Source organism: Salvelinus fontinalis, chromosome 3 (assembly GCF_029448725.1).
Source record: "Salvelinus fontinalis isolate EN_2023a chromosome 3, ASM2944872v1, whole genome shotgun sequence".
In the NCBI taxonomy this organism is placed as follows: Eukaryota; Metazoa; Chordata; class Actinopteri; order Salmoniformes; family Salmonidae; genus Salvelinus; species Salvelinus fontinalis.
Window position 1 is genome coordinate 64,768,764 of NC_074667.1, and position 72,089 is coordinate 64,840,852.

Sequence of the window (72,089 nt, forward strand, 5' to 3'; positions counted from 1 at the left end):
CCGATGACGTATTTCTGCGCAAGCGCTTAGCTAGCAACGCCACCATGACGTCAGGGATTTCTATTGGAGAAGTAGTTTTTGCATATCATCATACTTTACTGTCTTTGTATGGACCATCGATTCAAACGAGCATAGGTCAGGAAAAATAGAAGACGTTTTAAAGACAACACGTCCCTCTAGTGCAGCGTAGGAGACATTACACAATCTAATTTTCCAACCAGCAAGTGTCGCTTAAATAAAGGGGATTTTCTACAGCCACGAATATAAACCAGAAAAGTACGGATAGGTCTGTGAGAGGAGCACGTTGTGAATTATTTAATTATCGTTATCTGCCAGACCTGACCTCAGAACATGAAGGGTTTTCCTATTTAATCTTTGTAAAACACATTAAACAGGGTAGCTAATATATTTCTGCATTGCTAACTAGCTAGACTGGCATCTCAGGTTGCTAACTATTGACCTCAAGATGTGACATGCAGGGTTTTCCAATATACTGATGGTGAAGGACAGGTGTGCAGACAGACACAGACAGGTAGCCTAGAGGCTTTAGAGCGTTGAGCCAGTAACTAAATGGTTGCTGGTTGGAATCCCTGAGCTGACATCTGTTGATGTGCCCTTGAGCAAGGTATTTAACTGTAATTGCTCCTGTAAATCACTCCGGATAAGAGCATCTGCTAAATGACTAACATATAAATGTAGTCAGTGGTGTGTGTTAAAATAAATGTGTTCATAATTTAATTTCAATTCGCGAGAGACTGATTGTATCTTACAGAAGAAAGCATCCGAGTGAGCGAAACAGCGCCCCTCTGTCTCTCTACCTGTAGGCCATCTATATCAAATCAAATGTATTTATATAGCCCTTCTTACATCAGCTGATATCTCAAAGGGCTGTACAGACACCCAGCCTAAAACCCCAAACAGCAAGCAATGCAGGTGTAGAAGCACGGTGGCTAGGAAAAACTCCCTAGAAAGGCCAAAACCTAGGAAGAAACCTAGAGAGGAACCAGGCTATGAGGGGTGGCCAGTCCTCTTCTGGCTGTGCCAGGTGGAGATTATAACAGAACATGGCCAAGATGTTCAAATGTTCATAAATGACCAGCATGGTCAAATAATAATAATCACAGTAGTTGTCGAGGGTGCAGCAAGTCAGCACCTCAGGAGTAAATGTCAGTTGAACGATCCCAGAGAGGTTAACCTCTTATGGCTGAGATCGGCTAAGATCCCATTAACTGGATCGATATGACAATGACAGCCAGTGAAATTGCAGGGTGCCAAATTCAAAACAACAGAAATCTCATAATTAAAATTCCTCAAACATACAAGTATTTTATACCATTTTAAAGGTAATCTTGTTGTTAATTCCACCAAAGTGTCCGATTTCAAAAAAGCTTTACAGCGAAAGCACCACAAACGATTATGTTAGGTCACCGCCAAATCACAGAAAAACACAGCCATTTTTCCAGCCAAAGTGGAGTCACAAAAAGCAGAAATATAGATAAAATTAATCACTAACCTTTGATGATCTTCATCAGATGACACTCACAGGACTTCATGTTAATTAAGTTACTTCATGTTCATAAACTTTGAGGAAAGATACATGTTTTATATAGAATTAAAGATACACTTGTTCTTAATGCAACCGCTGTGTCAGATTTCAAAAAAGCTTTACGGCAAATTACAATATTCAATCATCTGAGAACAGCGTTCAGCCACAAAAGGAAGCCATACAGTTACCCGCCAAATTGTGGAGTCAACAAAAGTCAAAAATAGCATTATAAATCTTCACTTAAGTTTTAAGGTATCTTAACTTTTACTCAAGTATGACAGTTGGGTAGTTCTTCTACCACTGCTCACTGGCCCTACACACTCTGATACTCCAACAAACACTCACTGCATAATTTGCTCACATACATTTATATTGACTCTACATACAATCATCACATACGCTGCTTCTCTGTTCATCAAATATCCTGATGCCTAGTCCCCTTCCCCCTATACATATCTACCTCCATCACTCCAGTATCCCTGTCTCCTTCCCCCTATACATATCTACCTCCATCACTCCAGTATCCCCTTCCCCCTATACATATCTAACTCCATCACTCCAGTATCCCTGTCTCCTTACCCCTATACATATCTACCTCCATCACTCCAGTATCCCTGTCCCCTTCCCCCTATACATATCTACCTCCATCACTCCAGTATCCCTGTCTCCTTCCCCCTATACATATCTACCTCCATCACTCCAGTATCCCTGTCCCCTTCCCCCTATACATATCTACCTCCATCACTCCAGTATCCCTGTCTCCTTCTCCCTATACATATCTACCTCCATCACTCCAGTATCCCTGTCCCCTTCCCCCTATACATATCTACCTCCATCACTCCAGTATCCCTGTCCCCTTCCCCCTATACATATCTACCTCCATCACTCCAGTATCCCTGTCACCTTCCCCCTATACATATCTACCTCCATCACTCCAGTATCCCTGTCACCTTCCCCCTATACATATCTACCACCATCACTCCAGTATCCCTGTCACCTTCCCCCTATACATATCTACCACCATCACTCCAGTATCCCTGTCCCCTTCCCCCTATACATATCTACCTCCATCACTCCAGTATCCCCTTCCCCCTATACATATCTAACTCCATCACTCCAGTATCCCTGTCTCCTTCCCCCTATACATATCTAACTCCATCACTCCAGTATCCCTGTCTCCTTACCCCTATACATATCTACCTCCATCACTCCAGTATCCCTGTCCCCTTCCCCCTATACATATCTACCTCCATCACTCCAGTATCCCTGTCTCCTTCCCCCTATACATATCTACCTCTTTCACTCCAGTATCCCTGTCCCCTTCCCCCTATACATATCTAGCTCCATCACTCCAGTATCCCTGTCCCCTTCCCCCTATACATATCTACCTCCATCACTCCAGTATCCCTGTCACCTTCCCCCTATACATATCTACCACCATCACTCCAGTATCCCTGTCACCTTCCCCCTATACATATCTACCTCCATCACTCCAGTATCCCTGTCTCCTTCCCCCTATACATATCTACCTCCATCACTCCAGTATCCCTGTCTCCTTCCCCCTATACATATCTAACTCCATCACTCCAGTATCCCTGTCTCCTTACCCCTATACATATCTACCTCCATCACTCCAGTATCCCTGTCCCCTTCCCCCTATACATATCTACCTCCATCACTCCAGTATCCCTGTCCCCCTATACATATCTACCTCCATCACTCCAGTATCCCTGTCCCCCTATACATATCTACCTCCATCACTCCAGTATCCCTGTCCCCCTATACATATCTACCTCCATCACTACAGTATCCCTGTCCCCCTATACATATCTACCTCCATCACTCCAGTATCCCCTTCCCCCTATACATATCTACCTCTATCACTCCAGTATCCCTGTCTCCCTATACATATCTACCTCCATCACTACAGTATCCCTGTCCCCCTATACATATCTACCTCCATCACTCCAGTATCCCCTTCCCCCTATACATATCTACCTCTATCACTCCAGTATCCCCTTCCCCCTATACATATCTACCTCCATCACTCCAGTATCCCTGTCCCCTTCCCCCTATACATATCTACCTCCATCACTCCAGTATCCCTGTCCCCTTCCCCCTATACATATCTACCTCCATCACTACAGTAACCCTGTCCCCTTCCCCCTATACATATCTACCTCCATCACTCCAGTATCCCTGTCTCCTTCCCCCATACATATCTACCTCCATCACTCCAGTATCCCCTTCCCCCTATACATATCTACCTCCATCACTCCAGTATCCCTGTCTCCTTCCCCCTATACATATCTACCACCATCACTCCAGTATCCCTGTCCCCTTCCCCCTATACATATCTAGCTCCATCACTCCAGTATCCCCTTCCCCCTATACATATCTACCTCCATCACTCCAGTATCCCTGTCACCTCCCCCCTATACATATCTACCTCCATCACTCCAGTATCCCTGTCACCTATACATATCTACCTCCATCACTCCAGTATCCCTGTCTCCTTCCCCCTATACATATCTAACTCCATCACTCCAGTATCCCTGTCTCCTTCCCCCTATACATATCTACCTCCATAACTCCAGTATCCCTGTCTCCTTCCCCCTATACATATCTACCTCCATCACTCCAGTATCCCTGTCCCCTTCCCCCTATACATATCTACCTCCATCACTCCAGTATCCCTGTCTCCTTCCCCCTATACATATCTACCTCCATCACTCCAGTATCCCCTTCCCCCTATACATATCTACCTCCATCACTCCAGTATCCCCTTCCCCCTATACATATATACCTCCATCACTCCAGTATCCCTGTCACCTATACATATCTACCTCCATCACTCCAGTATCCCTGTCTCCTTCCCCCTATACATATCTACCTCCATCACTCCAGTATCCCTGTCTCCTTACCCCTATACATATCTACCTCCATCACTCCAGTATCCCTGTCCCCTTCCCCCTATACATATCTACCTCCATCACTCCAGTATCCCTGTCTCCTTCCCCCTATACATATCTACCTCCATCACTCCAGTATCCCTGTCCCCTTCCCCCTATACATATCTACCTCCATCACTCCAGTATCCCTGTCCCCTTCCCCCTATACATATCTACCACCATCACTCCAGTATCCCTGTCACCTATACATATCTACCTCCATCACTCCAGTATCCCTGTCCCCTTCCCCCTATACATATCTACCTCCATCACTCCAGTATCCCTGTCTCCTTCCCCATATACATATCTACCTCCATCACTCCAGTATCCCTGTCACCTTCCCCCTATACATATCTACCACCATCACACCAGTATCCCTGTACATTGTTAATATGGTACTGACCCTGTATATATTCACCTTCCCCCTATACATATCTACCTCCATCACTCCAGTATCCCTGTCTCCTTCCCCCTATACACATCTACCTCCATCACTCCAGTATCCCTGTCACCTTCCCCCTATACATATCTACCTCCATCACTCCAGTATCCCTGTCCCCTTCCCCCTATACATATCTACCTCCATCACTACAGTAACCCCTTCCCCGTATACATATCTACCTCCATCACTCCAGTATCCCTGTCCCCTTCCCCCTATACATATCTAGCTCCATCACTCCAGTATCCCTGTCCCCTTCCCCCTATACATATCTACCTCCATCACTCCAGTATCCCTGTAATATGGTACTGACCCTGTATATATAAAACCTGAGACAAATCCAACCAGGAAGTGGGAAATCTGAGGTTTGTAGTTTCATTTAAGTGATTGCCTATCCAATATGCTGTGTCTATGGGGCCAGATTGCACTTCCCAGGGCTTCCAGCAGATGTCAACAGTCTTTAGAAAGTTGTTTGAGGCTTCTATTGTGGAAGGGGTTCGAATAAGAGCTGTTTCAACAAGTGGACTAAGCTGTGGCCAATGAGTTGTCCTGCTGTATCTGTATCCTGCTGTGTCTGTATCCTGCTGTATATGTATCTGTATCCTGCTGTATCTGTATCCTGCTGTATCTGTATCTGTATCCTGCTGTATCTGTATCCTGTTGTATCGGTATCCTGTTGTATCTGTATCCTGCTGTATTCTGCTGTATCCTGCTGTATCTGTATCCTGCTGTATCCTGCTGTATCTGTATCTGTATATGTATCCTGCTGTATCTGTATCCTGCTGTATCTGTATCCTGCTGCATCTCTATCAGTATCCTGCTGTATCTGTATCCTGCTGTATCTGTATCCTGCTGTATCTGTATCTGTATATGTATCCTGCTGTATCTGTATCTGTATCTGTATCCTGCTGTATCTGTATCTTTATATGTATCCTGCTGTATCTGTATCTGTATATGTATCCTGCTGTATCTGTATCCTGCTGCATCTCTATCAGTATCCTGCTGTATCTGTATCCTGCTGTATCTGTATCCTGCTGTATCTGTATCCTGCCATATCTGTATCCTGCTGTATCTGTATCCTGCTGTATTCTGCTGTATCCTGCTGTATCTGTATCTGTATATGTATCCTGCTGTATCTGTATCCTGCTGTATCTGTATCTGTATCCTGCTGTATCTCTATCAGTATCCTGCTGTATCTGTATCCTGCTGTATCTGTATCCTGCTGTATCTGTATCCTGCTGTATCTGTATCTGTATCCTGTTTTATCTGTATCTATAGCAACAGTAATCACAGCTTGTTTGGTCCTGGTGTATCTGTAGCAACAGTAATCACAGCTTGTTTGGTCCTGTTGTATCTGTATCTGTAGCAGCAGTAATTGTCATGCCCTGATCTATTTCACCTGTCCTTGTGATTGTCTCCACCCCCCTCCAGGTGTCGCCCGTCTTCCCCATTATTCTCTGTGTATTTACACCTGTGTTCTCTGTTTGTCTGTTGCCAGTTCGTCTTGTTTGTCGTTTCAACCAGCGTTTTTTTTTCAGCTCCTGCTTTTTCCAGGCTCTCCTTTTTGTCGCCCTTTTGGTTTTGACTCATGCCTGTCCTGACTGAGCCCGCCTGCCTGCCCACTTTTTCTGCCCCTGACCCTGACTGCCTTGACCTGTCATTTGCCTGCCCCTGTTGCAGTAATAAACATTGTTACTTCATCACAGTCTGCACTTGGGTCTTACCTGAAACGTAATAGTACGAACTGGCCATGACTGACCCAGCAGACTTGGACCAGCTCCGCAACACCATCTCCTCCCAAGGAGCCATCATTGGTAGGCACACGGAGTTGCTTCGCGGTCTGATGAAAGGGTTCCAGGCCTTGGCCGAACATCACGACCTAGCTTTGGACGCATTGCGGTAGCAAATCTGTGGTTTGCATACTAGGCAGCCTACCACGACGGTAACCTCCCAGCCTCTCAGTAACCTGGCTGGTAGCAGCGCCGTCATCCCAGTTTCCCAAGAACCCCGCTTACTTCCCCGGAGAGCTACGATGGAGATTCCAGAACCTGCCGGGCTTTTCTCTACCAGTGCTCCCTCGTTTTCGAGCTGCAGCCTCCTTCGTTCCCCTCGGAACACTCGAGGATAGTGTACATCATTACACTGATGTCCGGTTAGGGCACTCGCCTGGGCCACGGCGGTGGTTGAGCAACAGTTCGCCGTCTGCCTCAATCTGGAGGTATTCATGGCAGAGGTGAGAAAAGTTTTTGAGGCTCCAGTGTCCGGGAAAGAGGCTGCCCGGAGGTTACTCCAGCTTCGGCAGGACTCCCTCAATGTGGCAGACTATGCGGTGGAATTCCGCACGCTAACAGTGGACGCACGCTAACAGGCTGAACCCAGAAGCGATGTTTGAAACGTTCTTGCATGGAGTATCGGGGGAAGTAAAGGATGAGCTTGCAGCCCGGGAACTACCGACGGCTCTCGACTCACTCATCGCTTTGACCATCTTGATCGATGGACGGCTACGAGGGAGGAGGGAGAAGAAGGGAGAAGAGTTCTGATTGCGGTCCCAATCGCTCACTCAAGGATCCCACCTTGCATCTGATGGACTCCGGAAGTCCCCGGCATCTACATCCCAGAGAGGATCCGAGCTTACCCGAGTTCCTCCTGGAGCTTCCGAAGATGGACGATTGACCTTTTCTCGAGCCGATGCAGCTCAGCAGGACTAGGCCGTCTCCAGCAGAATGCGTAGGCAGACTTAACACTCAGAGTTGTCTGTATTGCGGTACTGCCAGTCATTATGTGTCTTCCTGTCCCTTCAAGAGACCTAACTAATTGGTAGGAATGAGTATTCTGGTGGGTCCTAAGGACAATTTAGCTTCTCCCCCTACTCACCCCCCTCTCCATGCCATCCTGCTGTGGTGGCGACCAGTCCAAGTCTCTCCAGATACTCATCGACTCGGGGGCCGATATGAGTCTGATGGACGTTACCCTGGCGTCCGAGCAGGGCATCCCCACTCAACACCTTTCCATTCCCATGAATGTTAGAGCGCTGGACGGGCGTTCTAAAGGCCGGGTCACCCACCATACCATCCCCATCAACCTACGAGTGTCAGTGAACCACAGAGAGACTATCCAATTCCTACTAATTGAGTCTCCTCAGGTACCTGTAGTATTGTGATTTTCTTACCTCCAGCGACACAAACTTTGATTGACTGGTTTACTGGTGCCATTGTGGGCTGGAGCCTGTTCTGCCACACTCATAGCCCCGTGGCTACAACCCCGGAAGCCGAGACCTTTCCACCCTGCAACAAGATCATTATCCCCTCTGCTCCTCGTCCTCTGTTGCCCCGTACCCTCCGTATACTTCCTACTTTTCATGTGTCGAGATGTAAACCCAGTAGACAGGAAGGGGATATAGAGGAGAGGAAGAGAATGTCTCACAGCCCCTTGTCTCCTGTTTCCAGGCCCTCCGGCATACAGGGTGAGATGTCTCCTGTTTCTCCTCTCTCCTTGATTACCGAACGCTGTCAGACCTGACCCTGAGCCTTCCTGCCATCTTGTACCTTTGCCCCACCAGTCTGGATTATTGAGCCTGTGTCATCTTGTACCTTTGCCCCACCAGTCTGGATTATTGAGCCTGTGTCATCTTGTACCTTTGCCCCACCAGTCTGGATTATTGAGCCTGTGTCATCTTGTACCTTTGCCCCACCAGTCTGGATTATTGAGCCCTGCCTGCCTTGACCTGTCGTTTGCCTGCCCCTGTTGCTTTAATAAACATTGTTACTTCAACATTGTTCATTCAACACAGTCTGCACCTGGGTCTTACCTGAAACACGATAGTAATCACAGCTTGTTGAGTCCTGGTGTATCTGTAGCAACAGTAATCACAGCTTGTTGAGTCCTGTTGTATCTGTAGCAACAATAATCACAGCTTGTTGAGTCCTGTTGTATCTGTAGCAACAATAATCACAGCTTGTTGAGTCCTGTTGTATCTGTAGCAACAGTAATCACAGCTTGTTGAGTCCTGTTGTATCTGTATCTGTAGCAACAGTAATCACAGCTTGTTGAGTCCTGTTGTATCTGTAGCAACAGTAATCACAGTGTGTTGTGTCCTGCTGTATCTGTAGCAACAGTAATCACAGTGTGTTGTGTCCTGCTGTATCTGTAGCAACAGTAATCACAGTGTGTTGTGTCCTGCTGTATCTGTAGCAACAGTAATCACAGTGTGTTGTGTCCTGCTGTATCTGTATCTGTAGCAACAGTAATCACAGTTTGTTGTGTCCTGCTGTATCTGTAGCAACAGTAATCACAGTTTGTTGTGTCCTGCTGTATCTGTATCTGTAGCAACAGTAATCACAGTGTGTTGTGTCCTGCTGTATCTGTATCTGTAGCAACAGTAATCACAGTTTGTTGTGTCCTGCTGTATCTGTAGCAACAGTAATCACAGTTTGTTGTGTCCTGCTGTATCTGTAGCAACAGTAATCACAGCTTGTTGAGTCCTGCTGTATCTGTATCTGTAGCAACAGTAATCACAGTGTGTTGTGTCCTGCTGTATCTGTAGCAACAGTAATCACAGTGTGTTGTGTCCTGCTGTATCTGTAGCAACAGTAATCACAGTGTGTTGTGTCCTGCTGTATCTGTATCTGTAGCAACAGTAATCACAGTTTGTTGTGTCCTGTTGTATCTGTAGCAACAGTAATCACAGCTTGTTGAGTCCTGCTGTATCTGTAGCAACAGTAATCACAGTTTGTTGTGTCCTGTTGTATCTGTATCTGTAGCAACAGTACTCACAGCTTGTTGAGTCCTGCTGTATCTGTATCTGTAGCAACAGTAATCACAGCTTGTTGAGTCCTGTTGTATCTGTAGCAACAGTAATCACAGTGTGTTGTGTCCTGCTGTATCTGTAGCAACAGTAATCACAGCTTGTTGAGTCCTGCTGTATCTGTATCTGTAGCAACAGTAATCACAGTGTGTTGTGTCCTGCTGTATCTGTAGCAACAGTAATCACAGCTTGTTGAGTCCTGCTGTATCTGTATCTGTATCAACAGTAATCACAGCTTGTTGAGTCCTGCTGTATATGTAGCAACAGTAATCACAGTGTGTTGTGTCCTGCTGTATCTGTATCTGTAGCAACAGTAATCACAGTGTGTTGTGTCCTGCTGTATCTGTATCTGTAGCAACAGTAATCACAGTTTGTTGTGTCCTGCTGTATCTGTATCTGTAGCAACAGTAATCACAGTTTGTTGTGTCCTGCTGTATCTGTATCTGTAGCAACAGTAATCACAGCTTGTTGTGTCCTGTTGTATCTGTATCTGTAGCAACAGTAATCACAGCTTGTTGAGTCCTGCTGTATCTGTATCTGTAGCAACAGTAATCACAGTGTGTTGTGTCCTGCTGTATCTGTAGCAACAGTAATCACAGTGTGTTGTGTCCTGCTGTATCTGTATCTGTAGCAACAGTAATCACAGCTTGTTGTGTCCTGTTGTATCTGTAGCAACAGTAATCACAGCTTGTTGAGTCCTGCTGTATCTGTATCTGTAGCAACAGTAATCACAGTGTGTTGTGTCCTGCTGTATCTGTATCTGTAGCAACAGTAATCACAGCTTGTTGTGTCCTGCTGTATCTGTAGCAACAGTAATCACAGCTTGTTGAGTCCTGCTGTATCTGTATCTATAGCAACAGTAATCACAGTGTGTTGTGTCCTGCTGTATCTGTAGCAACAGTAATCACAGCTTGTTGAGTCCTGCTGTATCTGTAGCAACAGTAATCACAGTGTGTTGTGTCCTGCTGTATCTGTAGCAACAGTAATCACAGTGTGTTGTGTCCTGCTGTATCTGTAGCAACAGTAATCACAGCTTGTTGAGTCCTGCTGTATCTGTATCTGTATCTGTAGCAACAATAATCACAGCTTGTTGAGTCCTGTTGTATCTGTAGCAACAGTAATCACAGTGTGTTGAGTCCTGCTGTATCTGTAGCAACAGTAATCACAGCTTGTTGTGTCCTGCTGTATCTGTATCTGTAGCAACAATAATCACAGCTTGTTGAGTCCTGTTGTATCTGTAGCAACAGTAATCACAGTGTGTTGTGTCCTGCTGTATCTGTAGCAACAGTAATCACAGCTTGTTGTGTCCTGTTGTATCTGTAGCAACAGTAATCACAGCTTGTTGAGTCCTGCTGTATCTGTATCTGTAGCAACAGTAATCACAGTGTGTTGTGTTCTGCTGTATCTGTATCTGTAGCAACAGTAATCACAGTGTGTTGTGTCCTGCTGTATCTGTAGCAACAGTTATCACAGTGTGTTGTGTCCTGCTGTATCTGTAGCAACAGTAATCACAGTGTGTTGTGTCCTGCTGTATCTGTAGCAACAGTAATCACAGTGTGTTGTGTCCTGCTGTATCTGTAGCAACAGTAATCACAGTGTGTTGTGTCCTGCTGTATCTGTAGCAACAGTAATCACAGCTTGTTGAGTCCTGCTGTATCTGTATCTATAGCAACAGTAATCACAGTGTGTTGTGTCCTGCTGTATCTGTAGCAACAGTAATCACAGCTTGTTGAGTCCTGCTGTATCTGTATCTGTATCAACAGTAATCACAGCTTGTTGAGTCCTGCTGTATCTGTATCTGTAGCAACAATAATCACAGCTTGTTGAGTCCTGTTGTATCTGTAGCAACAGTAATCACAGTGTGTTGTGTCCTGCTGTATCTGTAGCAACAGTAATCACAGCTTGTTGTGTCCTGTTGTATCTGTAGCAACAGTAATCACAGCTTGTTGAGTCCTGCTGTATCTGTATCTGTAGCAACAGTAATCACAGTGTGTTGTGTCCTGCTGTATCTGTATCTGTAGCAACAGTAATCACAGTGTGTTGTGTCCTGCTGTATCTGTAGCAACAGTTATCACAGTGTGTTGTGTCCTGCTGTATCTGTATCTGTAGCAACAGTAATCACAGTGTGTTGTGTCCTGCTGTATCTGTAGCAACAGTAATCACAGCTTGTTGAGTCCTGCTGTATCTGTATCTGTAGCAACAGTAATCACAGTGTGTTGAGTCCTGCTGTATCTGTATCTGTAGCAACAGTAATCACAGTGTGTTGTGTCCTGCTGTATCTGTATCTGTAGCAACAGTAATCACAGTGTGTTGTGTCCTGCTGTATCTGTAGCAACAGTAATCACAGTGTGTTGTGTCCTGCTGTATCTGTAGCAACAGTAATCACAGTGTGTTGTGTCCTGCTGTATCTGTAGCAACAGTAATCACAGTGTGTTGTGTCCTGCTGTATCTGTAGCAACAGTAATCACAGCTTGTTGAGTCCTGCTGTATCTGTATCTATAGCAACAGTAATCACAGTGTGTTGTGTCCTGCTGTATCTGTAGCAACAGTAATCACAGCTTGTTGAGTCCTGCTGTATCTGTATCTGTATCAACAGTAATCACAGCTTGTTGAGTCCTGCTGTATCTGTAGCAACAGTAATCACAGTGTGTTGTGTCCTGCTGTATCTGTATCTGTAGCAACAGTAATCACAGCTTGTTGTGTCCTGCTGTATCTGTAGCAACAGTAATCACAGCTTGTTGAGTCCTGCTGTATCTGTATCTATAGCAACAGTAATCACAGTGTGTTGTGTCCTGCTGTATCTGTAGCAACAGTAATCACAGTGTGTTGTGTCCTGCTGTATCTGTATCTGTAGCAACAGTAATCACAGCTTGTTGAGTCCTGCTGTATCTGTAGCAACAGTAATCACAGTGTGTTGTGTCCTGTTGTATCTGTAGCAACAGTAATCACAGTGTGTTGAGTCCTGCTGTATCTGTATCTGTAGCAACAGTAATCACAGTGTGTTGAGTCCTGCTGTATCTGTATCTGTAGCAACAGTAATCACAGTGTGTTGTGTCCTGCTGTATCTGTATCTGTAGCAACAGTAATCACAGTTTGTTGTGTCCTGCTGTATCTGTATCTGTAGCAACAGTAATCACAGTTTGTTGTGTTCTGCTGTATCTGTATCTGTAGCAACAGTAATCACAGCTTGTTGTGTCCTGTTGTATCTGTATCTGTAGCAACAGTAATCACAGCTTGTTGAGTCCTGCTGTATCTGTATCTGTAGCAACAGTAATCACAGTGTGTTGTGTCCTGCTGTATCTGTAGCAACAGTAATCACAGCTTGTTGAGTCCTGCTGTATCTGTAGCAACAGTAATCACAGTGTGTTGTGTCCTGCTGTATCTGTAGCAACAGTAATCACAGCTTGTTGAGTCCTGCTGTATCTGTATCTGTATCAACAGTAATCACAGCTTGTTGTGTCCTGTTGTATCTGTATATGTAGCAACAGTAATCACAGTGTGTTGTGTCCTGCTGTATCTGTATCTGTAGCAACAATAATCACAGCTTGTTGTGTCCTGCTGTATCTGTAGCAACAGTAATCACAGTGTGTTGAGTCCTGCTGTATCTGTATCTGTAGCAACAGTAATCACAGTGTGTTGAGTCCTGCTGTATCTGTATCTGTAGCAACAGTAATCACAGTTTGTTGTGTCCTGCTGTATCTGTAGCAACAGTAATCACAGTGTGTTGTGTCCTGCTGTATCTGTAGCAACAGTAATCACAGTGTGTTGAGTCCTGCTGTATCTGTATCTGTAGCAACAGTAATCACAGTGTGTTGTGTCCTGCTGTATCTGTATCTGTAGCAACAGTAATCACAGTGTGTTGAGTCCTGCTGTATCTGTATCTGTAGCAACAGTAATCACAGTGTGTTGTGTCCTGCTGTATCTGTATCTGTAGCAACAGTAATCACAGTGTGTTGAGTCCTGCTGTATCTGTATCTGTAGCAACAGTAATCACACTGCTTCCTATATATAGATCTCTCCTGCATGCCTAGTCTCCCTGTTCACACGCTCTGGCTCACTGCTCACAGCTAGGCAGACCTGTCACACACACACACACACACACCACACACACACACACACACACACACACACATACACACGCACACACACGCACGCACACGCACGCACACGTGCACACACGCGCACACACACGCACACACACACACACACACACACACATACATACACACACATACACACACACACACACACATACATACACACACACACACACACATACACACACGCACACACACATACCAACATACACACATACACACATACACACATACACACATACACACATACACACATACACACACACACACACACACACACAGGCCAAACATACTGTACATAGAGCTACTATTAGACTATGGTGTTCCCTTGTTTAACAGTTAACCTCTTCCTTTGAGAAATATATTTAAATATACTGTAGAGGTTTGTTTTGGGATAATGAGTTGCAATTACATTGTGATGTACAGGTAAGGAAATGTCAATACTGTTATCGCTCGGTGATAATTAATTGCAGAGGGAAAGATGCAAAGTTGATGTATTGCTTGGTGATACCTATGCCAACCATGACCACGAGACATCATAATATCATCAGCCCTACCCATTGGAAACAGCTGGCCACCAGACAAATAAGCTATTATTACGGTGTCCAATGAAGTGCCAGATGTATACAGAATGCTGTCGTCTGCGTAGAGGTGGATCAGAAAAACCAGCAGCGAGAGCGACATCGTTGATATATACAGAGAAAAGAGTCGACCTGAGAAATGAACCCTGTGGCAGCCCCCATAGAGACTGCCAGAGGTCCGGACGACTGTCCCTCCGATTGACAAGCTGAATCTATCTGAGAAGGCTTGATCTTTCCCCATGCAGCCACCCACTTGGTGAAGCATTACAAATACAATCCTCTATTCCCTCTATGTAACAACAGGCTGAGAGACTACAACATAACAGCAGGCTGAGAGACTACAACATAACAACAGGCTGAGAGACTACAACATAACAACAGGCTGAGAGACTACAACATAACAACAGGCTGAGAGACTACAACATAACAACAAGCTGAGAGACTACAACATAACAACAGGCTGAGAGACTACAACATAACAACAGGCTGAGAGACTACAACATAACAACAGGCTGAGAGACTACAACATAACAACAGGCTGAGAGACTACAACATAACAACAGGCTGAGAGACTACAACATAACAACAGGCTGAGAGACTACAACATAACAACAGGCTGAGAGACTACAACATAACAACAGGCTGAGAGACTACAACATAACAACAGGCTGAGAGACTACAACATAACAACAGGCTGAGAGATGACAACATAACAACAGGCTGAGAGACTACAACATAACAACAGGCTGAGAGACTACAACATAACAACAGGCTGAGAGATGACAACATAACAACAGGCTGAGAGACTACAACATAACAACAAGCTGAGAGACTACAACATAACAACAGGCTGAGAGACTACAACATAACAACAGGCTGAGATATTACAACATAACAACAGGCTGAGAGACTACAACATAACAACAGGCTGAGAGACTACAACATAACAACAGGCTGAGAGACTACAACATAACAACAAGCTGAGAGACTACAACATAACAACAGGCTGAGAGACTACAACATAACAACAAGCTGAGAGACTACAACATAACAACAGGCTGAGAGACTACAACATAACAACAGGCTGAGAGACTACAACATAACAACAGGCTGAGAGACTACAACATAACAACAGGCTGAGAGACTACAACATAAAAACAGGCTGAGAGACTACAACATAACAACAGGCTGAGAGACTACAACATAACAACAGGCTGAGAGATGACAACATAACAACAGGCTGAGAGACTACAACATAACAACAAGCTGAGAGACTACAACATAACAACAGGCTGAGAGATGACAACATAACAACAAGCTGAGAGACTACAACATAACAACAGGCTGAGAGACTACAACATAACAACAGGCTGAGAGACTACAACATAACAACAGGCTGAGATACTACAACATAACAACAGGCTGAGAGACTACAACATAACAACAGGCTGAGAGACTACAACATAACAACAGGCTGAGAGACTACAACATAACAACAGGCTGAGAGATGACAACATAACAACAGGCTGAGAGATTACAACATAACAACAGGCTGAGATACTACAACATAACAACAGGCTGAGAGACTACAACATAACAACAGGCTGAGAGACTACAACATAACAACAGGCTGAGAGACTACAACATAACAACAGGCTGAGAGACTACAACATAACAACAGGCTGAGAGATGACAACATAACAACAGGCTGAGAGACTACAACATAACAACAGGCTGAGAGACTACAACATAACAACAAGCTGAGAGACTACAACATAACAACAGGCTGAGAGACTACAACATAACAACAGGCTGAGATATTACAACATAACAATAGGCTGAGAGACTACAACATAACAACAGGCTGAGAGACTACAACATAACAACAGGCTGAGAGACTACAACATAACAACAAGCTGAGAGACTACAACATAACAACAGGCTGAGAGACTACAACATAACAACAGGCTGAGAGACTACAACATAACAACAGGCTGAGAGACTACAACATAACAACAGGCTGAGAGACTACAACATAACAACAGGCTGAGAGACTACAACATAACAACAGGCTGAGAGACTACAACATAACAACAAGCTGAGAGACTACAACATAACAACAGGCTGAGAGACTACAACATAACAACAGGCTGAGAGACTACAACATAACAACAGGCTGAGAGACTACAACATAACAACAGGCTGAGAGACTACAACATAACAACAGGCTGAGAGACTACAACATAACAACAGGCTGAGAGATGACAACATAACAACAGGCTGAGAGACTACAACATAACAACAGGCTGAGAGACTACAACATAACAACAGGCTGAGAGACTACAACATAACAACAGGCTGAGAGATTACAACATAACAACAGGCTGAGAGACTACAACATAACAACAGGCTGAGAGACTACAACATAACAACAGGCTGAGAGACTACAACATAACAACAGGCTGAGATACTACAACATAACAACAGGCTGAGAGACTACAACATAACAACAGGCTGAGAGACTACAACATAACAACAGGCTGAGAGACTACAACATAACAACAGGCTGAGAGACTACAACATAACAACACCTCATCACTGTCATAACAACCCTTCATCACTGTCAAACGCTCCCTAAAACAATTCAGCGAGCAGGCCTTTCTAATCGACCTGGCCCAGGTATCCTGGAATGACATCATCCCGTCAGTAGAGGATGCCTGTTGTCGTCTCTCAGCACTTTATAAGTGCTTTCCTCACCATCTTAAATAAGCATGCCCCATTCAAAAAAATGTAGAACCAGGAACAGATATAGCCCTTGGTTCACTCCAGACCTGACTGCCCTTGACCAGCACAAAAACATCCTGTGGCGTACTGCATTAGCATGGAATAGCCCCCACGATATGCAACTTTTCAGGGAGGTCAGGAACCAATATACACAGTCAGTTACGAAATCTAAGGCTAGCTTTTTCAAACATAAATTTGCATCCTGTAGCACTAATTCCAAAAAGGTTTGGGACACTGTAAAATCCATGGAGAATAAGAGCACCTCCTCCCCACGATAAATCTACGATAATCGAGAATTTCAATAAGCATTTTTCCACCTGGCTACCGCTACCCCGGCCAACAGCTCTGCACCCCCCACAGCAACATGCCCCCCCCCCCCGCTTCTCCTTCACCCAAATCCAGATAGCAGATGTTCTGAAAGAGCTGCAAAATATGGCTCCCTACAAATTATCCGGGCTATACAATCTGGACCCTCTTTCTAAAAGTATCAACCCGAAATTGTTGCAACCCCCTATTACCAGCCTGTTCAACCTCTCTTTCGTATCGTCTGAGATCCCCTAAGATTGGAAAGCTGCCGCAGTCATCCCCCTTTTCAAAGGGGGAGACACTCTAGATCCAAACTGTTGTAGACCTATATCCATCCTGCCCTGCCTTTCTAAAGTCTTCGAAAGCCAAGTTAACAAACAGATCACTGACCTTTTCGAATCCCACCGTACCTTTTCCACTATGCAATCTGGTTTCCGAGCTGGTCATGGGTGCACCTCAGCCACGCTCAAGGGCTTAAACGATATCATAACCGCCATAGATAAAAGACAATACTGTGCAGTCGTATTCATTGACATGGCCAAGGCTTTCGACTCTGTCAATCAACGCATTCTTAACGGCAGACTCAATAACCTTGGTTTCTCAAATGACTTCCTCGCCTGGTTCACCAACTACTTCTCAGATAAAGTTCAGTGTGTCAAGTCGTTGGACCTGTTGTCCGGACCTCTGGCAGTCTCTATCTCTATCATCTATAAGTCTTTGCTAGGTAAAGCCCCGCCTTATATCAGCTCACTGGTCACCATAGCAGCACCCACCCGTAGCACACACTCCAGCTGGTACATTTCACCGGTCAACCCCAAAGCCAACATTTCCTTTGGCCGCCTTTCCTTCCAGTTCTCTGCTGCCAATGACTGGAACGAATTGCAAAAATCACTGAAGCTGGAAACTCATATCTCCCTCACTAACTTTAAGCATCAGCTGTCAGAGCAGTTTACCGATCACTGCATCTGTACACAGCTCATCTGTACTGTAGTGGCCAAAAGTTTTGAGAATGACACAAATATTAATTTTCACAAAGTCTGCTGTCTCAGTTTGTATGATGGCAATTTGCATATACTCCAGAATGTTATGAAAAGTGATCAGATGAATTGCAATTAATTGCAAAGTCCCTCTTTGCCATGCAAATGAACTGAATCCCCAAAAAACATTTCCACTGCATTTCAGCCCTGCCACAAAAGGACCAGCTGACATCATTTCAGTGATTCTCTCATTAACACAGGTGTGAGTGTTGACGAGGACAAGGCTGGAGATCACTCTGTCATGCTGATTGAGTTCGAATAACAGACTGGAAGCTTCAAAAGGAAGGTGGTGCTTGGAATCATTGTTCTTCCTCTGTCAACCATGGTTACCTGCAAGGAAACATGTATCGTCATCATTGCTTTGCACAAAAAGGGCTTCACAGGCAAGGATATTGCTGCCAGTAAGATTGCACCTAAATTAACCATTTATCTGATCATCAAGAACTTCAAATAGAGCGGTTCAATTGTTGTGAAGAAGGCTTCAGGGCGCCCAGGAAAGTCCAGCAAGCGCTAGGACCGTCTCCTAAAGTTGATTTAGCTGCGGGATCGGGGCACTGCCAGTACAGAGCTTGCTCAGGAATGGCAGCAGGCAGGTGTGAGTGCATCTGCACGCACAGTGGGGCGAAGACTTTTGGAGGATGGCCTTGAGTCCAGAAGGGCAGCCACTTCTCTCCAGGAAAAATATCAGGGACAGACTGATATTATGCAAAAGGTACAGGGATTGGACTGCTGAGGACTGGGGTAAAATCATTTTCTCTGATGAATCCCCTTTCAGATTATTTGGGGCATCTGGAAAAAAGCTTTACCAGAGAAGACAAGGTGAGCGCTACCATCAGTACTGTGTCATGCCAACAGTAAAGCATCCTGAGTCCATTCATGTGTGGGGTTGCTTCTCAGCCAAGGGAGTGGGCTCACTCACAATTTTGCCTAAGAACATGATCTTCCATGATCTCGCCATCACGGTTGACAACTCCATTGTGTCCTCCTCCCAGAGCGCTAAGAACCTTGGCGTGATCCTGGACAACTCCCTGTCGTTCTCAACTAACATCAAGGCGGTGGCCCGTTCCTGTAGGTTCATGCTCTACAACATCCGCAGAGTACGACCCTGCCTCACACAGGAAGCGGCGCAGGTCCTAATCCAGGCACTTGTCATCTCCCGTCTGGATTACTGCAACTCGCTGTTGGCTGGGCTCCCTGCCTGTGCCATTAAACCCCTACAACTCATCCAGAACGCCGCAGCCCGTCTGGTGTTCAACCTTCCCAAGTTCTCTCACGTCACCCCGCTCCTCCGCTCTCTCCACTGGCTTCCAGTTGAAGCTCGCATCCGCTACAAGACCATGGTGCTTGCCTACGGAGCTGTGAGGGGAACGGCACCTCAGTACCTTCAGGCTCTGATCAGGCCCTACACCCAAACAAGGGCACTGCGTTCATCCACCTCTGGCCTGCTCGCCTCCCTACCACTGAGGAAGTACAGTTCCCGCTCAGCCCAGTCAAAACTGTTCGCTGCTCTGGCACCCCAATGGTGGAACAAACTCCCTCACGACGCCAGGACAGCGGAGTCAATCACCACCTTCCGGAGACACCTAAAACCCCACCTCTTTAAGGAATACCTAGGATAGGATAAAGTAATCCTTCTGCCCCCCCCCCCCCCCTTAAAAGATTTAGATGCACTGTTGTAAAGTGGCTGTTCCACTGGATATCATAAGGTGAATGCACCAATTTGTAAGTCGCTCTGGATAAGAGCGTCTGCTAAATGACTTAAATGTAAATGTAAATGTAAACACAGCCACGAATAAAGAATGGTACCAACACATTCTCCGAGAGCAACTTCTCCCAACCATCCAGGAACAGTTTGGTGACGAACAATGCCTGATACCACTATATCCTGATGTTTCATTGGCCTGATACCACTATATCCTGATGTTTCATTGGTCTGATACTACTATATCCTGATGTTTCATTGGTCTGACACTGCTATATCCTGATGTTTCATTGGTCTGATACTACTATATCCTGATGTTTCATTGGTCTGATACTACTATATCCTGATGTTTCATTGGTCTGACACTGCTATATCCTGATGCTTCATTGGTCTGATACTACTATATCCTGAAGTTTCATTGGTCTGATACCACTATATCCTGATGTTTCATTGGTCTGATACCACTATATCCTGATGTTTCATTGGTCTGATATATAATGATGGGAGAGGAGAGGAGAGGGATGGGGAGGAGAGGGATGGGATGGGAAAGGAATGAGGAGAGGAAAAGAGGAAAGGGAGAGGGAGAAGAGAAGAGAGAGAGATGGGAGAGGAGTGGGATGGGGAGGAGATGAGAGAGGAGAGGAGAGGACAGGAGAGTGATGGGAGAGGAGAGGACAGGAGAGTGATGGGAGAGGAGAGTGATAGGAGAGGAGAGAAAGATGAGTGAGGGAGGAGATGAGAGAGGAGAGGAGAGGACAGGACAGGAGAGTGATGGGAGAGGAGAGGGGAGGAGAGAAAGATGAGTGAGGGAGGAGATGAGAGAGGAGAGGAGAGGACAGGACAGGAGAGTGATGGGAGAGGAGAGGAGAGAAAGATGATTGAGGGAGGAGATGAGAGAGGAGAGGAGAGGAGAGGACAGGAGAGTGATGGGAGAGGAGAGGACAGGAGAGTGACGGGAGAGGAGAAGGATGGGAGAGGAGAGGAGAGAAAGATGAGTGAGGGAGGAGATGAGAGACGAGAGGACAGGACAGGAGATTGATGGGAGAGGAGAGGAGAGAAAGATGAGTGAGGGAGGAGATGAGAGAGGAGAGGACAGGACAGAACAGGAGAGTGATGGGAGAGGAGAGGAGAGAAAGATGAGTGAGGGAGGAGATGGGTGGATGAGTAGGTGAGTAGGTCCTGTGTGGTCTGGTCTTGACGTGGTGCGAGCACTCTAAAAACAGAATGTCGGACTCCCAAATGGCACCCTATTCCCTTTATAGTGCATTAGCGCCCATGAGGGTCTGGTCAAAAGTAGTGCACAATGTAGGGAATATAGTGTCATTTGGGACATAGGCTTCTATTGATTCCAGGGTGCACTTTAGGAGCCTTAATATAACCCTCAAATACCCTGAACATTCCCTATGATGTCATCCTAATACTGTCCGGGATCCTGGAGTAGCTGAAGCTACACTGATTTAGCATTATCCCATTATGGTAGTGTGTGTGTGTGTGTGTGTGTGTGTGTGTGTGTGTGTGTGTGTGTGTGTGTGTGTGTGTGTGTGTGTGTGTGTGTGTGTGTGTGTGTGTGTGTGTGTGTGTGTGTGTGTGTGTGTGTGTGTGTGTGTGTGTGTGTGTGTGTGTGTGTGTGTGTGTGTGTGTGTGTGTGTGATTTAGCTGCCGTTATGATTGGCTTTGTTACACACTGGGGCTGTTTTAATGTCACCTCATTTCTGCTTTAGCTCTTAGAGTTCAGAGAGGAGAGGCCTGATCGATACTGGGTGTGCATGTGTGTTTGTGTGTGTGTATGTGTGACAAAGATCAGAGAGGAGCAGGCTGATCGGTTTCCTGACTGGGTGAAATCCTTGTTTGGAAACCTGTATTTCAGTATCGTGATGCCTGGCGCTCCGACATACGGTAACTGTTGGTAATCAGAGAACCCTTTCATTGATGCCCTCTGGAGTTACACACACTAAGTGTTATAATACCCATTACACTAAGAACCATGTTTTACTAGCCTGAGTTATAATACTCTAACACTATGAACCATGTTTTACTAGCTACTAGCCTGAGTTATAATACTCTAACACCGAGACACATGTTTTACTAGCCTGAGTTATAATACTCTAAACCACCATTCATTTTTCACATCGTGAATTTGACAAAAATTCTAACAAATTGTGTGATTGGTGTAGGCTTACCTTGGCCTAACGTTTTTGATAACCGTGTGGTTCTCTCTCAGACAAGTTTAGGGTTCCCTGTCAAGAGGAGAGACACAGAGGCCCTGCTGGCTTTTGCCTAGCTAGCCTGGAGTATCACATGGTAAACGCTAACAAACCTTTTCAATGCTGCTGGAGCTGTGTCTATTTTGCTTTTAGTTTGCTACTCTTAGCAAACAAGTAGCGAACCTACACTAGCTACTGGGGAACCCCCCCCCCCCCCAGAAGCTGGACGCCGTCCTGAACTGCTCTCCACAGCCGACTGGCCGGTATTCTGCAATGATCCCTTCCTGAAGGGAACCTTGTGATATCCTGGAACACGAGAACAGGACATTACAAGGCCGCTATCGTAGTCCATGTGGGGTCAAACGATATCAGGAGCGCTAGCTCTGAACTTTTGGAAATTGATTTTTAAGAACTGATTCTAGCACTGAAAAGATTCCAAAAAGCGGCCAATTATTTCTGGTCCGGTACCATCGTTTGGCCGTGGGTGTGAAAGATCCTGCAGGCTATTGGTATTACACACCTGGCTAAAATATTTTGATATCTCTGTTGGAATCATTTTTATAGATAACTTTGATACCTTCTGGAAACAGAAGATACTCTACAGGAATGAGTCCATCCAAATCATCTTGGACTCTGGACTCTGGACTCTGGACTCCTGGACTCCTGGACTCTGTCCCTGCAGGATCAAGGCTGTGTTGCGACAATGATTTATCAATGACACAAGACCAGCTCAGTTAGTCCCTCCCATTGTCGCGCTGAGTTGTCACAACGCTGCAGTAAATGTAAATTATCCCAGGGTGCATTGCAAAATGTAAGTCACTTAATGTATGTCCCTCTTACAGCCCTGAATACTTCTGTTGATCCTACAGCTATTGGATGCAGTAATCATGTGCCTATGAACCAGAGTTACACTGTTAGCACTGAGGCGGTGTGCCCTAGGAGGAAGACCACTTTATGCAGCTCACCCTGCACTATCAGCTCCAATATAAATAACACGAGCATGTCTACTTCTGCCCAGTAAAGCAATAAAAACTATCAAGCATCCCAACAAAAAGTGTTAAATAGTAGCGCACATTAGAATATGTAATATGTAATATATCTAAGAAACAAAGTGTATTAAATCCATAACTTGCTAGTAACAGATGACATTTATATTCTGAAACTCACTTAGATAATACCTTTGATGATACAGTGGTAGCAATACATGGTTATAACATCTACAGAAAAGACAGAAATGCCAACGGAGGCGGTGTTGCGGTCTATATTCAGAACCCCATTCCTGTAAAGCTTAGAGACAATCTCATGTTCAATACTGTTGAAGTAATATGGCTACAGGTTCATCTGCCTCACCTAAAGCCCATTCTGGTGGGAAGCTGCTATAGACCACCAAGTGCTAACCCTCAGGATAATATGTGTGAAACGCTTGATAATGTTTGTGATATCAACAGACGTATATTTTCTGGGTGATTTCAATATTGACTGGCTTTCGGCTCACTCAAGAAATAGCTTCAAACTGTAACCACCTGGTTCAGGTTATCAGTCAATCTACTAGGGTAGTTACAAACAGAACAGGAATTAAATGATCAAAAAGGGCATCCAGTGAAGAACAAACACCATTGTAAATACAACCCAAATTTATGTTTATTTATTTTCCCTTTTGTACTTTAACTACTTGCTCATATGACATTTTAAATGTCTTTGTTCTTTTGGAACTGTGTAATGTATACTGTTCATTTTTTTAATTGTTTATTTCACTTTTGTTTATTATCTATTTCACTTGTTTTGGCAATGTACACATGTTTCCCAAGCCAATAAAGCCCTTAAATTAAATTGAGAGAGAGAGTCAGAGAGAAAGAGTGAGAGATAGAGAGAGACAATTTGTAAGTCGCTCTGGATAAGAGCGTCTGCTAAATGACTTAAATGTAAATGTAAAGATAGATAGACAGAGAGTTAGAAAGTTAGAGACGAAAAAGAAAGAGAGATCGAGATCTGTCTGTCTGTCTGTCTGTCTGTCTGTCTGTCTGTATTTCATAAAGGCTGACTGAAATGTTGACAATGTCAGTAATGTCAGGCAGCAACGTTTTAAACGTTTAAAGGCAGCAAGGTACCAACTCTAGCAAATGGACTCCATACTTTGTTACAGTTACCAGAGGTCATATTTTGTCTCACTTCCAACGTGCTGACCCTACCACGCCAGCCCGGTCATAGACACCAACATGCTGACCCTACCACCCCAGCCCAGTCATAGACACCAACATACTGACCCTACCACCCCAGCCCAGTCAGCAGACCCCAACATGCTGACCCTACCACCCCAGCCAGTTCAGCAGACCCCAACATGCTGACCCTACCACCCCAGCCCAGTCAGCAGACCCCAACGTGCTGACCCTACCACCCCAGCCCAGTCATAGACACCAACGTGCTGACCCTACCACCCCAGCCCAGTCAGCAGACACCAACATGCTGACCCTACCACCCCAGCCCAGTCAGCAGACACCAACGTGCTGACCCTACCACCCCAGCCCGATGAGCAGACCCCAACGTGCTGACCCTACCACCCCAGCCCAGTCATAGACACCAACGTGCTGACCCTACCACCCCAGCCCAGTCAGCAGACACCAACGTACTGACCCTACCACCCCAGCCCAGTCAGCAGACCCCAACATGCTGACCCTACCACCCCAGCCCAGTCAGCAGACACCAACATGCTGACCCTACCACCCCAGCCCAGTCAGCAGACCCCAACGTGTTGACCCTACCACCCCAGCCAGTCAGCAGACACCAACATACTGACCCTACCACCCCAGCCCAGTCATAGACCCCAACATGCTGACCCTACCACCCCAGCCCAGTCAGCAGACCCCAACATGCTGACCCTACCACCCCAGCCCAGTCAGCAGACCCCAACGTGTTGACCCTACCACCCCAGCCCAGTCAGGAGACACCAACGTCCTGACCCTACCACCCCAGCCCAGTCAGGAGACACCAACGTCCTGACCCTACCACCCCAGCCCAGTCATAGACACCAACATGTTGTCTATGGTGATACACTTCCCTGTCAGCAGCATCTTTTTAATGTCTTTATAGTTTAGTGTCTTTATAGTGTCTTTATAGTGTCTTTATAGTGTCTTTATAGTGTCTTTATAGTGTCTTTATAGTGTCTTTATAGTATAGTGTCTTTATAGTGTCTTTATAGTGTCTTTATAGTGTCTTTATAGTATAGTGTCTTTATAGTACAGTGTCTTTATAGTGTAGTGTCTTTATAGTGTCTTTATAGTATAGTGTCTTTATAGTATAGTGTCTTTATAGTGTCTTTATAGTGTCTTTATAGTGTCTTTATAGTATAGTGTCTTTATAGTGTTTTTATAGTGTCTTTATAGTATAGTGTCTTTATAGTGTCTTTATAGTATAGTGTCTTTATAGTGTCTTTATAGTGTCTTTATAGTGTCTTTATAGTATAGTGTCTTTATAGTGTCGTTATAGTGTCTTTATAGTGTCTTTATAGTGTCTTTATAGTGTCTTTATAGTGTCTTTATAGTGTCTTTATAGTATAGTGTCTTTATAGTATAGTGTCTTTATAGTGTCTTTATAGTATAGTGTCTTTATAGTGTCTTTATAGTATAGTGTCTTTATAGTGTCTTTATAGTGTAGTGTCTTTATAGTGTCTTTATAGTATAGTGTCTTTATAGTATAGTGTCTTTATAGTGTCTTTATAGTGTCTTTATAGTGTCTTTATAGTATAGTGTCTTTATAGTGTTTTTATAGTGTCTTTATAGTATAGTGTCTTTATAGTGTCTTTATAGTATAGTGTCTTTATAGTGTCTTTATAGTGTCTTTATAGTGTCTTTATAGTATAGTGTCTTTATAGTGTCGTTATAGTGTCTTTATAGTGTCTTTATAGTGTCTTTATAGTGTCTTTATAGTGTCTTTATAGTGTCTTTATAGTATAGTGTCTTTATAGTATAGTGTCTTTATAGTGTCTTTATAGTATAGTGTCTTTATAGTGTCTTTATAGTATAGTGTCTTTATAGTGTCTTTATAGTGTAGTGTCTTTATAGTGTCTTTATAGTATAGTGTCTTTATAGTATAGTGTCTTTATAGTGTCTTTATAGTGTCTTTATAGTGTCTTTATAGTATAGTGTCTTTATAGTGTCTATATAGTGTCTTTATAGTGTAGTGTCTTTATAGTATAGTGTCTTTATAGTGTCTTTATAGTATAGTGTCTTTATAGTGTCTTTATAGTGTCTTTATAGTGTCTTTATAGTGTCTTTATAGTGTCTTTATAGTGTCTTTATAGTGTAGTGTCTTTGTAGTGTCTTTATATTGTCTTTGTAGTGTCTTTATAGTGTCTTTGTAGTGTCTTTATAGTGTCTTTATAGTGTAGTGTCTTTATAGTGTCTTTGTAGTGTCTTTATGGTGTCTTTATAGTGTCTTTATAGTGTAGTGTCTTTGTAGTGTCTTTATAGTGTCTTTGTAGTGTCTTTATAGTGTCTTTGTAGTGTCTTTATAGTGTCTTTATAGTGTAGTGTCTTTATAGTGTCTTTGTAGTGTCTTTATAGTGTCTTTATAGTGTCTTTATAGTGTAGTGTCTTTGTAGTGTCTTTATAGTGTCTTTATAGTGTCTTTATAGTATAGTGTCTTTATAGTGTAGTGTCTTTATAGTGTCTTTATAGTGTAGTGTCTTTATAGTATAGTGTCTTTATAGTGTAGTGTCTTTATAGTATAGTGTCTTTATAGTATAGTGTCTTTATGGTATAGTGTCTTTATAGTGTCTTTATAGTGTAGTGTCTTTATAGTATAGTGTCTTTATAGTATAGTGTCTTTATAGTGTAGTGTCTTTATAGTGTCTTTAGAGTGTCTTTATAGTGTCTTTGTAGTGTCTTTATAGTGTCTTTGTAGTGTCTTTATAGTGTCTTTATAGTGTCTTTATAGTATAGTGTCTTTATAGTGTCTTTATAGTGTAGTGTCTTTATAGTATAGTGTCTTTATAGTGTCTTTATGGTGTCTTTATAGTGTCTTTGTAGTGTCTTTGTAGTGTAGTGTCTTTATAGTGTCTTTATAGTGTAGTGTCTTTATAGTGTCTTTATAGTGTAGTGTCTTTATAGTGTCTTTATGGTGTCTTTATGGTGTCTTTATAGTGTCTTTATAGTGTCTTTGTAGTGTCTTTATAGTGTCTTTATAGTGTCTTTATAGTGTCTTTATAGTGTCTTTATAGTGTCTTTATAGTGTAGTGTCTTTATAGTGTCTTTATAGTGTAGTGTCTTTATAGTGTCTTTATAGTGTCTTTATAGTGTCTTTATGGTGTCTTTATAGTGTCTTTATAGTGTCTTTGTAGTGTAGTGTCTTTATAGTGTCTTTATAGTATAGTGTCTTTATAGTGTCTTTATAGTGTCTTTATAGTGTCTTTATGGTGTCTTTATAGTGTCTTTATAGTGTCTTTATAGTGTAGTGTCTTTATAGTGTCTTTGTAGTGTCTTTATAGTGTCTTTATAGTGTCTTTGTAGTGTCTTTGTAGTGTCTTTATAGTGTCTTTATAGTATAGTGTCTTTATAGTGTCTTTGTAGTGTCTTTATAGTATAGTGTCTTTATAGTGTCTTTATAGTATAGTGTCTTTATAGTGTCTTTATAGTATAGTGTCTTTATAGTGTCTTTATAGTGTCTTTATAGTGTCTTTATAGTATAGCGTCTTTATAGTGTCTTTATAGTATAGTGTCTTTATAGTGTCTTTATAGTATAGTGTCTTTGTAGTGTCTTTATAGTGTCTTTGTAGTGTCTTTATAGTGTCTTTGTAGTGTCTTTATAGTGTCTTTATAGTGTCTTTGTAGTGTCTTTATAGTGTAGTGTCTTTGTAGTGTCTTTGTAGTGTCTTTATAGTGTCTTTATAGTGTCTTTATAGTGTAGTGTCTTTATAGTGTCTTTATAGTGTAGTGTCTTTGTAGTGTCTTTATAGTGTCTTTGTAGTGTCTTTATAGTATAGTGTCTTTGTAGTGTCTTTATAGTATAGTGTCTTTATAGTGTCTTTATAGTATAGTGTCTTTATAGTGTCTTTATAGTATAGTGTCTTTATAGTGTCTTTATAGTGTCTTTATAGTGTCTTTGTAGTGTCTTTGTAGTGTCTTTATAGTGTCTTTATAGTGTCTTTATAGTGTCTTTATAGTACAGTGTCTTTATAGTGTCTTTATAGTATAGTGTCTTTATAGTGTCTTTATAGTGTCTTTATAGTATAGTGTCTTTATAGTGTCTTTATAGTGTCTTTATAGTATAGTGTCTTTATAGTGTCTTTATAGTATAGTGTCTTTATAGTGTAGTGTCTTTGTAGTGTCTTTATAGTGTAGTGTCTTTATAGTGTCTTTGTAGTGTCTTTATAGTATAGTGTCTTTATAGTGTCTTTATAGTGTCTTTATAGTGTCTTTATAGTGTCTTTATAGTGTCTTTATAGTATAGTGTCTTTATAGTGTCTTTATAGTGTAGTGTCTTTATAGTGTCTTTATAGTGTCTTTGTAGTGTAGTGTCTTTATAGTGTCTTTATAGTGTAGTGTCTTTATAGTGTCTTTATAGTGTCTTTATAGTGTCTTTATAGTGTCTTTATAGTGTAGTGTCTTTATAGTGTCTTTATGGTGTCTTTATAGTGTCTTTATAGTGTCTTTATAGTGTAGTGTCTTTATAGTGTCTTTGTAGTGTCTTTATAGTGTCTTTATAGTGTCTTTGTAGTGTCTTTGTAGTGTCTTTATAGTGTCTTTACAGTATAGTGTCTTTATAGTGTCTTTGTAGTGTCTTTATAGTATAGTGTCTTTATAGTGTCTTTATAGTATAGTGTCTTTATAGTGTCTTTATAGTGTCTTTATAGTGTCTTTGTAGTGTCTTTATAGTATAGCGTCTTTATAGTGTCTTTATAGTATAGTGTCTTTATAGTGTCTTTATAGTATAGTGTCTTTGTAGTGTCTTTATAGTGTCTTTGTAGTGTCTTTATAGTGTCTTTGTAGTGTCTTTATAGTGTCTTTATAGTGTCTTTGTAGTGTATTTATAGTGTAGTGTCTTTGTAGTGTCTTTGTAGTGTCTTTATAGTGTCTTTATAGTGTCTTTATAGTGTAGTGTCTTTATAGTGTCTTTATAGTGTAGTGTCTTTGTAGTGTCTTTATAGTGTCTTTGTAGTGTCTTTATAGTATAGTGTCTTTGTAGTGTCTTTATAGTATAGTGTCTTTATAGTGTCTTTATAGTATAGTGTCTTTATAGTGTCTTTATAGTATAGTGTCTTTATAGTGTCTTTATAGTGTCTTTATAGTGTCTTTATAGTGTCTTTGTAGTGTCTTTGTAGTGTCTTTGTAGTGTCTTTATAGTGTCTTTATAGTGTCTTTATAGTGTCTTTATAGTACAGTGTCTTTATAGTGTCTTTATAGTATAGTGTCTTTATAGTGTCTTTATAGTGTCTTTATAGTATAGTGTCTTTATAGTGTCTTTATAGTATAGTGTCATTATAGTGTAGTGTCTTTGTAGTGTCTTTATAGTGTCTTTATAGTGTAGTGTCTTTATAGTGTCTTTGTAGTGTCTTTATAGTATAGTGTCTTTATAGTGTCTTTATAGTGTCTTTATAGTGTCTTTATAGTGTCTTTATAGTATAGTGTCTTTATAGTGTCTTTATAGTGTAGTGTCTTTATAGTGTCTTTATAGTGTCTTTATAGTGTCTTTGTAGTGTCTTTATAGTGTCTTTATAGTGTCTTTATAGTGTCTTTATAGTGTAGTGTCTATAGTGTCTTTATAGTGTCTTTATAGTGTCTTTGTAGTGTCTTTATAGTGTCTTCATAGTGTAGTGTCTTTATAGTGTCTTTATAGTGTCTTTATAGTGTCTTTGTAGTGTCTTTATAGTGTCTTTATAGTGTAGGTTCTTTATAGTGTAGTGTCTTTATAGTGTCTTTATAGTGTCTTTATAGTGTCTTTATAGTGTAGTGTCTTTGTAGTGTCTTTATAGTGTCTTTGTAGTGTCTTTATAGTATAGTGTCTTTATAGTGTCTTTATAGTGTCTTTATAGTGTAGTGTCTTCATAGTGTCTTTGTAGTGTCTTTATAGTGTCTTTATAGTGTAGTGTCTTTATAGTGTCTTTATAGTGTAGTGTCTTTATAGTGTCTTTATAGTGTAGTGTCTTTATAGTGTCTTCATAGTGTCTTTACAGTATAGTGTCTTTATAGTGTCTTTATAGTGTCTTTATAGTGTCTTTATAGTATAGTGTCTTTATAGTGTCTTTATAGTGTCTTTATAGTGTCTTTATAGTGTAGTGTCTTTATAGTGTCTTTATAGTGTCTTTATAGTGTCTTTGTAGTGTCTTTATAGTGTCTTTATAGTGTCTTTATAGTGTCTTTATAGTGTAGTGTCTTTATAGTGTCTTTATAGTGTCTTTATAGTGTCTTTGTAGTGTCTTTATAGTGTCTTTATAGTGTCTTTATAGTGTCTTTATAGTGTAGTGTCTTTGTAGTGTCTTTGTAGTGTCTTTATAGTGTAGGTTCTTTATAGTGTCTTTGTAGTGTCTTTATAGTGTCTTTGTAGTGTCTTTATAGTGTCTTTGTAGTGTCTTTATAGTGTCTTTATAGTATAGTGTCTTTATAGTGTCTTTATAGTATAGTGTCTTCATAGTGTCTTTATAGTATAGTGTCTTTATAGTATAGTGTCTTTATAGTGTCTTTATAGTATAGTGTCTTTATAGTGTCTTTATAGTGTCTTTATAGTATAGTGTCTTTATAGTGTCTTTATAGTATAGTGTCTTTATAGTGTCTTTACTGTATAGTGTCTTTATTGTGTCTTTATATTGTCTTTATAGTGTCTTTATTGTATAGTGTCTTTATAGTGTCTTTATAGTGTCTTTATAGTGTCTTTAGAGTGTCTTTATAGTGTCTTTATAGTGTCTTTATAGTATAGTGTCTTTATAGTGTCTTTATAGTATAGTGTCTTTATAGTGTAGTGTCTTTGTAGTGTCTTTATAGTGTCTTTATAGTGTAGTGTCTTTATAGTGTCTTTGTAGTGTCTTTATAGTATAGTGTCTTTATAGTGTCTTTATAGTGTCTTTATAGTGTCTTTATAGTGTCTTTATAGTGTCTTTATAGTATAGTGTCTTTATAGTGTCTTTATAGTGTAGTGTCTTTATAGTGTCTTTATAGTGTCTTTGTAGTGTAGTGTCTTTATAGTGTCTTTATAGTGTAGTGTCTTTATAGTGTCTTTATAGTGTCTTTATAGTGTCTTTATAGTGTCTTTATAGTGTAGTGTCTTTATAGTGTCTTTATGGTGTCTTTATAGTGTCTTTATAGTGTCTTTATAGTGTAGTGTCTTTATAGTGTCTTTGTAGTGTCTTTATAGTGTCTTTATAGTGTCTTTGTAGTGTCTTTATAGTGTCTTTGTAGTGTCTTTGTAGTGTCTTTATAGTGTCTTTATAGTATAGTGTCTTTATAGTGTCTTTGTAGTGTCTTTATAGTATAGTGTCTTTATAGTGTCTTTATAGTATAGTGTCTTTATAGTGTCTTTATAGTATAGTGTCTTTATAGTGTCTTTATAGTGTCTTTGTAGTGTCTTTATAGTATAGCGTCTTTATAGTGTCTTGATAGTATAGTGTCTTTATAGTGTCTTTATAGTATAGTGTCTTTGTAGTGTCTTTATAGTGTCTTTGTAGTGTCTTTATAGTGTCTTTGTAGTGTCTTTATAGTGTCTTTATAGTGTCTTTGTAGTGTCTTTATAGTGTAGTGTCTTTGTAGTGTCTTTGTAGTGTCTTTATAGTGTCTTTATAGTGTCTTTATAGTGTAGTGTCTTTATAGTGTCTTTATAGTGTAGTGTCTTTGTAGTGTCTTTATAGTGTCTTTGTAGTGTCTTTATAGTATAGTGTCTTTGTAGTGTCTTTATAGTATAGTGTCTTTATAGTGTCTTTATAGTATAGTGTCTTTATAGTGTCTTTATAGTATAGTGTCTTTATAGTGTCTTTATAGTGTCTTTATAGTGTCTTTATAGTGTCTTTGTAGTGTCTTTGTAGTGTCTTTATAGTGTCTTTATAGTGTCTTTATAGTGTCTTTATAGTACAGTGTCTTTATAGTGTCTTTATAGTATAGTGTCTTAATAGTGTCTTTATAGTGTCTTTATAGTATAGTGTCTTTATAGTGTCTTTATAGTATAGTGTCATTATAGTGTAGTGTCTTTGTAGTGTCTTTATAGTGTCTTTATAGTGTAGTGTCTTTGTAGTGTCTTTATAGTATAGTGTCTTTATAGTGTCTTTATAGTATAGTGTCTTTATAGTGTCTTTATAGTATAGTGTCTTTATAGTGTCTTTATAGTGTCTTTATAGTGTCTTTATAGTGTCTTTGTAGTGTCTTTGTAGTGTCTTTGTAGTGTCTTTATAGTGTCTTTATAGTGTCTTTATAGTGTCTTTATAGTACAGTGTCTTTATAGTGTCTTTATAGTATAGTGTCTTTATAGTGTCTTTATAGTGTCTTTATAGTATAGTGTCTTTATAGTGTCTTTATAGTATAGTGTCATTATAGTGTAGTGTCTTTGTAGTGTCTTTATAGTGTCTTTATAGTGTAGTGTCTTTATAGTGTCTTTGTAGTGTCTTTATAGTATAGTGTCTTTATAGTGTCTTTATAGTGTCTTTATAGTGTCTTTATAGTGTCTTTATAGTATAGTGTCTTTATAGTGTCTTTATAGTGTAGTGTCTTTATAGTGTCTTTATAGTGTCTTTATAGTGTCTTTGTAGTGTCTTTATAGTGTCTTTATAGTGTCTTTATAGTGTCTTTATAGTGTAGTGTCTTTATAGTGTCTTTGTAGTGTCTTTATAGTGTCTTCATAGTGTAGTGTCTTTATAGTGTCTTTATAGTGTCTTTATAGTGTAGTGTCTTTATAGTGTCTTTATAGTGTAGTGTCTTTGTAGTGTCTTTATAGTGTCTTTGTAGTGTCTTTATAGTATAGTGTCTTTGTAGTGTCTTTATAGTATAGTGTCTTTATAGTGTCTTTATAGTATAGTGTCTTTATAGTGTCTTTATAGTATAGTGTCTTTATAGTGTCTTTATAGTGTCTTTATAGTGTCTTTATAGTGTCTTTGTAGTGTCTTTGTAGTGTCTTTATAGTGTCTTTATAGTGTCTTTATAGTGTCTTTATAGTACAGTGTCTTTATAGTGTCTTTATAGTATAGTGTCTTAATAGTGTCTTTATAGTGTCTTTATAGTATAGTGTCTTTATAGTGTCTTTATAGTATAGTGTCATTATAGTGTAGTGTCTTTGTAGTGTCTTTATAGTGTCTTTATAGTGTAGTGTCTTTGTAGTGTCTTTATAGTATAGTGTCTTTATAGTGTCTTTATAGTATAGTGTCTTTATAGTGTCTTTATAGTATAGTGTCTTTATAGTGTCTTTATAGTGTCTTTATAGTGTCTTTATAGTGTCTTTGTAGTGTCTTTGTAGTGTCTTTATAGTGTCTTTATAGTGTCTTTATAGTGTCTTTATAGTACAGTGTCTTTATAGTGTCTTTATAGTATAGTGTCTTTATAGTGTCTTTATAGTGTCTTTATAGTATAGTGTCTTTATAGTGTCTTTATAGTATAGTGTCATTATAGTGTAGTGTCTTTGTAGTGTCTTTATAGTGTCTTTATAGTGTAGTGTCTTTATAGTGTCTTTGTAGTGTCTTTATAGTATAGTGTCTTTATAGTGTCTTTATAGTGTCTTTATAGTGTCTTTATAGTGTCTTTATAGTATAGTGTCTTTATAGTGTCTTTATAGTGTAGTGTCTTTATAGTGTCTTTATAGTGTCTTTATAGTGTCTTTGTAGTGTCTTTATAGTGTCTTTATAGTGTCTTTATAGTGTCTTTATAGTGTAGTGTCTTTATAGTGTCTTTATAGTGTCTTTATAGTGTCTTTGTAGTGTCTTTATAGTGTCTTCATAGTGTAGTGTCTTTATAGTGTCTTTATAGTGTCTTTATAGTGTCTTTGTAGTGTCTTTATAGTGTAGTGTCTTTATAGTGTCTTTATAGTGTAGTGTCTTTATAGTGTCTTTATAGTGTCTTTATAGTATAGTGTCTTTATAGTGTCTTTATAGTGTCTTTATAGTGTCTTTATAGTATAGTGTCTTTATAGTGTCTTTATAGTGTCTTTATAGTGTCTTTATAGTGTAGTGTCTTTATAGTGTCTTTATAGTGTCTTTATAGTGTCTTTGTAGTGTCTTTATAGTGTCTTTATAGTGTCTTTATAGTGTCTTTATAGTGTAGTGTCTTTATAGTGTCTTTATAGTGTCTTTATAGTGTCTTTGTAGTGTCTTTATAGTGTCTTTATAGTGTCTTTATAGTGTCTTTATAGTGTAGTGTCTTTGTAGTGTCTTTGTAGTGTCTTTATAGTGTAGGTTCTTTATAGTGTCTTTGTAGTGTCTTTATAGTGTCTTTGTAGTGTCTTTATAGTGTCTTTGTAGTGTCTTTATAGTGTCTTTATAGTATAGTGTCTTTATAGTGTCTTTATAGTATAGTGTCTTCATAGTGTCTTTATAGTATAGTGTCTTTATAGTATAGTGTCTTTATAGTGTCTTTATAGTATAGTGTCTTTATAGTGTCTTTATAGTGTCTTTATAGTATAGTGTCTTTATAGTGTCTTTATAGTATAGTGTCTTTATAGTGTCTTTACTGTATAGTGTCTTTATTGTGTCTTTATATTGTCTTTATAGTGTCTTTATTGTATAGTGTCTTTATAGTGTCTTTATAGTGTCTTTATAGTGTCTTTAGAGTGTCTTTATAGTGTCTTTATAGTGTCTTTATAGTATAGTGTCTTTATAGTGTCTTTATAGTATAGTGTCTTTATAGTGTAGTGTCTTTGTAGTGTCTTTATAGTGTCTTTATAGTGTAGTGTCTTTATAGTGTCTTTGTAGTGTCTTTATAGTATAGTGTCTTTATAGTGTCTTTATAGTGTCTTTATAGTGTCTTTATAGTGTCTTTATAGTGTCTTTATAGTATAGTGTCTTTATAGTGTCTTTATAGTGTAGTGTCTTTATAGTGTCTTTATAGTGTCTTTGTAGTGTAGTGTCTTTATAGTGTCTTTATAGTGTAGTGTCTTTATAGTGTCTTTATAGTGTCTTTATAGTGTCTTTATAGTGTCTTTATAGTGTAGTGTCTTTATAGTGTCTTTATGGTGTCTTTATAGTGTCTTTATAGTGTCTTTATAGTGTAGTGTCTTTATAGTGTCTTTGTAGTGTCTTTATAGTGTCTTTATAGTGTCTTTGTAGTGTCTTTATAGTGTCTTTGTAGTGTCTTTGTAGTGTCTTTATAGTGTCTTTATAGTATAGTGTCTTTATAGTGTCTTTGTAGTGTCTTTATAGTATAGTGTCTTTATAGTGTCTTTATAGTATAGTGTCTTTATAGTGTCTTTATAGTATAGTGTCTTTATAGTGTCTTTATAGTGTCTTTGTAGTGTCTTTATAGTATAGCGTCTTTATAGTGTCTTTATAGTATAGTGTCTTTATAGTGTCTTTATAGTATAGTGTCTTTGTAGTGTCTTTATAGTGTCTTTGTAGTGTCTTTATAGTGTCTTTGTAGTGTCTTTATAGTGTCTTTATAGTGTCTTTGTAGTGTCTTTATAGTGTAGTGTCTTTGTAGTGTCTTTGTAGTGTCTTTATAGTGTCTTTATAGTGTCTTTATAGTGTAGTGTCTTTATAGTGTCTTTATAGTGTAGTGTCTTTGTAGTGTCTTTATAGTGTCTTTGTAGTGTCTTTATAGTATAGTGTCTTTGTAGTGTCTTTATAGTATAGTGTCTTTATAGTGTCTTTATAGTATAGTGTCTTTATAGTGTCTTTATAGTATAGTGTCTTTATAGTGTCTTTATAGTGTCTTTATAGTGTCTTTATAGTGTCTTTGTAGTGTCTTTGTAGTGTCTTTATAGTGTCTTTATAGTGTCTTTATAGTGTCTTTATAGTACAGTGTCTTTATAGTGTCTTTATAGTATAGTGTCTTAATAGTGTCTTTATAGTGTCTTTATAGTATAGTGTCTTTATAGTGTCTTTATAGTATAGTGTCATTATAGTGTAGTGTCTTTGTAGTGTCTTTATAGTGTCTTTATAGTGTAGTGTCTTTGTAGTGTCTTTATAGTATAGTGTCTTTATAGTGTCTTTATAGTATAGTGTCTTTATAGTGTCTTTATAGTATAGTGTCTTTATAGTGTCTTTATAGTGTCTTTATAGTGTCTTTATAGTGTCTTTGTAGTGTCTTTGTAGTGTCTTTGTAGTGTCTTTATAGTGTCTTTATAGTGTCTTTATAGTGTCTTTATAGTACAGTGTCTTTATAGTGTCTTTATAGTATAGTGTCTTTATAGTGTCTTTATAGTGTCTTTATAGTATAGTGTCTTTATAGTGTCTTTATAGTATAGTGTCATTATAGTGTAGTGTCTTTGTAGTGTCTTTATAGTGTCTTTATAGTGTAGTGTCTTTATAGTGTCTTTGTAGTGTCTTTATAGTATAGTGTCTTTATAGTGTCTTTATAGTGTCTTTATAGTGTCTTTATAGTGTCTTTATAGTATAGTGTCTTTATAGTGTCTTTATAGTGTAGTGTCTTTATAGTGTCTTTATAGTGTCTTTATAGTGTCTTTGTAGTGTCTTTATAGTGTCTTTATAGTGTCTTTATAGTGTCTTTATAGTGTAGTGTCTTTATAGTGTCTTTATAGTGTCTTTATAGTGTCTTTGTAGTGTCTTTATAGTGTCTTCATAGTGTAGTGTCTTTATAGTGTCTTTATAGTGTCTTTATAGTGTCTTTGTAGTGTCTTTATAGTGTCTTTATAGTGTAGGTTCTTTATAGTGTAGTGTCTTTATAGTGTCTTTATAGTGTCTTTATAGTGTCTTTATAGTGTAGTGTCTTTGTAGTGTCTTTATAGTGTCTTTGTAGTGTCTTTATAGTATAGTGTCTTTATAGTGTCTTTATAGTGTCTTTATAGTGTAGTGTCTTTATAGTGTCTTTGTAGTGTCTTTATAGTGTCTTTATAGTGTAGTGTCTTTATAGTGTCTTTATAGTGTAGTGTCTTTATAGTGTCTTTATAGTGTAGTGTCTTTATAGTGTCTTTATAGTGTCTTTATAGTATAGTGTCTTTATAGTGTCTTTATAGTGTCTTTATAGTGTCTTTATAGTATAGTGTCTTTATAGTGTCTTTATAGTGTCTTTATAGTGTCTTTATAGTGTAGTGTCTTTATAGTGTCTTTATAGTGTCTTTATAGTGTCTTTGTAGTGTCTTTATAGTGTCTTTATAGTGTCTTTATAGTGTCTTTATAGTGTAGTGTCTTTATAGTGTCTTTATAGTGTCTTTATAGTGTCTTTGTAGTGTCTTTATAGTGTCTTTATAGTGTCTTTATAGTGTCTTTATAGTGTAGTGTCTTTGTAGTGTCTTTGTAGTGTCTTTATAGTGTAGGTTCTTTATAGTGTCTTTGTAGTGTCTTTATAGTGTCTTTGTAGTGTCTTTATAGTGTCTTTGTAGTGTCTTTATAGTGTCTTTATAGTATAGTGTCTTTATAGTGTCTTTATAGTATAGTGTCTTCATAGTGTCTTTATAGTATAGTGTCTTTATAGTATAGTGTCTTTATAGTGTCTTTATAGTATAGTGTCTTTATAGTGTCTTTATAGTGTCTTTATAGTATAGTGTCTTTATAGTGTCTTTATAGTATAGTGTCTTTATAGTGTCTTTACTGTATAGTGTCTTTATTGTGTCTTTATATTGTCTTTATAGTGTCTTTATTGTATAGTGTCTTTATAGTGTCTTTATAGTGTCTTTATAGTGTCTTTAGAGTGTCTTTATAGTGTCTTTATAGTGTCTTTATAGTATAGTGTCTTTATAGTGTCTTTATAGTATAGTGTCTTTATAGTGTAGTGTCTTTGTAGTGTCTTTATAGTGTCTTTATAGTGTAGTGTCTTTATAGTGTCTTTGTAGTGTCTTTATAGTATAGTGTCTTTATAGTGTCTTTATAGTGTCTTTATAGTGTCTTTATAGTGTCTTTATAGTGTCTTTATAGTATAGTGTCTTTATAGTGTCTTTATAGTGTAGTGTCTTTATAGTGTCTTTATAGTGTCTTTGTAGTGTAGTGTCTTTATAGTGTCTTTATAGTGTAGTGTCTTTATAGTGTCTTTATAGTGTCTTTATAGTGTCTTTATAGTGTCTTTATAGTGTAGTGTCTTTATAGTGTCTTTATGGTGTCTTTATAGTGTCTTTATAGTGTCTTTATAGTGTAGTGTCTTTATAGTGTCTTTGTAGTGTCTTTATAGTGTCTTTATAGTGTCTTTGTAGTGTCTTTATAGTGTCTTTGTAGTGTCTTTGTAGTGTCTTTATAGTGTCTTTATAGTATAGTGTCTTTATAGTGTCTTTGTAGTGTCTTTATAGTATAGTGTCTTTATAGTGTCTTTATAGTATAGTGTCTTTATAGTGTCTTTATAGTATAGTGTCTTTATAGTGTCTTTATAGTGTCTTTGTAGTGTCTTTATAGTATAGCGTCTTTATAGTGTCTTTATAGTATAGTGTCTTTATAGTGTCTTTATAGTATAGTGTCTTTGTAGTGTCTTTATAGTGTCTTTGTAGTGTCTTTATAGTGTCTTTGTAGTGTCTTTATAGTGTCTTTATAGTGTCTTTGTAGTGTCTTTATAGTGTAGTGTCTTTGTAGTGTCTTTGTAGTGTCTTTATAGTGTCTTTATAGTGTCTTTATAGTGTAGTGTCTTTATAGTGTCTTTATAGTGTAGTGTCTTTGTAGTGTCTTTATAGTGTCTTTGTAGTGTCTTTATAGTATAGTGTCTTTGTAGTGTCTTTATAGTATAGTGTCTTTATAGTGTCTTTATAGTATAGTGTCTTTATAGTGTCTTTATAGTATAGTGTCTTTATAGTGTCTTTATAGTGTCTTTATAGTGTCTTTATAGTGTCTTTGTAGTGTCTTTGTAGTGTCTTTATAGTGTCTTTATAGTGTCTTTATAGTGTCTTTATAGTACAGTGTCTTTATAGTGTCTTTATAGTATAGTGTCTTAATAGTGTCTTTATAGTGTCTTTATAGTATAGTGTCTTTATAGTGTCTTTATAGTATAGTGTCATTATAGTGTAGTGTCTTTGTAGTGTCTTTATAGTGTCTTTATAGTGTAGTGTCTTTATAGTGTCTTTGTAGTGTCTTTATAGTATAGTGTCTTTATAGTGTCTTTATAGTGTCTTTATAGTGTCTTTATAGTGTCTTTATAGTGTCTTTATAGTATAGTGTCTTTATAGTGTCTTTATAGTGTAGTGTCTTTATAGTGTCTTTATAGTGTCTTTATAGTGTCTTTGTAGTGTCTTTATAGTGTCTTTATAGTGTCTTTATAGTGTCTTTATAGTGTAGTGTCTTTATTGTGTCTTTATAGTGTCTTTATAGTGTCTTTGTAGTGTCTTTATAGTGTCTTCATAGTGTAGTGTCTTTATAGTGTCTTTATAGTGTCTTTATAGTGTCTTTGTAGTGTCTTTATAGTGTCTTTATAGTGTAGGTTCTTTATAGTGTAGTGTCTTTATAGTGTCTTTATAGTGTCTTTATAGTGTCTTTATAGTGTAGTGTCTTTGTAGTGTCTTTATAGTGTCTTTGTAGTGTCTTTATAGTATAGTGTCTTTATAGTGTCTTTATAGTGTCTTTATAGTGTAGTGTCTTTATAGTGTCTTTGTAGTGTCTTTATAGTGTCTTTATAGTGTAGTGTCTTTATAGTGTCTTTATAGTGTAGTGTCTTTATAGTGTCTTTATAGTGTAGTGTCTTTATAGTGTCTTTATAGTGTCTTTATAGTATAGTGTCTTTATAGTGTCTTTATAGTGTCTTTATAGTGTCTTTATAGTATAGTGTCTTTATAGTGTCTTTATAGTGTCTTTATAGTGTCTTTATAGTGTAGTGTCTTTATAGTGTCTTTATAGTGTCTTTATAGTGTCTTTGTAGTGTCTTTATAGTGTCTTTATAGTGTCTTTATAGTGTCTTTATAGTATAGTGTCTTTATAGTGTCTTTATAGTGTCTTTATAGTGTCTTTGTAGTGTCTTTATAGTGTCTTTATAGTGTCTTTATAGTGTCTTTATAGTGTAGTGTCTTTGTAGTGTCTTTGTAGTGTCTTTATAGTGTAGGTTCTTTATAGTGTCTTTCTAGTGTCTTTATAGTGTCTTTGTAGTGTCTTTATAGTGTCTTTGTAGTGTCTTTATAGTGTCTTTATAGTATAGTGTCTTTATAGTGTCTTTATAGTATAGTGTCTTCATAGTGTCTTTATAGTATAGTGTCTTTATAGAATAGTGTCTTTATAGTGTCTTTATTGTATAGTGTCTTTATAGTGTCTTTATAGTGTCTTTATAGTATAGTGTCTTTATAGTGTCTTTATAGTATAGTGTCTTTATAGTGTCTTTACTGTATAGTGTCTTTATTGTGTCTTTATATTGTCTTTATAGTGTCTTTATTGTATAGTGTCTTTATAGTGTCTTTATAGTGTCTTTATAGTGTCTTTAGAGTGTCTTTATAGTGTCTTTATAGTGTCTTTATTGTATAGTGTCTTTATAGTGTCTTTATAGTATAGTGTCTTTATAGTGTCTTTATTGTATAGTGTCTTTATAGTGTCTTTATAGTGTCTTTATAGTATAGTGTCTTTATAGTGTCTTTATAGTGTCTTTATAGTGTCTTTATAGTGTCTTTGTAGTGTCTTTATAGTGTCTTTATATTGTCTTTATAGTATAGTGTCTTTATAGTGTCTTTATAGTATAGTGTCTTTATAGTGTCTTTATAGTGTCTTTATAGTGTCTTTATAGTATAGTGTCTTTATAGTATAGTGTCTTTATAGTATAGTGTCTTTATAGTATAGTGTCTTTATAGTATAGTGTCTTTATAGTGTCTTTATAGTGTCTTTATAGTATAGTGTCTTTATAGTATAGTGTCTTTATAGTATAGTGTCTTTATAGTATAGTGTCTTTATAGTATAGTGTCTTTATAGTATAGTGTCTTTATAGTGTCTTTATAGTGTCTTTATAGTGTCTTTATAGTGTCTTTATAGTGTCTTTATAGTATAGTGTCTTTATAGTGTCTTTATAGTGTAGTGTCTTTATAGTGTCTTTATAGTGTCTTTATAGTGTCTTTATAGTGTAGTGTCTTTATAGTGTCTTTATAGTATAGTGTCTTTATAGTGTCTTTATAGTATAGTGTCTTTATAGTGTATTTATAGTGTCTTTATAGTGTCTTTGTAGTGTCTTTATAGTGTCTTTGTAGTGTCTTTATAGTGTCTTTATAGTATAGTGTCTTTATAGTGTCTTTATAGTGTAGTGTCTTTATAGTGTCTTTATAGTGTCTTTATAGTGTCTTTATAGTATAGTGTCTTTATAGTGTCTTTATAGTATAGTGTCTTTATAGTGTCTTTATAGTATAGTGTCTTTATGGTGTCTTTATAGTATAGTGTCTTTATAGTGTCTTTATAGTATAGTGTCTTTATAGTATAGTGTCTTTATAGTGTCTTTATAGTGTCTTTATAGTGTCTTTATAGTGTCTTTATAGTATAGTGTCTTTATAGTGTCTTTATAGTGTCTTTATAGTGTCTTTATAGTATAGTGTCTTTATAGTGTCTTTATAGTGTCTTTATAGTGTCTTTATAGTGTTGTTGTAGTGTCTTTATAGTGTCTTTGTAGTGTCTTTATAGTGTCTTTATAGTGTAGTGTCTTTATAGTGTCTTCATAGTGTCTTTATAGTGTCTTTATAGTGTAGTGTCTTTATAGTGTCTTTATAGTATAGTGTCTTTATAGTGTCTTTATAGTGTCTTTATAGTGTCTTTATAGTGTCTTTATAGTGTCTTTATAGTATAGTGTCTTTATAGTATAGTGTCTTTATAGTGTAGTGTCTTTATAGTGTCTTTATAGTGTCTTTATAGTGTCTTTATAGTGTCTTTATAGTATAGTGTCTTTATAGTATAGTGTCTTTATAGTGTAGTGTCTTTATAGTGTCTTTATAGTGTCTTTATAGTGTCTTTATAGTGTCTTTATAGTGTCTTTATAGTGTCTTTATAGTGTCTTTATAGTGTCGTGTCTTTATAGTGTCTTTATAGTGTCTTTATAGTGTAGTGTCTTTATAGTGTCTTTATAGTGTAGTGTCTTTATAGTGTCTTTATAGTATAGTGTCTTTATAGTGTCTTTATAGTGTCTTTATAGTATAGTGTCTTTATAGTGTCTTTATAGTGTCTTTATAGTGTCTTTATAGTATAGTGTCTTTATAGTATAGTGTCTTTATAGTATAGTGTCTTTATAGTGTCTTTATAGTATAGTGTCTTTATAGTGTCTTTATAGTGTCTTTATAGTGTCTTTATAGTGTCTTTATAGTATAGTGTCTTTATAGTGTCTTTATAGTATAGTGTCTTTATAGTGTCTTTATAGTATAGTGTCTTTATAGTGTCTTTGTAGTGTCTTTATAGTGTCTTTGTAGTGTCTTTATAGTATAGTGTCTTTATAGTGTCTTTATAGTATAGTGTCTTTATAGTGTCTTTATAGTGTCTTTGTAGTGTCTTTATAGTGTCTTTATAGTATAGTGTCTTTATAGTGTCTTTGTAGTGTCTTTATAGTGTCTTTGTAGTGTCCTTATAGTATAGTGTCTTTATAGTGTCTTTATAGTATAGTGTCTTTATAGTGTCTTTATAGTATAGTGTCTTTATAGTGTCTTTATAGTGTCTTTATAGTGTCTTTATAGTGTCTTTATAGTGTCTTTATAGTGTCTTTATAGTATAGTGTCTTTATAGTGTCTTTATAGTATAGTGTCTTTATAGTGTCTTTATAGTGTCTTTATAGTATAGTGTCTTTATAGTATAGTGTCTTTATAGTGTCTTTATAGTGTCTTTATAGTATAGTGTCTTTATAGTGTCTTTATAGTGTCTTTATAGTGTCTTTATAGTATAGTGTCTTTATAGTGTCTTTGTAGTGTCTTTATAGTGTCTTTGTAGTGTCTTTATAGTATAGTGTCTTTATAGTGTCTTTATAGTATAGTGTCTTTATAGTGTCTTTATAGTGTCTTTATAGTGTCTTTATAGTGTCTTTATAGTATAGTGTCTTTATAGTGTCTTTATAGTATAGTGTCTTTATAGTGTCTTTATAGTGTCTTTATAGTGTCTTTATAGTATAGTGTCTTTATAGTATAGTGTCTTTATAGTGTCTTTATAGTGTCTTTATAGTATAGTGTCTTTATAGTGTCTTTATAGTGTCTTTATAGTATAGTGTCTTTATAGTGTCTTTATAGTGTCTTTATAGTATAGTGTCTTTATAGTGTCTTTATAGTGTCTTTATAGTGTCTTTATAGTGTCTTTATAGTATAGTGTCTTTATAGTGTCTTTATAGTATAGTGTCTTTATAGTGTCTTTATAGTGTCTTTATAGTGTCTTTATAGTGTCTTTATAGTGTCTTTATAGTGTCTTTATAGTATAGTGTCATTATAGTGTCTTTATAGTGTCTTTATAGTGTCTTTATAGTGTCTTTATAGTATAGTGTCTTTATAGTGTCTTTGTAGTGTCTTTATAGTGTCTTTATAGTGTCTTTATAGTATAGTGTCTTTATAGTGTCTTTATAGTGTCTTTATAGTATAGTGTCTTTATAGTGTCTTTATAGTGTCTTTATAGTATAGTGTCTTTATAGTGTCTTTATAGTAAAGTGTCTTTATAGTGTCTTTATAGTGTCTTTATAGTGTCTTTATAGTATAGTGTCTTTATAGTATAGTGTCTTTATAGTATAGTGTCTTTATAGTATAGTGTCTTTATAGTGTCTTTATAGTATAGTGTCTTTATAGTGTCTTTATAGTGTCTTTATAGTGTCTTTATAGTGTCTTTATAGTGTCTTTATAGTGTCTTTATAGTGTCTTTATAGTGTCTTTATAGTGTCTTTATAGTGTCTTTATAGTATAGTGACTTTATAGTGTCTTTATAGTATAGTGTCTTTATAGTGTCTTTATAGTATAGTGTCTTTATAGTGTCTTTATAGTATAGTGTCTTTATAGTGTCTTTATAGTGTCTTTATAGTGTCTTTATAGTGTCTTTATAGTATAGTGTCTTTATAGTATAGTGTCTTTATAGTGTAGTGTCTTTATAGTGTCTTTATAGTGTCTTTATAGTGTCTTTATAGTGTCTTTATAGTATAGTGTCTTTATAGTATAGTGTCTTTATAGTGTAGTGTCTTTATAGTGTCTTTATAGTGTCTTTATAGTGTCTTTATAGTGTCTTTATAGTGTCTTTATAGTGTCGTGTCTTTATAGTGTCTTTATAGTGTCTTTATAGTGTAGTGTCTTTATAGTGTCTTTATAGTGTAGTGTCTTTATAGTGTCTTTATAGTATAGTGTCTTTATAGTGTCTTTATAGTGTCTTTATAGTATAGTGTCTTTATAGTGTCTTTATAGTGTCTTTATAGTGTCTTTATAGTATAGTGTCTTTATAGTATAGTGTCTTTATAGTATAGTGTCTTTATAGTGTCTTTATAGTATAGTGTCTTTATAGTGTTTTATAGTGTCTTTATAGTGTCTTTATAGTGTCTTTATAGTATAGTGTCTTTATAGTGTCTTTATAGTGTCTTTATAGTGTCTTTATAGTGTCTTTGTAGTGTCTTTATAGTGTCTTTATATTGTCTTTATAGTATAGTGTCTTTATAGTGTCTTTATAGTATAGTGTCTTTATAGTGTCTTTATAGTGTCTTTATAGTGTCTTTATAGTATAGTGTCTTTATAGTATAGTGTCTTTATAGTATAGTGTCTTTATAGTATAGTGTCTTTATAGTATAGTGTCTTTATAGTGTCTTTATAGTGTCTTTATAGTATAGTGTCTTTATAGTATAGTGTCTTTATAGTATAGTGTCTTTATAGTATAGTGTCTTTATAGTATAGTGTCTTTATAGTATAGTGTCTTTATAGTGTCTTTATAGTGTCTTTATAGTGTCTTTATAGTGTCTTTATAGTGTCTTTATAGTATAGTGTCTTTATAGTGTCTTTATAGTGTAGTGTCTTTATAGTGTCTTTATAGTGTCTTTATAGTGTCTTTATAGTGTAGTGTCTTTATAGTGTCTTTATAGTATAGTGTCTTTATAGTGTCTTTATAGTATAGTGTCTTTATAGTGTCTTTATAGTGTCTTTATAGTGTCTTTGTAGTGTCTTTATAGTGTCTTTGTAGTGTCTTTATAGTGTCTTTATAGTATAGTGTCTTTATAGTGTCTTTATAGTGTAGTGTCTTTATAGTGTCTTTATAGTGTCTTTATAGTGTCTTTAAGTATAGTGTCTTTATAGTGTCTTTATAGTATAGTGTCTTTATAGTGTCTTTATAGTATAGTGTCTTTATGGTGTCTTTATAGTATAGTGTCTTTATAGTGTCTTTATAGTATAGTGTCTTTATAGTATAGTGTCTTTATAGTGTCTTTATAGTGTCTTTATAGTGTCTTTATAGTGTCTTTATAGTATAGTGTCTTTATAGTGTCTTTATAGTGTCTTTATAGTGTCTTTATAGTATAGTGTCTTTATAGTGTCTTTATAGTGTCTTTATAGTGTCTTTATAGTGTCTGTTGTAGTGTCTTTATAGTGTCTTTGTAGTGTCTTTATAGTGTCTTTATAGTGTAGTGTCTTTATAGTGTCTTCATAGTGTCTTTATAGTGTCTTTATAGTGTAGTGTCTTTATAGTGTCTTTATAGTATAGTGTCTTTATAGTGTCTTTATAGTGTCTTTATAGTGTCTTTATAGTGTCTTTATAGTGTCTTTATAGTATAGTGTCTTTATAGTATAGTGTCTTTATAGTGTAGTGTCTTTATAGTGTCTTTATAGTGTCTTTATAGTGTCTTTATAGTGTCTTTATAGTATAGTGTCTTTATAGTATAGTGTCTTTATAGTGTAGTGTCTTTATAGTGTCTTTATAGTGTCTTTATAGTGTCTTTATAGTGTCTTTATAGTGTCTTTATAGTGTCTTTATAGTGTCTTTATAGTGTCGTGTCTTTATAGTGTCTTTATAGTGTCTTTATAGTGTAGTGTCTTTATAGTGTCTTTATAGTGTAGTGTCTTTATAGTGTCTTTATAGTATAGTGTCTTTATAGTGTCTTTATAGTGTCTTTATAGTTAGTGTCTTTATAGTGTCTTTATAGTGTCTTTATAGTGTCTTTATAGTATAGTGTCTTTATAGTATAGTGTCTTTATAGTATAGTGTCTTTATAGTGTCTTTATAGTATAGTGTCTTTATAGTGTCTTTATAGTGTCTTTATAGTGTCTTTATAGTGTCTTTATAGTATAGTGTCTTTATAGTGTCTTTATAGTATAGTGTCTTTATAGTGTCTTTATAGTATAGTGTCTTTATAGTGTCTTTGTAGTGTCTTTATAGTGTCTTTGTAGTGTCTTTATAGTATAGTGTCTTTATAGTGTCTTTATAGTATAGTGTCTTTATAGTGTCTTTATAGTGTCTTTGTAGTGTCTTTATAGTGTCTTTATAGTATAGTGTCTTTATAGTGTCTTTGTAGTGTCTTTATAGTGTCTTTGTAGTGTCCTTATAGTATAGTGTCTTTATAGTGTCTTTATAGTATAGTGTCTTTATAGTGTCTTTATAGTATAGTGTCTTTATAGTGTCTTTATAGTGTCTTTATAGTGTCTTTATAGTGTCTTTATAGTGTCTTTATAGTGTCTTTATAGTATAGTGTCTTTATAGTGTCTTTATAGTATAGTGTCTTTATAGTGTCTTTATAGTGTCTTTATAGTATAGTGTCTTTATAGTATAGTGTCTTTATAGTGTCTTTATAGTGTCTTTATAGTATAGTGTCTTTATAGTGTCTTTATAGTGTCTTTATAGTGTCTTTATAGTATAGTGTCTTTATAGTGTCTTTGTAGTGTCTTTATAGTGTCTTTGTAGTGTCTTTATAGTATAGTGTCTTTATAGTGTCTTTATAGTATAGTGTCTTTATAGTGTCTTTATAGTGTCTTTATAGTGTCTTTATAGTGTCTTTATAGTATAGTGTCTTTATAGTGTCTTTATAGTATAGTGTCTTTATAGTGTCTTTATAGTGTCTTTATAGTGTCTTTATAGTATAGTGTCTTTATAGTATAGTGTCTTTATAGTGTCTTTATAGTGTCTTTATAGTATAGTGTCTTTATAGTGTCTTTATAGTGTCTTTATAGTATAGTGTCTTTATAGTGTCTTTATAGTGTCTTTATAGTATAGTGTCTTTATAGTGTCTTTATAGTGTCTTTATAGTGTCTTTATAGTGTCTTTATAGTATAGTGTCTTTATAGTGTCTTTATAGTATAGTGTCTTTATAGTGTCTTTATAGTGTCTTTATAGTGTCTTTATAGTGTCTTTATAGTGTCTTTATAGTGTCTTTATAGTATAGTGTCTTTATAGTGTCTTTATAGTGTCTTTATAGTGTCTTTATAGTGTCTTTATAGTATAGTGTCTTTATAGTGTCTTTGTAGTGTCTTTATAGTGTCTTTATAGTGTCTTTATAGTATAGTGTCTTTATAGTGTCTTTATAGTGTCTTTATAGTATAGTGTCTTTATAGTGTCTTTATAGTGTCTTTATAGTATAGTGTCTTTATAGTGTCTTTATAGTAAGTGTCTTTATAGTGTCTTTATAGTGTCTTTATAGTGTCTTTATAGTATAGTGTCTTTATAGTATAGTGTCTTTATAGTATAGTGTCTTTATAGTATAGTGTCTTTATAGTGTCTTTATAGTATAGTGTCTTTATAGTGTCTTTATAGTGTCTTTATAGTGTCTTTATAGTGTCTTTATAGTGTCTTTATAGTGTCTTTATAGTGTCTTTATAGTGTCTTTATAGTGTCTTTATAGTGTCTTTATAGTATAGTGTCTTTATAGTGTCTTTATAGTATAGTGTCTTTATAGTGTCTTTATAGTATAGTGTCTTTATAGTGTCTTTATAGTATAGTGTCTTTATAGTGTCTTTATAGTGTCTTTATAGTGTCTTTATAGTGTCTTTATAGTATAGTGTCTTTATAGTATAGTGTCTTTATAGTTAGTGTCTTTATAGTGTCTTTATAGTGTCTTTATAGTGTCTTTATAGTGTCTTTATAGTATAGTGTCTTTATAGTATAGTGTCTTTATAGTGTAGTGTCTTTATAGTGTCTTTATAGTGTCTTTATAGTGTCTTTATAGTGTCTTTATAGTGTCTTTATAGTGTCTTTATAGTGTCGTGTCTTTATAGTGTCTTTATAGTGTCTTTATAGTGTAGTGTCTTTATAGTGTCTTTATAGTGTAGTGTCTTTATAGTGTCTTTATAGTATAGTGTCTTTATAGTGTCTTTATAGTGTCTTTATAGTATAGTGTCTTTATAGTGTCTTTATAGTGTCTTTATAGTGTCTTTATAGTATAGTGTCTTTATAGTATAGTGTCTTTATAGTATAGTGTCTTTATAGTGTCTTTATAGTATAGTGTCTTTATAGTGTCTTTATAGTGTCTTTATAGTGTCTTTATAGTGTCTTTATAGTATAGTGTCTTTATAGTGTCTTTATAGTATAGTGTCTTTATAGTGTCTTTATAGTATAGTGTCTTTATAGTGTCTTTGTAGTGTCTTTATAGTGTCTTTGTAGTGTCTTTATAGTATAGTGTCTTTATAGTGTCTTTATAGTATAGTGTCTTTATAGTGTCTTTATAGTGTCTTTGTAGTGTCTTTATAGTGTCTTTATAGTATAGTGTCTTTATAGTGTCTTTGTAGTGTCTTTATAGTGTCTTTGTAGTGTCTTTATAGTATAGTGTCTTTATAGTGTCTTTATAGTATAGTGTCTTTATAGTGTCTTTATAGTATAGTGTCTTTATAGTGTCTTTATAGTGTCTTTATAGTGTCTTTATAGTGTCTTTATAGTGTCTTTATAGTGTCTTTATAGTATAGTGTCTTTATAGTGTCTTTATAGTATAGTGTCTTTATAGTGTCTTTATAGTGTCTTTATAGTATAGTGTCTTTATAGTATAGTGTCTTTATAGTGTCTTTATAGTGTCTTTATAGTATAGTGTCTTTATAGTGTCTTTATAGTGTCTTTATAGTGTCTTTATAGTATAGTGTCTTTATAGTGTCTTTGTAGTGTCTTTATAGTGTCTTTATAGTGTCTTTATAGTATAGTGTCTTTATAGTGTCTTTATAGTATAGTGTCTTTATAGTGTCTTTATAGTGTCTTTATAGTGTCTTTATAGTGTCTTTATAGTATAGTGTCTTTATAGTGTCTTTATAGTATAGTGTCTTTATAGTGTCTTTATAGTGTCTTTATAGTGTCTTTATAGTATAGTGTCTTTATAGTATAGTGTCTTTATAGTGTCTTTATAGTGTCTTTATAGTATAGTGTCTTTATAGTGTCTTTATAGTGTCTTTATAGTATATTGTCTTTATAGTGTCTTTATAGTGTCTTTATAGTATAGTGTCTTTACAGTGTCTTTATAGTGTCTTTATAGTATAGTGTCTTTATAGTGTCTTTATAGTGTCTTTATAGTGTCTTTATAGTATAGTGTCTTTATAGTGTCTTTATAGTATAGTGTCTTTATAGTGTCTTTATAGTATAGTGTCTTTATAGTGTCTTTATAGTATAGTGTCTTTATAGTGTCTTTATAGTGTCTTTATAGTGTCTTTATAGTGTCTTTATAGTATAGTGTCTTTATAGTATAGTGTCTTTATAGTATAGTGTCATTATAGTGTCTTTATAGTGTCTTTATAGTATAGTGTCTTTATAGTGTCTTTATAGTGTCTTTATAGTGTAGCGTCTTTGTAGTGTCTTTATAGTGTCTTTATAGTGTCTTTATAGTGTCTTTATAGTGTCTTTATAGTGTCTTTATAGTGTCTTTGTAGTGTCTTTATAGTATAGTGTCTTTGTAGTGTCTTTATAGTGTCTTTGTAGTGTCTTTATAGTGTCTTTATAGTATAGTGTCTTTATAGTGTCTTTATAGTGTCTTTATAGTGTCTTTATAGTGTCTTTATAGTATAGTGTCTTTATAGTATAGTGTCTTTATAGTGTCTTTATAGTGTCTTTATAGTGTAGTGTCTTTGTAGTGTCTTTATAGTGTCTTTATAGTATAGTGTCTTTATAGTATAGTGTCTTTGTAGTGTCTTTATAGTGTCTTTGTAGTGTCTTTATAGTATAGTGTCTTTATAGTATAGTGTCTTTGTAGTGTCTTTATAGTGTCTTTGTAGTGTCTTTGTAGTGTCTTTATAGTGTCTTTATAGTATAGTGTCTTTATAGTGTAGTGTCTTTGTAGTGTCTTTATAGTGTCTTTGTAGTGTCTTTGTAGTGTCTTTATAGTGTCTTTATAGTATAGTGTCTTTATAGTGTAGTGTCTTTGTAGTGTCTTTATAGTGTCTTTGTAGTGTCTTTATAGTATAGTGTCTTTATCGTATAGTGTCTTTATAGTGTCTTTATAGTGTCTTTATAGTGTCTTTGTAGTGTCTTTATAGTGTCTTTATAGTGTCTTTATAGTGTCTTTATAGTGTAGTGTCTTTGTAGTGTCTTTGTAGTGTCTTTATAGTGTCTTTATAGTGTAGTGTCTTTATAGTGTCTTTATAGTGTAGTGTCTTTATAGTGTCTTTATAGTGTCTTTATAGTGTCTTTGTAGTGTCTTTATAGTGTCTTTATAGTGTCTTTGTAGTGTCTTTATAGTGTAGTGTCTTTATAGTGTCTTTGTAGTGTCTTTATAGTGTCTTTGTAGTGTCTTTATAGTGTCTTTGTAGTGTCTTTATAGTGTCTTTATAGTATAGTGTCTTTATAGTGTCTTTATAGTATAGTGTCTTTATAGTATAGTGTCTTTATAGTATAGTGTCTTTATAGTATAGTGTCTTTATAGTATAGTGTCTTTATAGTATAGTGTCTTTATAGTGTCTTTATAGTGTCTTTATAGTATAGTGTCTTTATAGTGTCTTTATAGTATAGTGTCTTTATAGTGTCTTTATGGTATAGTGTCTTTATAGTATAGTGTCTTTATAGTGTCTTTATAGTATAGTGTCTTTATAGTGTCTTTATAGTGTCTTTATAGTATAGTGTCTTTATAGTGTCTTTATAGTGTCTTTATAGTATAGTGTCTTTATAGTGTCTTTATAGTATAGTGTCTTTATAGTATAGTGTCTTTATAGTATAGTGTCTTTATAGTATAGTGTCTTTATAGTATAGTGTCTTTATAGTGTCTTTATAGTGTCTTTATAGTGTCTTTATAGTGTCTTTATGGTGTCTTTATAGTGTCTTTGTAGTGTCTTTATAGTGTCTTTATAGTGTCTTTATAGTGTCTTTGTAGTGTCTTTGTAGTGTCTTTATAGTATAGTGTCTTTATAGTGTCTTTATAGTATAGTGTCTTTATAGTGTCTTTATAGTGTCTTTATAGTATAGTGTCTTTATAGTGTCTTTATAGTGTCTTTATAGTGTCTTTATAGTGTCTTTATAGTATAGTGTCTTTATAGTGTCTTTATAGTGTCTTTATAGTATAGTGTCTTTATAGTATAGTGTCTTTATAGTATAGTGTCTTTATAGTATAGTGTCTTTATAGTATAGTGTCTTTATAGTGTCTTAATAGTGTCTTTATAGTGTCTTTATAGTGTCTTTATAGTGTCTTTATAGTATAGTGTCTTTATAGTGTCTTTGTAGTGTCTTTATAGTGTCTTTATAGTGTCTTTATAGTGTCTTTATAGTATAGTGTCTTTATAGTGTCTTTATAGTGTCTTTATAGTATAGTGTCTTTATAGTGTCTTTATAGTGTCTTTATAGTGTCTTTATAGTATAGTGTCTTTATAGTGTCTTTATAGTATAGTGTCTTTATAGTGTCTTTATAGTGTCTTTATAGTGTCTTTATAGTGTCTTTATAGTATAGTGTCTTTATAGTATAGTGTCTTTATAGTATAGTGTCTTTATAGTGTCTTTATAGTGTCTTTATAGTATAGTGTCTTTATAGTGTCTTTATAGTATAGTGTCTTTATAGTGTCTTTATAGTATAGTGTCTTTATAGTGTCTTTATAGTGTCTTTGTAGTGTCTTTATAGTGTAGTGTCTTTGTAGTGTCTTTGTAGTGTATTTATAGTGTAGTGTCTTTATAGTGTCTTTGTAGTGTCTTTATAGTGTCTTTGTAGTGTCTTTATAGTGTCTTTATAGTGTCTTTATAGTGTCTTTATAGTGTCTTTATAGTGTAGTGTCTTTGTAGTGTCTTTATAGTGTCTTTATAGTGTCTTTATAGTGTCTTTATAGTGTCTTTGTAGTGTCTTTATAGTATAGTGTCTTTATAGTGTCTTTATAGTGTCTTTATAGTATAGTGTCTTTATAGTGTCTTTATAGTGTCTTTATAGTGTCTTTGTAGTGTCTTTATAGTATAGTGTCTTTGTAGTGTCTTTATAGTGTCTTTGTAGTGTCTTTATAGTGTCTTTATAGTATAGTGTCTTTATAGTGTCTTTATAGTGTCTTTATAGTGTCTTTAGTAGTGTCTTTATAGTGTCTTTATAGTGTCTTTATAGTGTCTTTATAGTATAGTGTCTTTATAGTATAGTGTCTTTATAGTGTCTTTATAGTGTCTTTATAGTGTAGTGTCTTTGTAGTGTCTTTATAGTGTCTTTATAGTATAGTGTCTTTATAGTATAGTGTCTTTGTAGTGTCTTTATAGTGTCTTTGTAGTGTCTTTATAGTATAGTGTCTTTATAGTATAGTGTCTTTGTAGTGTCTTTATAGTGTCTTTGTAGTGTCTTTGTAGTGTCTTTATAGTGTCTTTATAGTATAGTGTCTTTATAGTATAGTGTCTTTGTAGTGTCTTTATAGTGTCTTTGTAGTGTCTTTATAGTGTCTTTATGGTGTCTTTATAGTGTCTTTGTAGTGTCTTTATAGTGTCTTTATAGTGTCTTTATAGTGTCTTTGTAGTGTCTTTGTAGTGTCTTTATAGTATAGTGTCTTTATAGTGTCTTTATAGTATAGTGTCTTTATAGTGTCTTTATAGTGTCTTTATAGTATAGTGTCTTTATAGTGTCTTTATAGTGTCTTTATAGTGTCTTTATAGTGTCTTTATAGTATAGTGTCTTTATAGTGTCTTTATAGTATAGTGTCTTTATAGTTAGTGTCTTTGATAGTGTCTTTATAGTATAGTGTCTTTATAGTGTCTTAATAGTGTCTTTATAGTGTCTTTATAGTGTCTTTATAGTGTCTTTATAGTGTATTTATAGTGTCTTTATAGTGTCTTTTAGTGTCTTTGTAGTGTCTTTATAGTATAGTGTCTTTATAGTGTCTTTATAGTATAGTGTCTTTATAGTGTCTTTATAGTGTCTTTATAGTATAGTGTCTTTATAGTGTCTTTATAGTGTCTTTATAGTGTCTTTATAGTGTCTTTATAGTATAGTGTCTTTATAGTGTCTTTATAGTGTCTTTATAGTATAGTGTCTTTATAGTATAGTGTCTTTATAGTATAGTGTCTTTATAGTATATTGTCTTTATAGTATAGTGTCTTTATAGTGTCTTAATAGTGTCTTTATAGTGTCTTTATAGTGTCTTTATAGTGTCTTTATAGTGTCTTTATAGTATAGTGTCTTTATAGTGTCTTTGTAGTGTCTTTATAGTGTCTTTATAGTGTCTTTATAGTGTCTTTATAGTATAGTGTCTTTATAGTGTCTTTATAGTGTCTTTATAGTATAGTGTCTTTATAGTGTCTTTATAGTGTCTTTATAGTGTCTTTATAGTATAGTGTCTTTATAGTGTCTTTATAGTATAGTGTCTTTATAGTGTCTTTATAGTGTCTTTATAGTGTCTTTATAGTATAGTGTCTTTATAGTATAGTGTCTTTATAGTATAGTGTCTTTATAGTATAGTGTCTTTATAGTGTCTTTATAGTGTCTTTATAGTATAGTGTCTTTATAGTGTCTTTATAGTATAGTGTCTTTATAGTGTCTTTATAGTATAGTGTCTTTATAGTGTCTTTATAGTGTCTTTGTAGTGTCTTTATAGTGTAGTGTCTTTGTAGTGTCTTTGTAGTGTATTTATAGTGTAGTGTCTTTATAGTGTCTTTGTAGTGTCTTTATAGTGTCTTTGTAGTGTCTTTATAGTGTCTTTATAGTGTCTTTATAGTGTCTTTATAGTGTCTTTATAGTGTAGTGTCTTTGTAGTGTCTTTATAGTGTCTTTATAGTGTCTTTATAGTGTCTTTATAGTGTCTTTATAGTGTCTTTGTAGTGTCTTTATAGTATAGTGTCTTTATAGTGTCTTTATAGTGTCTTTATAGTATAGTGTCTTTATAGTGTCTTTATAGTGTCTTTGTAGTGTCTTTATAGTATAGTGTCTTTGTAGTGTCTTTATAGTGTCTTTGTAGTGTCTTTATAGTGTCTTTATAGTATAGTGTCTTTATAGTGTCTTTATAGTGTCTTTATAGTGTCTTTATAGTGTCTTTGTAGTGTCTTTATAGTGTCTTTATAGTGTCTTTATAGTGTCTTTATAGTATAGTGTCTTTATAGTATAGTGTCTTTATAGTGTCTTTATAGTGTCTTTATAGTGTAGTGTCTTTGTAGTGTCTTTATAGTGTCTTTATAGTATAGTGTCTTTATAGTATAGTGTCTTTGTAGTGTCTTTATAGTGTCTTTGTAGTGTCTTTATAGTATAGTGTCTTTATAGTATAGTGTCTTTGTAGTGTCTTTATAGTGTCTTTGTAGTGTCTTTGTAGTGTCTTTATAGTGTCTTTATAGTATAGTGTCTTTATAGTATAGTGTCTTTGTAGTGTCTTTATAGTGTCTTTATAGTATAGTGTCTTTATAGTGTAGTGTCTTTGTAGTGTCTTTATTGTGTCTTTGTAGTGTCTTTATAGTATAGTGTCTTTATCGTATAGTGTCTTTATAGTGTCTTTATAGTGTCTTTATAGTGTCTTTGTAGTGTCTTTATAGTGTCTTTATAGTGTCTTTATAGTGTCTTTATAGTGTAGTGTCTTTGTAGTGTCTTTGTAGTGTCTTTATAGTGTCTTTATAGTGTAGTGTCTTTATAGTGTCTTTATAGTGTAGTGTCTTTATAGTGTCTTTATAGTGTCTTTATAGTGTCTTTGTAGTGTCTTTATAGTGTCTTTATAGTGTCTTTGTAGTGTCTTTATAGTGTAGTGTCTTTGTAGTGTCTTTGTAGTGTCTTTATAGTGTAGTGTCTTTATAGTGTCTTTGTAGTGTCTTTATAGTGTCTTTGTAGTGTCTTTATAGTGTCTTTGTAGTGTCTTTATAGTGTCTTTATAGTATAGTGTCTTTATAGTGTCTTTATAGTATAGTGTCTTTATAGTATAGTGTCTTTATAGTATAGTGTCTTTATAGTATAGTGTCTTTATAGTATAGTGTCTTTATAGTATAGTGTCTTTATAGTGTCTTTATAGTGTCTTTATAGTATAGTGTCTTTATAGTGTCTTTATAGTATAGTGTCTTTATAGTGTCTTTATAGTATAGTGTCTTTATAGTGTCTTTATAGTATAGTGTCTTTATAGTATAGTGTCTTTATAGTATAGTGTCTTTATAGTATAGTGTCTTTATAGTATAGTGTCTTTATAGTGTCTTTATAGTGTCTTTATAGTGTCTTTATAGTGTCTTTATAGTGTCTTTATAGTGTCTTTGTAGTGTCTTTATAGTGTCTTTATAGTGTCTTTATAGTGTCTTTATAGTGTCTTTGTAGTGTCTTTATAGTATAGTGTCTTTATAGTGTCTTTATAGTATAGTGTCTTTATAGTGTCTTTATAGTGTCTTTATAGTATAGTGTCTTTATAGTGTCTTTATAGTGTCTTTATAGTGTCTTTATAGTGTCTTTATAGTGTCTTTAGTGTCTTTATAGTGTCTTTATAGTATAGTGTCTTTATAGTATAGTGTCTTTATAGTATAGTGTCTTTATAGTATAGTGTCTTTATAGTATAGTGTCTTTATAGTGTCTTTATAGTGTCTTTATAGTGTCTTTATAGTGTCTTTATAGTGTCTTTATAGTATAGTGTCTTTATAGTGTCTTTGTAGTGTCTTTATAGTGTCTTTATAGTGTCTTTATAGTGTCTTTATAGTATAGTGTCTTTATAGTGTCTTTATAGTGTCTTTATAGTATAGTGTCTTTATAGTGTCTTTATAGTGTCTTTATAGTGTCTTTATAGTATAGTGTCTTTATAGTGTCTTTATAGTATAGTGTCTTTATAGTGTCTTTATAGTGTCTTTATAGTGTCTTTATAGTGTCTTTATAGTATAGTGTCTTTATAGTATAGTGTCTTTATAGTATAGTGTCTTTATAGTGTCTTTATAGTGTCTTTATAGTATAGTGTCTTTATAGTGTCTTTATAGTATAGTGTCTTTATAGTGTCTTTATAGTATAGTGTCTTTATAGTGTCTTTATAGTGTCTTTGTAGTGTCTTTATAGTGTAGTGTCTTTGTAGTGTCTTTGTAGTGTATTTATAGTGTAGTGTCTTTATAGTGTCTTTGTAGTGTCTTTATAGTGTCTTTGTAGTGTCTTTATAGTGTCTTTATAGTGTCTTTATAGTGTCTTTATAGTGTCTTTATAGTGTAGTGTCTTTGTAGTGTCTTTATAGTGTCTTTATAGTGTCTTTATAGTGTCTTTATAGTGTCTTTGTAGTGTCTTTATAGTATAGTGTCTTTATAGTGTCTTTATAGTGTCTTTATAGTATAGTGTCTTTATAGTGTCTTTATAGTGTCTTTATAGTGTCTTTGTAGTGTCTTTATAGTATAGTGTCTTTGTAGTGTCTTTATAGTGTCTTTGTAGTGTCTTTATAGTGTCTTTATAGTATAGTGTCTTTATAGTGTCTTTATAGTGTCTTTATAGTGTCTTTATAGTGTCTTTGTAGTGTCTTTGTAGTGTCTTTATAGTGTCTTTATAGTGTCTTTATAGTGTCTTTATAGTATAGTGTCTTTATAGAATAGTGTCTTTATAGTGTCTTTATAGTGTCTTTATAGTGTAGTGTCTTTGTAGTGTCTTTATAGTGTCTTTATAGTATAGTGTCTTTATAGTATAGTGTCTTTGTAGTGTCTTTATAGTGTCTTTGTAGTGTCTTTATAGTATAGTGTCTTTATAGTATAGTGTCTTTGTAGTGTCTTTATAGTGTCTTTGTAGTGTCTTTGTAGTGTCTTTATAGTGTCTTTATAGTATAGTGTCTTTATAGTGTAGTGTCTTTGTAGTGTCTTTATAGTGTCTTTGTAGTGTCTTTGTAGTGTCTTTATAGTGTCTTTATAGTATAGTGTCTTTATAGTGTAGTGTCTTTGTAGTGTCTTTATTGTGTCTTTGTAGTGTCTTTATAGTATAGTGTCTTTATCGTATAGTGTCTTTATAGTGTCTTTATAGTGTCTTTATAGTGTCTTTGTAGTGTCTTTATAGTGTCTTTATAGTGTCTTTATAGTGTCTTTATAGTGTAGTGTCTTTGTAGTGTCTTTGTAGTGTCTTTATAGTGTCTTTATAGTGTAGTGTCTTTATAGTGTCTTTATAGTGTAGTGTCTTTATAGTGTCTTTATAGTGTCTTTATAGTGTCTTTGTAGTGTCTTTATAGTGTCTTTATAGTGTCTTTGTAGTGTCTTTATAGTGTAGTGTCTTTGTAGTGTCTTTGTAGTGTCTTTATAGTGTAGTGTCTTTATAGTGTCTTTGTAGTGTCTTTATAGTGTCTTTGTAGTGTCTTTATAGTGTCTTTGTAGTGTCTTTATAGTGTCTTTATAGTGTCTTTGTAGTGTCTTTGTAGTGTCTTTATAGTATAGTGTCTTTATAGTGTCTTTATAGTATAGTGTCTTTATAGTGTCTTTATAGTGTCTTTATAGTATAGTGTCTTTGATAGTGTCTTTATAGTGTCTTTATAGTGTCTTTAGTAGTGTCTTTATAGTGTCTTTATAGTATAGTGTCTTTATAGTGTCTTTATAGTGTCTTTATAGTATAGTGTCTTTATAGTATAGTGTCTTTATAGTATAGTGTCTTTATAGTATAGTGTCTTTATAGTATAGTGTCTTTATAGTGTCTTTATAGTGTCTTTATAGTGTCTTTATAGTGTCTTTATAGTGTCTTTATAGTGTCTTTATAGTGTCTTTATAGTGATAGTGTCTTTATAGTGTCTTTGTAGTGTCTTTATAGTGTCTTTATAGTGTCTTTATAGTGTCTTTATAGTATAGTGTCTTTATAGTGTCTTTATAGTGTCTTTATAGTATAGTGTCTTTATAGTGTCTTTATAGTGTCTTTATAGTGTCTTTATAGTTAGTGTCTTTATAGTGTCTTTATGTATAGTGTCTTTATAGTGTCTTTATAGTGTCTTTATAGTGTCTTTATAGTGTCTTTATAGTATAGTGTCTTTATAGTATAGTGTCTTTATAGTATAGTGTCTTTATAGTGTCTTTATAGTGTCTTTATAGTATAGTGTCTTTATAGTGTCTTTATAGTATAGTGTCTTTATAGTGTCTTTATAGTATAGTGTCTTTATAGTGTCTTTATAGTGTCTTTGTAGTGTCTTTATAGTGTAGTGTCTTTATAGTGTCTTTATAGTGTCTTTATAGTGTAGTGTCTTTATAGTGTCTTTGTAGTGTCTTTATAGTGTCTTTGTAGTGTCTTTATAGTGTCTTTATAGTGTCTTTATAGTGTCTTTATAGTGTAGTGTCTTTATAGTGTCTTTATAGTGTCTTTATAGTGTCTTTATAGTGTCTTTATAGTGTCTTTGTAGTGTCTTTATAGTATAGTGTCTTTATAGTGTCTTTATAGTGTCTTTATAGTATAGTGTCTTTATAGTGTCTTTATAGTGTCTTTATAGTGTCTTTTAGTGTCTTTATAGTGTCTTTGTAGTGTCTTTATAGTGTCTTTGTAGTGTCTTTATAGTGTCTTTATAGTATAGTGTCTTTATAGTGTCTTTATAGTGTCTTTATAGTGTCTTTATAGTGTCTTTGTAGTGTCTTTATAGTGTCTTTATAGTGTCTTTATAGTGTCTTTATAGTATAGTGTCTTTATAGTAGTGTCTTTATAGTGTCTTTATAGTGTCTTTATAGTTAGTGTCTTTATAGTGTCTTTATAGTGTCTTTATAGTATAGTGTCTTTATAGTGTCTTTATAGTGTCTTTATAGTGTCTTTATAGTGTCTTTATAGTGTCTTTATAGTATAGTGTCTTTATAGTGTCTTTATAGTGTCTTTATAGTGTCTTTATAGTGTCTTTATAGTATAGTGTCTTTATAGTATAGTGTCTTTATAGTATAGTGTCTTTATAGTGTCTTTATAGTGTCTTTATAGTATAGTGTCTTTATAGTGTCTTTATAGTATAGTGTCTTTATAGTGTCTTTATAGTATAGTGTCTTTATAGTGTCTTTATAGTGTCTTTGTAGTGTCTTTATAGTGTCTTTATAGTGTCTTTATAGTGTCTTTATAGTGTGTTCTTTATAGTGTCTTTATAGTGTCTTTATAGTGTCTTTGTAGTGTCTTTATAGTGTCTTTATAGTGTCTTTATAGTGTCTTTATAGTTAGTGTCTTTTAGTGTCTTTATAGTGTCTTTATAGTGTCTTTATAGTGTCTTTATAGTGTCTTTATAGTGTCTTTATAGTGTCTTTATAGTGTCTTTATAGTGTCTTTATAGTATAGTGTCTTTATAGTGTCTTTATAGTGTCTTTATAGTGTCTTTGTAGTGTCTTTATAGTATAGTGTCTTTGTAGTGTCTTTATAGTGTCTTTGTAGTGTCTTTATAGTGTCTTTATAGTATAGTGTCTTTATAGTGTCTTTATAGTGTCTTTATAGTGTCTTTATAGTGTCTTTATAGTGTCTTTATAGTGTCTTTATAGTGTCTTTATAGTGTCTTTATAGTATAGTGTCTTTATAGAATAGTGTCTTTATAGTGTCTTTATAGTGTCTTTATAGTGTAGTGTCTTTATAGTGTCTTTATAGTGTCTTTATAGTATAGTGTCTTTATAGTGTCTTTATAGTGTCTTTATAGTGTCTTTATAGTATAGTGTCTTTATAGTGTCTTTATAGTATAGTGTCTTTATAGTGTCTTTATAGTGTCTTTATAGTGTCTTTATAGTGTCTTTATAGTATAGTGTCTTTATAGTATAGTGTCTTTATAGTATAGTGTCTTTATAGTGTCTTTATAGTGTCTTTATAGTATAGTGTCTTTATAGTGTCTTTATAGTATAGTGTCTTTATAGTGTCTTTATAGTATAGTGTCTTTATAGTGTCTTTATAGTGTCTTTGTAGTGTCTTTATAGTGTAGTGTCTTTGTAGTGTCTTTGTAGTGTATTTATAGTGTAGTGTCTTTATAGTGTCTTTGTAGTGTCTTTATAGTGTCTTTGTAGTGTCTTTATAGTGTCTTTATAGTGTCTTTATAGTGTCTTTATAGTGTTTTTTGTAGTGTCTTTGTAGTGTCTTTATAGTGTCTTTATAGTGTCTTTATAGTGTCTTTATAGTGTCTTTGTAGTGTCTTTATAGTATAGTGTCTTTATAGTGTCTTTATAGTGTCTTTATAGTATAGTGTCTTTATAGTGTCTTTATAGTGTCTTTATAGTGTCTTTGTAGTGTCTTTATAGTATAGTGTCTTTGTAGTGTCTTTATAGTGTCTTTGTAGTGTCTTTATAGTGTCTTTATAGTATAGTGTCTTTATAGTGTCTTTATAGTGTCTTTATAGTGTCTTTATAGTGTCTTTGTAGTGTCTTTATAGTGTCTTTATAGTGTCTTTATAGTGTCTTTATAGTATAGTGTCTTTATAGAATAGTGTCTTTATAGTGTCTTTATAGTGTCTTTATAGTGTAGTGTCTTTGTAGTGTCTTTATAGTGTCTTTATAGTATAGTGTCTTTATAGTATAGTGTCTTTGTAGTGTCTTTATAGTGTCTTTGTAGTGTCTTTATAGTATAGTGTCTTTATAGTATAGTGTCTTTGTAGTGTCTTTATAGTGTCTTTGTAGTGTCTTTGTAGTGTCTTTATAGTGTCTTTATAGTATAGTGTCTTTATAGTGTAGTGTCTTTGTAGTGTCTTTATAGTGTCTTTGTAGTGTCTTTGTAGTGTCTTTATAGTGTCTTTATAGTATAGTGTCTTTATAGTGTAGTGTCTTTGTAGTGTCTTTATTGTGTCTTTGTAGTGTCTTTATAGTATAGTGTCTTTATCGTATAGTGTCTTTATAGTGTCTTTATAGTGTCTTTATAGTGTCTTTGTAGTGTCTTTATAGTGTCTTTATAGTGTCTTTATAGTGTCTTTATAGTGTAGTGTCTTTGTAGTGTCTTTGTAGTGTCTTTATAGTGTCTTTATAGTGTAGTGTCTTTATAGTGTCTTTATAGTGTAGTGTCTTTATAGTGTCTTTATAGTGTCTTTATAGTGTCTTTGTAGTGTCTTTATAGTGTCTTTATAGTGTCTTTGTAGTGTCTTTATAGTGTAGTGTCTTTGTAGTGTCTTTGTAGTGTCTTTATAGTGTAGTGTCTTTATAGTGTCTTTGTAGTGTCTTTATAGTGTCTTTGTAGTGTCTTTATAGTGTCTTTGTAGTGTCTTTATAGTGTCTTTATAGTATAGTGTCTTTATAGTGTCTTTATAGTATAGTGTCTTTATAGTATAGTGTCTTTATAGTATAGTGTCTTTATAGTATAGTGTCTTTATAGTATAGTGTCTTTATAGTATAGTGTCTTTATAGTGTCTTTATAGTGTCTTTATAGTATAGTGTCTTTATAGTGTCTTTATAGTATAGTGTCTTTATAGTGTCTTTATAGTATAGTGTCTTTATAGTATAGTGTCTTTATAGTATAGTGTCTTTATAGTTTAGTGTCTTTATAGTATAGTGTCTTTATAGTATAGTGTCTTTATAGTGTCTTTATAGTGTCTTTATAGTGTCTTTATAGTGTCTTTATAGTGTCTTTATGGTGTCTTTATAGTGTCTTTGTAGTGTCTTTATAGTGTCTTTATAGTGTCTTTATAGTGTCTTTGTAGTGTCTTTGTAGTGTCTTTATAGTGTCTTTGTAGTGTCTTTATAGTGTCTTTATAGTGTCTTTGTAGTGTCTTTATAGTGTAGTGTCTTTGTAGTGTCTTTGTAGTGTCTTTATAGTGTAGTGTCTTTATAGTGTCTTTGTAGTGTCTTTATAGTGTCTTTGTAGTGTCTTTATAGTGTCTTTGTAGTGTCTTTATAGTGTCTTTATAGTATAGTGTCTTTATAGTGTCTTTATAGTGTCTTTATAGTGTCTTTATAGTATAGTGTCTTTATAGTATAGTGTCTTTATAGTATAGTGTCTTTATAGTATAGTGTCTTTATAGTGTCTTTATAGTGTCTTTATAGTATAGTGTCTTTATAGTGTCTTTATAGTATAGTGTCTTTATAGTGTCTTTATAGTATAGTGTCTTTATAGTGTCTTTATAGTGTCTTTATAGTATAGTGTCTTTATAGTGTCTTTATAGTGTCTTTATAGATAGTGTCTTTATAGTGTCTTTATAGTGTCTTTATAGTATAGTGTCTTTATAGTGTCTTTATAGTATAGTGTCTTTATAGTGTCTTTGTAGTGTCTTTAGTTAGTGTCTTTATAGTATAGTGTCTTTATAGTATAGTGTCTTTATAGTATAGTGTCTTTATAGTGTCTTTATAGTGTCTTTATAGTGTCTTTATAGTGTCTTTATAGTGTCTTTATAGTGTCTTTATAGTGTCTTTATAGTGTCTTTATAGTGTCTTTATAGTGTCTTTTAGTGTCTTTGTAGTGTCTTTATAGTATAGTGTCTTTATAGTGTCTTTATAGTATAGTGTCTTTATAGTGTCTTTATAGTGTCTTTATAGTATAGTGTCTTTATAGTGTCTTTATAGTGTCTTTATAGTGTCTTTATAGTGTCTTTATAGTGTCTTTATAGTATAGTGTCTTTATAGTGTCTTTATAGTGTCTTTATAGTATAGTGTCTTTATAGTATAGTGTCTTTATAGTATAGTGTCTTTATAGTATAGTGTCTTTATAGTGTCTTAATAGTGTCTTTATAGTGTCTTTATAGTGTCTTTATAGTGTCTTTATAGTGTCTTTATAGTATAGTGTCTTTATAGTGTCTTTGTAGTGTCTTTATAGTGTCTTTATAGTGTCTTTATAGTGTCTTTATAGTATAGTGTCTTTATAGTGTCTTTATAGTGTCTTTATAGTATAGTGTCTTTATAGTGTCTTTATAGTGTCTTTATAGTGTCTTTATAGTATAGTGTCTTTATAGTGTCTTTATAGTATAGTGTCTTTATAGTGTCTTTATAGTGTCTTTATAGTGTCTTTATAGTATAGTGTCTTTATAGTATAGTGTCTTTATAGTATAGTGTCTTTATAGTGTCTTTATAGTGTCTTTATAGTATAGTGTCTTTATAGTGTCTTTATAGTATAGTGTCTTTATAGTGTCTTTATAGTATAGTGTCTTTATAGTGTCTTTATAGTGTCTTTGTAGTGTCTTTATAGTGTAGTGTCTTTGTAGTGTCTTTGTAGTGTATTTATAGTGTAGTGTCTTTATAGTGTCTTTGTAGTGTCTTTATAGTGTCTTTGTAGTGTCTTTATAGTGTCTTTATAGTGTCTTTATAGTGTCTTTATAGTGTCTTTATAGTGTAGTGTCTTTGTAGTGTCTTTATAGTGTCTTTATAGTGTCTTTATAGTGTCTTTATAGTGTCTTATAGTGTCTTTGTAGTGTCTTTATAGTATAGTGTCTTTATAGTGTCTTTATAGTGTCTTTATAGTATAGTGTCTTTATAGTGTCTTTATAGTGTCTTTATAGTGTCTTTGTAGTGTCTTTATAGTATAGTGTCTTTGTAGTGTCTTTATAGTGTCTTTGTAGTGTCTTTATAGTGTCTTTATAGTATAGTGTCTTTATAGTGTCTTTATAGTGTCTTTATAGTGTCTTTATAGTGTCTTTGTAGTGTCTTTATAGTGTCTTTATAGTGTCTTTATAGTGTCTTTATAGTATAGTGTCTTTACAGAATAGTGTCTTTATAGTGTCTTTATAGTGTCTTTATAGTATAGTGTCTTTATAGTATAGTGTCTTTGTAGTGTCTTTATAGTGTCTTTGTAGTGTCTTTATAGTATAGTGTCTTTATAGTATAGTGTCTTTGTAGTGTCTTTATAGTGTCTTTGTAGTGTCTTTGTAGTGTCTTTATAGTGTCTTTATAGTATAGTGTCTTTATAGTGTAGTGTCTTTGTAGTGTCTTTATAGTGTCTTTGTAGTGTCTTTGTAGTGTCTTTATAGTGTCTTTATAGTATAGTGTCTTTATAGTGTAGTGTCTTTGTAGTGTCTTTATTGTGTCTTTGTAGTGTCTTTATAGTATAGTGTCTTTATCGTATAGTGTCTTTATAGTATAGTGTCTTTGTAGTGTCTTTATAGTGTCTTTGTAGTGTCTTTATAGTATAGTGTCTTTATAGTATAGTGTCTTTGTAGTGTCTTTATAGTGTCTTTGTAGTGTCTTTGTAGTGTCTTTATAGTGTCTTTATAGTATAGTGTCTTTATAGTGTAGTGTCTTTGTAGTGTCTTTATAGTGTCTTTGTAGTGTCTTTATAGTGTCTTTATAGTGTCTTTATAGTATAGTGTCTTTATAGTGTAGTGTCTTTGTAGTGTCTTTATTGTGTCTTTGTAGTGTCTTTAGTAGTGTCTTTATCGTATAGTGTCTTTATAGTGTCTTTATAGTGTCTTTATAGTGTCTTTGTAGTGTCTTTATAGTGTCTTTATAGTGTCTTTATAGTGTCTTTATAGTGTAGTGTCTTTATAGTGTCTTTATAGTGTAGTGTCTTTATAGTGTCTTTATAGTGTCTTTATAGTGTCTTTGTAGTGTCTTTATAGTGTCTTTATAGTGTCTTTGTAGTGTCTTTATAGTTAGTGTCTTTATAGTGTCTTTGTAGTGTCTTTATAGTTAGTTTCTTTATAGTGTCTTTGTAGTGTCTTTATAGTGTCTTTGTAGTGTCTTTATAGTGTCTTTGTAGTGTCTTTATAGTGTCTTTATAGTATAGTGTCTTTATAGTGTCTTTATAGTATAGTGTCTTTATAGTATAGTGTCTTTATAGTATAGTGTCTTTATAGTTAGTGTCTTTATAGTGTCTTTATAGTGTCTTTATAGTATAGTGTCTTTATAGTGTCTTTTAGTATAGTGTCTTTATAGTGTCTTTGTAGTGTCTTTATAGTATAGTGTCTTTATAGTGTCTTTATAGTATAGTGTCTTTATAGTGTCTTTATAGTGTCTTTATAGTATAGTGTCTTTATAGTGTCTTTATAGTGTCTTTATAGTATAGTGTCTTTATAGTGTCTTTATAGTATAGTGTCTTTATAGTGTCTTTATAGTATAGTGTCTTTATAGTATAGTGTCTTTATAGTATAGTGTCTTTATAGTTAGTGTCTTTATAGTATAGTGTCTTTATAGTATAGTGTCTTTATAGTGTCTTTATAGTGTCTTTATAGTGTCTTTATAGTGTCTTTATAGTGTCTTTATGTGTCTTTATAGTGTCTTTGTAGTGTCTTTATAGTGTCTTTATAGTGTCTTTATAGTGTCTTTGTAGTGTCTTTGTAGTGTCTTTATAGTTAGTGTCTTTATAGTGTCTTTATAGTATAGTGTCTTTATAGTGTCTTTAGTGTCTTTATAGTATAGTGTCTTTATAGTGTCTTTATAGTGTCTTTATAGTGTCTTTATAGTGTCTTTATAGTGTCTTTATAGTATAGTGTCTTTATAGTGTCTTTATAGTGTCTTTATAGTATAGTGTCTTTTAGTATAGTGTCTTTATAGTATAGTGTCTTTATAGTATAGTGTCTTTATAGTGTCTTTATAGTGTCTTTATAGTGTCTTTATAGTGTCTTTATAGTATAGTGTCTTTATAGTGTCTTTATAGTATAGTGTCTTTATAGTGTCTTTATAGTGTCTTTATAGTGTCTTTATAGTGTCTTTATAGTGTCTTTATAGTGTCTTTATAGTATAGTGTCTTTATAGTGTCTTTATAGTGTCTTTATAGTGTCTTTATAGTGTAGTGTCTTTATAGTGTCTTTGTAGTGTCTTTATAGTGTCTTTATAGTGTCTTTATAGTATAGTGTCTTTATAGTGTCTTTATAGTGTCTTTATAGTATAGTGTCTTTATAGTGTCTTTATAGTGTCTTTATAGTATAGTGTCTTTATAGTGTCTTTATAGTATAGTGTCTTTATAGTGTCTTTATAGTGTCTTTATAGTGTCTTTATAGTATAGTGTCTTTATAGTATAGTGTCTTTATAGTATAGTGTCTTTATAGTATAGTGTCTTTATAGTGTCTTTATAGTATAGTGTCTTTATAGTGTCTTTATAGTGTCTTTATAGTGTCTTTATAGTGTCTTTATAGTGTCTTTATAGTGTCTTTATAGTGTCTTTATAGTGTCTTTATAGTGTCTTTATAGTATAGTGTCTTTATAGTGTCTTTGTAGTGTCTTTATAGTGTCTTTATAGTGTCTTTATAGTAGAGTGTCTTTATAGTGTCTTTATAGTGTCTTTATAGTATAGTGTCTTTATAGTGTCTTTATAGTGTCTTTATAGTATAGTGTCTTTATAGTGTCTTTATAGTGTCTTTATAGTGTCTTTATAGTGTCTTTATGGTGTCTTTATAGTGTCTTTATAGTATAGTGTCTTTATAGTGTCTTTATAGTATAGTGTCTTTATAGTGTCTTTATAGTGTCTTTATAGTGTCTTTATAGTATAGTGTCTTTATAGTGTCTTTATAGTGTCTTTATAGTATAGTGTCTTTATAGTGTAGTGTCTTTATAGTATAGTGTCTTTATAGTGTAGTGTCTTTATAGTATAGTGTCTTTATAGTGTCTTTATAGTATAGTGTCTTTATAGTGTCTTTATAGTGTCTTTATAGTATAGTGTCTTTATAGTATAGTGTCTTTATAGTATAGTGTCTTTATAGTATAGTGTCTTTATAGTATAGTGTCTTTATAGTGTCTTAATAGTGTCTTTATAGTGTCTTTATAGTGTCTTTATAGTGTCTTTATAGTGTCTTTATAGTGTCTTTATAGTATAGTGTCTTTATAGTGTCTTTGTAGTGTCTTTATAGTGTCTTTATAGTGTCTTTATAGTGTCTTTATAGTATAGTGTCTTTATAGTGTCTTTATAGTGTCTTTATAGTATAGTGTCTTTATAGTGTCTTTATAGTGTCTTTATAGTGTCTTTATAGTATAGTGTCTTTATAGTGTCTTTATAGTATAGTGTCTTTATAGTGTCTTTATAGTGTCTTTATAGTGTCTTTATAGTGTCTTTATAGTATAGTGTCTTTATAGTATAGTGTCTTTATAGTATAGTGTCTTTATAGTGTCTTTATAGTGTCTTTATAGTATAGTGTCTTTATAGTGTCTTTATAGTATAGTGTCTTTATAGTGTCTTTATAGTATAGTGTCTTTATAGTGTCTTTATAGTGTCTTTGTAGTGTCTTTATAGTGTAGTGTCTTTGTAGTGTCTTTGTAGTGTATTTATAGTGTAGTGTCTTTATAGTGTCTTTGTAGTGTCTTTATAGTGTCTTTGTAGTGTCTTTATAGTGTCTTTATAGTGTCTTTATAGTGTCTTTATAGTGTCTTTATAGTGTAGTGTCTTTGTAGTGTCTTTATAGTGTCTTTATAGTGTCTTTATAGTGTCTTTATAGTGTCTTTGTAGTGTCTTTATAGTATAGTGTCTTTATAGTGTCTTTATAGTGTCTTTATAGTATAGTGTCTTTATAGTGTCTTTATAGTGTCTTTATAGTGTCTTTGTAGTGTCTTTATAGTATAGTGTCTTTGTAGTGTCTTTATAGTGTCTTTGTAGTGTCTTTATAGTGTCTTTATAGTATAGTGTCTTTATAGTGTCTTTATAGTGTCTTTATAGTGTCTTTATAGTGTCTTTGTAGTGTCTTTGTAGTGTCTTTATAGTGTCTTTATAGTGTCTTTATAGTGTCTTTATAGTATAGTGTCTTTATAGAATAGTGTCTTTATAGTGTCTTTATAGTGTCTTTATAGTGTAGTGTCTTTGTAGTGTCTTTATAGTGTCTTTATAGTATAGTGTCTTTATAGTATAGTGTCTTTGTAGTGTCTTTATAGTGTCTTTGTAGTGTCTTTATAGTATAGTGTCTTTATAGTATAGTGTCTTTGTAGTGTCTTTATAGTGTCTTTGTAGTGTCTTTGTAGTGTCTTTATAGTGTCTTTATAGTATAGTGTCTTTATAGTGTAGTGTCTTTGTAGTGTCTTTATAGTGTCTTTGTAGTGTCTTTGTAGTGTCTTTATAGTGTCTTTATAGTATAGTGTCTTTATAGTGTAGTGTCTTTGTAGTGTCTTTATTGTGTCTTTGTAGTGTCTTTATAGTATAGTGTCTTTATCGTATAGTGTCTTTATAGTGTCTTTATAGTGTCTTTATAGTGTCTTTGTAGTGTCTTTATAGTGTCTTTATAGTGTCTTTATAGTGTCTTTATAGTGTAGTGTCTTTGTAGTGTCTTTGTAGTGTCTTTATAGTGTCTTTATAGTGTAGTGTCTTTATAGTGTCTTTATAGTGTAGTGTCTTTATAGTGTCTTTATAGTGTCTTTATAGTGTCTTTGTAGTGTCTTTATAGTGTCTTTATAGTGTCTTTGTAGTGTCTTTATAGTGTAGTGTCTTTGTAGTGTCTTTGTAGTGTCTTTATAGTGTAGTGTCTTTATAGTGTCTTTGTAGTGTCTTTATAGTGTCTTTGTAGTGTCTTTATAGTGTCTTTGTAGTGTCTTTATAGTGTCTTTATAGTATAGTGTCTTTATAGTGTCTTTATAGTATAGTGTCTTTATAGTATAGTGTCTTTATAGTATAGTGTCTTTATAGTATAGTGTCTTTATAGTATAGTGTCTTTATAGTATAGTGTCTTTATAGTATAGTGTCTTTATAGTGTCTTTATAGTGTCTTTATAGTATAGTGTCTTTATAGTGTCTTTATAGTATAGTGTCTTTATAGTGTCTTTATAGTATAGTGTCTTTATAGTATAGTGTCTTTATAGTATAGTGTCTTTATAGTTTAGTGTCTTTATAGTATAGTGTCTTTATAGTATAGTGTCTTTATAGTGTCTTTATAGTGTCTTTATAGTGTCTTTATAGTGTCTTTATAGTGTCTTTATGGTGTCTTTATAGTGTCTTTGTAGTGTCTTTATAGTGTCTTTATAGTGTCTTTATAGTGTCTTTGTAGTGTCTTTGTAGTGTCTTTATAGTGTCTTTGTAGTGTCTTTATAGTGTCTTCATAGTGTCTTTGTAGTGTCTTTATAGTGTAGTGTCTTTGTAGTGTCTTTGTAGTGTCTTTATAGTGTAGTGTCTTTATAGTGTCTTTGTAGTGTCTTTATAGTGTCTTTGTAGTGTCTTTATAGTGTCTTTGCAGTGTCTTTATAGTGTCTTTATAGTATAGTGTCTTTATAGTGTCTTTATAGTATAGTGTCTTTATAGTATAGTGTCTTTATAGTATAGTGTCTTTATAGTATAGTGTCTTTATAGTATAGTGTCTTTATAGTGTCTTTATAGTGTCTTTATAGTATAGTGTCTTTATAGTGTCTTTATAGTATAGTGTCTTTATAGTGTCTTTATAGTATAGTGTCTTTATAGTATAGTGTCTTTATAGTATAGTGTCTTTATAGTGTCTTTATAGTGTCTTTATAGTGTCTTTATAGTGTCTTTATAGTGTCTTTATGGTGTCTTTATAGTGTCTTTATGGTGTCTTTATAGTGTCTTTGTAGTGTCTTTGTAGTGTCTTTATAGTATAGTGTCTTTATAGTGTCTTTATAGTATAGTGTCTTTATAGTGTCTTTATAGTGTCTTTATAGTATAGTGTCTTTATAGTGTCTTTATAGTGTCTTTATAGTGTCTTTATAGTGTCTTTATAGTGTCTTTATAGTATAGTGTCTTTATAGTGTCTTTATAGTGTCTTTATAGTGTCTTTATAGTGTCTTTATAGTGTCTTTATAGTATAGTGTCTTTATAGTGTCTTTATAGTATAGTGTCTTTATAGTGTCTTTATAGTGTCTTTATAGTGTCTTTATAGTGTCTTTATAGTGTCTTTATAGTGTCTTTATAGTATAGTGTCTTTATAGTGTCTTTATAGTGTCTTTATAGTGTCTTTATAGTATAGTGTCTTTATAGTGTCTTTGTAGTGTCTTTATAGTGTCTTTATAGTGTCTTTATAGTATAGTGTCTTTATAGTGTCTTTATAGTGTCTTTATAGTATAGTGTCTTTATAGTGTCTTTATAGTGTCTTTATAGTATAGTGTCTTTATAGTGTCTTTATAGTATAGTGTCTTTATAGTGTCTTTATAGTGTCTTTATAGTGTCTTTATAGTATAGTGTCTTTATAGTATAGTGTCTTTATAGTATAGTGTCTTTATAGTATAGTGTCTTTATAGTGTCTTTATAGTATAGTGTCTTTATAGTGTCTTTATAGTGTCTTTATAGTGTCTTTATAGTGTCTTTATAGTGTCTTTATAGTGTCTTTATAGTGTCTTTATAGTGTCTTTATAGTGTCTTTATAGTATAGTGTCTTTATAGTGTCTTTGTAGTGTCTTTATAGTGTCTTTATAGTGTCTTTATAGTAGAGTGTCTTTATAGTGTCTTTATAGTGTCTTTATAGTATAGTGTCTTTATAGTGTCTTTATAGTGTCTTTATAGTATAGTGTCTTTATAGTGTCTTTATAGTGTCTTTATAGTGTCTTTATAGTGTCTTTATGGTGTCTTTATAGTGTCTTTATAGTATAGTGTCTTTATAGTGTCTTTAGTAGTGTCTTTATAGTGTCTTTATAGTGTCTTTATAGTGTCTTTATAGTGTCTTTATAGTGTCTTTATAGTGTCTTTTAGTATAGTGTCTTTATGAGTGTCTTTATAGTGTCTTTATAGTGTCTTTATAGTGTCTTTATAGTGTCTTTATAGTATAGTGTCTTTATAGTGTCTTTATAGTGTCTTTATAGTATAGTGTCTTTATAGTATAGTGTCTTTATAGTATAGTGTCTTTATAGTATAGTGTCTTTATAGTATAGTGTCTTTATAGTGTCTTATAGTGTCTTTATAGTGTCTTTATAGTGTCTTTATAGTGTCTTTATAGTGTCTTTATAGTGTCTTTATAGTATAGTGTCTTTATAGTGTCTTTGTAGTGTCTTTATAGTGTCTTTATAGTGTCTTTATAGTGTCTTTATAGTATAGTGTCTTTATAGTGTCTTTATAGTGTCTTTATAGTATAGTGTCTTTATAGTGTCTTTATAGTGTCTTTATAGTGTCTTTATAGTATAGTGTCTTTATAGTGTCTTTATAGTATAGTGTCTTTATAGTGTCTTTATAGTGTCTTTATAGTGTCTTTATAGTGTCTTTATAGTATAGTGTCTTTATAGTATAGTGTCTTTATAGTATAGTGTCTTTATAGTGTCTTTATAGTGTCTTTATAGTATAGTGTCTTTATAGTGTCTTTATAGTATAGTGTCTTTATAGTGTCTTTATAGTATAGTGTCTTTATAGTGTCTTTATAGTGTCTTTGTAGTGTCTTTATAGTGTAGTGTCTTTGTAGTGTCTTTGTAGTGTATTTATAGTGTAGTGTCTTTATAGTGTCTTTGTAGTGTCTTTATAGTGTCTTTGTAGTGTCTTTATAGTGTCTTTATAGTGTCTTTATAGTGTCTTTATAGTGTCTTTTATGTAGTGTCTTTGTAGTGTCTTTATAGTGTCTTTATAGTGTCTTTATAGTGTCTTTATAGTGTCTTTGTAGTGTCTTTATAGTATAGTGTCTTTATAGTGTCTTTATAGTGTCTTTATAGTATAGTGTCTTTATAGTGTCTTTATAGTGTCTTTATAGTGTCTTTGTAGTGTCTTTATAGTATAGTGTCTTT